Source organism: Maylandia zebra, linkage group LG17 (assembly GCF_041146795.1).
Source record: "Maylandia zebra isolate NMK-2024a linkage group LG17, Mzebra_GT3a, whole genome shotgun sequence".
Taxonomy (NCBI): Eukaryota; Metazoa; Chordata; class Actinopteri; order Cichliformes; family Cichlidae; genus Maylandia; species Maylandia zebra.
This window is the reverse complement of record NC_135183.1, coordinates 40,040,576-40,112,664: the sequence shown is the minus strand read 5'-3', so window position 1 is coordinate 40,112,664 and position 72,089 is coordinate 40,040,576. Positions and strand designations below refer to the sequence as shown.

Genomic DNA, 72,089 nt, shown 5'->3' with positions numbered 1-72,089 from the left:
CTATGTTCTATAATAGAATAGTATGCAGCTAAACAGTGTGAATCAGAGAGTTTTACTTTGGTCATATTTAGTAAAATGATGCAAAAAATCAGCAAAGATTTTTACTTTGTTGATGACTTTAAGTCATTGACTGTGTGTGTGTGTGCGCGCACACATACTTAATCCAAAAAAAGAAACTCACAATCGGAGTGAAAGTTCGACACCCTCCGTGTGAGTCGACCATCCTGGAGAGACACTTGGATGTTCTCAGCACAGCCACTCTGTGCCTGATGAGAGGACGCATGCCTGAGGGTCCGAGCTGCCACCTGAACCATCAGTAAAGTGAATAAAAGGTGACCCTCAACCAATCAGAAAACGTGACGTAGGCTGTTGATGATCAAAGTCCTAAAGAAAACCCAGAAAGCTGGCAGTCACCTCTGAAACATGGGGGCAGTTCAAAGCTCTTGATGGGCTGCAGCACAGTGAAACACTGAGATGTTGGAATGTTTACGGGAAGGCAGACAACAGAGACCTAATGTTTGATAATCCACATTCCCTGTTTGACTCTTCGTGGCTGGACTGAGCATTTGCTCGGTGGGCCGATGGGTCAGTTGAAGGGCTTCTGCCTGTCGGCCCTACAAGCACTGACCCACTCATTCGTTATCATTACCAACACTGTATTGCTCCGGAGCAGCGGGCCCTCCCCTACCTTGGCTGTGTGCTCGCACACTTTGGAGAACTCAGTTTGGTGTGGAAGAAGTGGAAAAAGGTGGAGCTGTAAAAAGACAGTAAAAACAGAAAGTGTCAGTTTGCCTGACATGTAACAAGCAGTACCAAGTCCTCGCAGTCACAGGAGGCTGCTGCTAGCATTAGCTGTGCAGAAATGCAGGGGGAGAAACTGCAGCACCAACACAGACAGAGGAAGCGGAAATTGGTCTGTTTTACACCATAAAGACTCGAGTGGATCAGAAAACGTACAGACGAGGCGGAGTTGGTAAGAAAACAAGTGTGAGTGTGTGCAGGGAGAGTGCTTTCCACTCCCGGATTAAGGAGGGAGTTACAGCAATGATGGTAAAGCAACATTAACTCATCATCACCAGCAATAACAATAATGAGAATAATAACACTATTATAAGAAGAATATAGACAATAACTCTGGAATGTATTTGTTGTGTTTAAAGCTCGTTGTTTTATGCTGCATAGTTGGTTTGTCTCATATTTGTGTTTCGTCCTTGTAGCACACAGACGTGCACTGTAGCGTCGTTTCAGATTCACACTCGGACACTAACATTAACAGAGAGAACATCGTCTCTCAGGAGCGACGATCTTCCTGGACCGCTGATGGTCCACGAGGTCCAAAGACGCTTTTCTTTGCGCTCCTGTTTAAATGCAGGCGTGATTATCTTATAAGATGATTTTGAAAATTGTTCAGCCAATGAGACGACCTCACTCGCCGCATCCTGCCAACCATGCTGCATGATCACATGAGTAAAAGGTGAATTATAAGTTTGCAGCTCTCATATTCACGTAAATATCAATCACACGTTTTTCTGTTGCTGTAAAAACACAAAAACAGAAGTTTAAACTTTTTATTCTACAATCTGTCACATTTTGCAGCATATTTCTATTCATAAAAAACCAAAGCTATATAAACAGTGGAGAGCAGGAGCGATACACCAATAATTAGTGTGGGATATTAACGTGACACCTAATTGTTCTGTAAATAGTTAAATAACACCAAAGCCTGAAGCATTGCTTGTAACGATTTCCACATAACGCTGCAAAATTTGTGCACGAGTTTTTGAAATTTACAATTTCTATTTGATTTTAATGGTAGAAAAGAATTTGCTAAAGTTTTTAATACTCAGATGTTTTTTTGTCTGTAATTTTTGGTTAATTGTGTGAATACAGTTTGTAAATGTGAGGTTGAAAAGAATGATACCAAAAAAGCAAGAAAAGCATTTTTAAAGGTGAAATAAAAGGATAAAATCAAACGTAGTTTCCAGCAGACTCCAGTGTGGTAAAGCCCTAAAGCACATCTAAGAATTAAAGCTGAATGTCTGGACTTTACTGTTGTTAACTGATGAACACAAAGAATAAATCCATGTGTAGTGAGATTCAGATTTAGGAGATTTTAAAGCATTCATTATAAAAACATAAAATCCCCTCATTGTACTGCAGCTTGCATTAAATTAATATGAGCTGCTGGAGACGCTGAAAGTAAAATGTAAAGAGCAGAACCTGCTGTGGTTCCACTAGAGGGAGGCATTTTAAAGTCAGCCGAGCTGCTCCGTGTTAGAAGTCACGTGGAGCAGATGTAGCTCATGAATGTGCTTCAGCTCAAGCAGGTTTCTTCATTAGATTTCCTGAACTGCTCCTGCGTGCTGCATTGTGTCCTTCACTGTAAGTAAAAACTCGTTTGTTCCTCCAGGGTCTGTCCCTTTCCTCAGACCAGAACAGGTACGTTTATAACCAACAGCCTCAGACACGCCCACTACGCCTTACTCACAACGAATGCAGCATAACTGGGACTGTGTCGACATCATCAGTTCAATTCCAGTTTTCTGTAGCGTCATCAGCAGAAATCCTAAAAGGTTGAAAACTTACAATAAAAAAAAGAAACAAGCCCCCAAAACATTAACACTGAAACAACCACAGCCATGAGCAGCACTTATAGGTAATTCCCAGTGTTCAGATAATATTTACCCATTTTACCCAGTGTGTGTGTGTGCGTGTGCGTGTGCGTGTGTGTGTGTGCGCGCGCGTGTGCGTGTGCGTGTGCGTGTGCGTGTGTGTGTGTGTGTGTGTGTGTGTGCGTGTGTGTGTGTGTGCGTGTGTGCGTGTGCGTGTGCGTGTGTGTGTGTGTGCGTGTGTGTGTGTGTGTGTGTGTGTGTGCGTGTGTGTGTGCGTGTGTGTGCGTGTGCGTGTGCGTATTGTATGTTTCTTTCTTTTTACTAACAAATGACTGATGAGTATTTTACTTAAAACAAGCACGCCTCAGCTGTCAGCCATTGTGTTCATTCTGTGTGGGAAACAGTTAAAGTAAAAATCTCTTGACTAAGTTAATATTTTTAATTGCTGCCATATTTTCAAACTATGTGAAGATCCCTGACAGAATCTGATGGATTATTAATTTAATATTTAAGACTAAAGTCAACAAGTAAATAAATAATAGATATTAATATTATAAAAATTGTACATATTTTTAAAAAAATAATTATTTATTGAATTCTGATTAAATAAACACTAATGTGGATGTTTCCCATCCATCTGTACGTCAGCACAATATGAGGGTAACATTTGTGAACACAGACATACATGATCCACTTCATATGTTTTAGTCGACGGTAGCACAGAGCCAGTAGCTTGTGCTGATCCCAGTTATGGGACTAAAGGTAATTACCATCGGTAATTTAAATATTATTGATTTGCCCTCTTGCATGATGGAATTGAACACTTCAGCCAAGCAACCAGTTTTAATCATCCATCTGTGAGTTAAATAGAGTGGCGGGTGGGAGATTGTGTGGGTGGCAGGCTGCAGACAAAACTGATCTTTTTCTTTTTTTAAGAGTAATTTTCTGATAAGTCCACTCTTCAAGAGGCCGTCATTACTAATCAATCAGTGTTAACATAAAAGCCCCTTTTTTAACTTAATTACAATTTTGGTGTTTTTAGATAACGAGGACTTTGCGCATTGTGTGTTTCTGTGCACAAAGTGGGATTGACAAAAAAAACGATACTGGCAATTCATTCATTAAAATATTTGCAAATCTCTTTCATATCTTCTTAATTATACTGAACCATAATGGAAGCCCAATTAATAAAAGCAGAAAACTCCACCTGGGAGACACACTTGTGCATTCTTCACTTTTCATTAGGTCATTTCTCACAAAGGATCGCTATTTCTAGTTTTAATATTTTAGTGTTCTAACTTAAGTTTTAGAATTCTCTGCAGGTAGCGCACTACATCATTTTGACAGTTCAAAGTACTGAAACCTTTGGAGTAAAGTGTTTTTTATTAAATTCTATTAACATAATTTATGCTTGTCAGACACCCAGCCTTAGCAGAAGCTGTGTTGGAGCTGTGGTGAAATTCCAGCTCAATATTTCATCCGCTGGTTCCCTCAAATGAAAGAATGGGCTGCTAAGATACATGTGACACAGCAGTGATGATTAGTGCCAGAGACAAACTGCCCAGCGCTCTGTGTCATCTTTCACTTATGGCACAAACCACAGAAAGTGTCTAAGATGAATATGTAACTCTTAATGTACCCATCACTTCAAAGAATTCATCAAATACATTGTGTTCTCCGCGTTTGTCTTTTGTAGCAATATGATCGATATTTCAAAATTAAGTCACCAAAATCCATCCATCCATCTGTCCATCCATCCATCCGTCCGTCCATCTGTCCATCTGTCCATCCGTCCGTCCCTCCATCTGTCCATCCGTCCGTCCGTCCGTCCGTCCATCCATCCGTCTGTCTGTCTGTCTGTCCGTCCGTCCGTCCATCCATCCATCCATCCAGCCATCCATCCATCCAGCCATCCGTCCGTCCCTCCATCTGTCCATCCGTCCGTCCCTCCATCTGTCCATCCGTCCGTCCGTCCGTCCGTCCATCCATCCGTCTGTCCATCCATCCGTCCGTCCGTCTGTCCATCTGTCCATCCGTCCATCCATCCGTCTGTCCTTCCGTCCATCCGTCCATCCATCCGTCTGTCCTTCCGTCCTTCCGTCCATCCATGTATAATACAATACAGATACATAAAAAACACTCCCAAAACAGAATAAATTATTACAAATAAAAATCTTTACTGCAGACACTAATTTTGTGTTGTAAGATTTGAGTTTCATGCTTTCATAGTGGTACTTGGGTACTTCTCAGGTGGTACACACAGTAAAAAGTTTGAGAAACACTGATAAGTGTCTGTGTGCTTTTGGAAAACATTTAAAGCTGCTGTACAGAATCTTTGAAACAAGCTTAAAACATTTTTAAAAACAGAGCTTCTACTTCTCTTTACAGCTCCTCACTCCACCAGGGCTGTTTGGCTCTTTCTGATAGTGTGCAAATGTGGCGCACATACTGCAGCAGTCATACAGACAACTGGACGGTCCAAACGTTGGCCTACCTATTACTGGCTGAGGTTTTAGTAGAGTTGTGGCTGAACCACATAAAAATATCTATACTTGTGTTGTTAAAATGTTATGTCTCAACCAACTACTGTATAATTGTTATATTTTTAGCAGTGTGTCATTAACAGCAAATATTGTCAAAAAAAGTAAGAAATCTTTGGGGGTGCTTTGATTCATTTTGGGGGTGCTGAAGCACAGAAAGGCCCTTTTCTGTCACCATGGGTACCTGCTCCTCCTCCATTGCCCCTGTTACCTCTGGTGTCCCCCTGGGGTCTGTGCTGGGTCCTTTGGTGTTCTCTTTATACTTGTTACCCTTGGGCCGAATCTTTGATAAATACAACTTTTCTTTCCACTTCTATGTGGATGACATTCAAATCTATTTTGAACTAGCTGAGGATGTCACGTCGTCGTTGCAACACTTCTCCGATTGTATGAATGAAGTTAAAATCTGGCTACTGAGCAATTCTCTCATTCTAAATGATAAGAAGACTGAAATTGTAGTCTTTGATACTCCCTCCTCTCGGGCTGAACTAACTGGTATTTTTGGGCCCTTTGCTGACTCCCTTTCTGACACTGTGAGGACCCTGGGTGTTGTCTTGGACAGTTCCTTCAAGTTGGACAAACGTGTCCTCTGTAGTTAAATCGAGTTTCAATCAACTACGTCTAATCTCTAAGGCCAAGCCCTACATACCATGTAAGGACCTGGAGAAACGTATCCATGCCTTTGTTACATCCAGATTAGATTACTGTAATTCCCTTTACACTGGTCTCCATTCTGCCCTCGTTCACAAACTGCAGCTCGTTCAAAATGCAGCTGCGCGTCTCTTAACTGGAACTGGCAGGTTTGAGTCTATTACTCCAGCTCTTTCTGACCTGCACTGGCTCCCTATTAAATTTCATATTGATTTTAAAATCTTATTGCTCACTTTTAAAATCATAAATAGCACTGCACCCAGCTATCTTAGGGATCTCCTTAGCTTTTATACCCCTGGGAGAGCGCTTAGATCAAATGCTCCTGGTGCGACCTAGATCTCGGCTCAAGACCAGAGGTGACCGCGCATTCGCCGCTGTCGCATCCTACCTCTGGAATAACCTCCCTCAAGCTATTCGGGCGTCTGATTCAATTCAATCTTTTAAATCTCAATTAAAAACGTATTTGTTTAGCCTTGCTTTCCCCGCCTCCTAAAGCCCACATTTGTAAGTGTACTGTAACTTATCTTTTTTGCTTTATTAATGTTTATAATGTTTTAACCTTCAGCCTTTCGGGTTGTGCCTACTATGCCTGGTGTATTATTGGTTAGTTTTGTCTCCACCTGTTGGTATATTTTATTTGTATTTATTTTATTTGTATTATTTTATTTATTTGTATTTATTATTGCTCTTATCTCGTTCTGTGAAGCACTTTGACATACCTGTGGTTTTTAAGTGTGCTATACAAATAAAATTGCACTTTAAACGTTTTTTCTTCCCACTGCCATCACGTGCTTGCACCACAGCATTTTCTCTCTGTTTAGTAGAATTTGAAGCAGCTGTTGTGACAGTTGACTCAGGAATTGACTCTTTTTCTGCAGTCAGATTTATTCAATGACTAACGACATTTTAATTGTGCAGTTTATATTAAAAATCAATCAGTGCAATTATTCCTGCCACATAATTGTTTGTACATGTTAGCTAGAATCATGAGTTTTTACTGATTTCTTTTTATTCTTTATGTAACATGCAGCTCAGGGGTGTCCAACTCCAGGCCTCGAGGGCCGGTGTCCTGCAGGTTTTAGATGTCCTTGATCCAGTACAGCTGATTTAAGCGACCTCCTCAGCATTTCTTGAAGTTCTCCAGAGGCCTGATAATGACCTAATCATTTCATTCAGGTGTGTTGCAGGACAGATCATAGCTATAACTTGTTCCCTGTATTGCAGTAACACTAAGTTCCCCTTGGATAAATGATAAATTATAGAAGACAGTTTGGCATCTTGTCCCTGTAGGCTGTCCCAGGTAAGTCCGGGGCCTCATTTGTGCTGTTTCAGGTTGGGAGAACCTTTAGCGGAGCCTCAGTTAATCTCTTTGGCCAAGCTGCTCAGAGAGAGTCTTGCTCAAGTGGTCTGCTTCATCTTAAGACAAACACTTCAGCCTCCACCAGCAGCTCCGCTTTTCTCTGCTTTCTCTCAGATTCAGTCTCTTTCCTGTGCTACCCACAGATTTTAAAACCTGCAAATACTGCATGAGGTGCACGTGAGGTTAAAGGCTCAGTGTTGGAGGTCACCAAAAGATGCTTTCAGGACTTTAACAGCATAATCTCATGTCACCAAATAAATGTTAGAGTGGAGGCACAGTCAGGTGCAACATGTTGCACATTTAACAGCAACACAGTGATCTTTCTTTATTACACTGCTTTGTATCCATATGGTTGATGACACACGTTCTCTCCAGCGTACACTTTTGCCTCGTTGTGACACGGACAGGAATCACAAAAACGACATTATGCAACATACATGTTGTGTATTGAATAGTCTACAATACACAACAAGAAACAAGATGGTTAAATAATTAAGTAAGGGCCATATACTATGATATACTGCAAGAATTTGTATATTTACAACAGTGACAAAAAGAAAGAAAAGTAAAAGTGAAGATAGCGTGGAGTGAAGCGTTTGCTCAGTGACTTCCTGTCCCCGACTCGGACGCCTCCAGATTCTGCAAAAGCAAAATAGCACTTTGTACCACAGGCTGAAAACGTGTTGGTGCACACATTAAAGGATCTGAGCTTCCTTAGAAAGCATCACAGTAGGGCTGGGTTTTTATAATCGATTTATCGATTAAAATCGATTCTGGCTTGGATAATGTAAAAGCGATTCATTAAAATCCTGAATCGATTTTTTAATATAAATTTATTTTGCCCGAAATGCCAGAATCTCAGGTGACATCTCACAAACTTTCAACAACCACCAAACAGCTAAGACAGTAAATGAGAGCAGGTACAGGGATTCTGCACAAAGACTTAAACACACAGCGCGGACCCGCGGATCAGAATCAGTGAGATGTCGCCTTTCTCACAGTCGGGGCTGAAAGCCGACAGCTCGCTGATTCTGATGTTTCGGTGGGTCCGAGCTTTGTGTTCACGCCCTTTATGCGCTGATTCTAAAGCTGTTAGTTTGATCTCTCTCCAAACAACATTGACCGAACCAGCAGCAAAAGAAGATCTGAACTACGCTTCACATAAACATCGTCATGAATTCACTCCGACTTTTCCTGTTTTGCTTCCACCGCGATGCACAGCTCTCTCTCTCTCCCTCTCTCTCTCTCTCTCTCTCTCCCCCCCCCCCTCTCTCTCTCTCTCCCCCCTCTCTCTCTCTCTCTCCCCCCCTCTCTCTCTCTCCCCCCCTCTCTCTCCCCCCCCCTCTCTCTCTCTCTCTCTCTCTCTCTCTCTCACAGTTTCCCGTCCAAAAATCTGTTTTCTTCATTATTCGCTTGCTTGTTACGCACAGGTCTACCGCTGTTTACAGGCTGTCGGACGACGTTTTTTTTCTTCGTTTTATATTCTTCCGAAAAGAAAACCTAATTTCTGCCGTTCAATACTGAACAAATTTAAAGTTTTTAAAATTATGCAAAATGCAAAACGCCGTGTCTCTAATAAAACCGCTGTAACTTCAAAGGTAACGTTCATGTGTTGATTTATGGTTTTCTTTCGTTTTTGATGTACTGCAGAATATTTTTATAAAATCCCAGAACAGGAAAACCTTCATGTTTTTCTGTGTTTTATCTTCAGCTACTTTGACACAAAGGCCTCGCTGTGACGCCTACACCTGTGATAAAGTCTTGCGTGTGTCAGCTTCCTTTTTATAGATACAAAAATATGTAAATGTGCTGATCTGAATTATAATATTTCTGACTGTCAAAATTTCCCAGATTAAAATCGAATTGAATTAAATCGAATCGTGGATCAAAGCGATTCGGGACGTGGTGAATCGGAATTGAATCGATTCTAGAAATCAGTGACGATACCCAGCCCTAATCACAGCATCACTCTTAGTCCTCCAGTTAAGTCTATTATTCAGGTGCATGCCCAAGTACCTGCAGCTGTCCACTCTTTCTTCACCATCTCCTTTTGTCTTGCTGACATTTAGACAGAGTCGATTTCTTCCTGACCACTCCACAGCCGAGAGTCAGGACGCTGCAACAGCATCACCCACCCTCACAAGAGGCTGATAAGCAAACTGAGTAAGAACCAGTCTCATCAGCACCTTCATGACATGTGACGTTAAGGCAACTGGTCTGAAATCATTAAGGTCAAAAGGGGTGGCTTTCTTTGGTACTGACACAAAATGTGATGTCTTCCGTAGCGTTGGTACCTTCTCCTGCAGCAGGCTACGCCCACACTAATGCGTTTTCGTTTGAAAACACTTCGTTTTCTCTCCGTTTTGGCTCCCGTCCACACTGAGACGACGTTTTCCCGCCGCTCTCAAAAACAAATACATTTGAAGACGGTGCGTTTGCGTCGCAGTGTGGACAGCGAAAACGGAGACTTTCGAAAACGATGACATATTTTAGTCATGTGATGCAGTCATGTGACCAATTAACCAAAGATAGCAGAGGGCATTATACAGCAGTTGTTTTGTTTGCTCTCAGTTTTGACAGCCCTGTTAAAGATTAATATCAGTCTGTACATGCTTCTCACTCGCTTTTGCAACTTTGTACTTTTGTGTTACTCGCAGCAACAACTCCGCCTCATTGTTAGTCCATTTAAAATACTCGGTGTTTTCCTCTGTGTTTTGCTGCGATGTTTCAACGAACCAGAAAGTAAATAAACGGCAGAAATGAGGCAGGCCAAATCTTCATGCGTTTCATGCAGGACTGGAACGTGAGTGTTTTTGGCTGTTTCAACGTGGACGCACAACTCTGTGAAAACGACTGAAAACGATAGTGTGGATGTAGCCTCAGATTGAAGAGTTACTGCAGGATGTGAGAAAGCCGGGCAGCACAGGACTTCAGGATGCTGGAAACGACATGATTAAGGCCTGCAGCTTTACCTTGGTGTAGTGGCCCCAGTTCTCTCCTCACGTCACAGTCATTTATAAAAGGGAAATTTGTGAGGAGGGTGTGGATGTATGGGGGAGGGAGCATGTAGTGGTGCATTGTTTGGTGGCCGAGGCGGTGTTAAGGTTGGCAATGTGTGAGGAGGGCAACAGGAGGTCCAGTAATGAACCTGCTGATAAACAGATTCAGCTCATTGGCTCTGTCCAGGCTACCCCCCGACTGCTGATCTCTTCAGTTCAGCTCAATTTCAATTCAATTTTATTTACACAGCACCAAACCACAACAACAGTCGCCTCAAGGCGCTTTGTATTGTACAGTAGATCACACATTAATACACACAGAGAAAAACCCAACAATCATATGACCCCCTGTGAGCAAGCACTAGGGCGACAGTGGGGAGGAAAAACTCCCTTTTAACAGGAAGAAACCTCCGGCAGAACCAGGCTCAGGGAGGGGCGGAGCCATCTGCTATGATTGGTTGGGGTGAGAGAAGGAAGACAGGATAAAGACATGCTGTGGAAGAGAGACAGAGATTAATAACAGGTATGATTCAGTGCAGAGAGGTCTGTTAACACACAAGAATGACAACCCACAGGTTTATTTCGGAGGCCTTGAAGGCCACGGCAGAGGCCGATGCTTCAGAGTATGAATGCGTATGAATGTATGTTAGTTAGAAAGCGCTGACAAAGCATAGACAACAGTGCTTGCATGAATGCGTGTTGTATAGAGCACTTTGAGCACTCCAGGAGAGTAGAAAAGCGCTATATAAGAATCAGTCCATTTACCATTTACCAAAATTTAAACTACAAAACTTACAGTGTTCACAGGTACTCAATGTTTGCCCCTCTGGACGCATAGCAAATGTCCTCATGACAGTTGTCCCATAGTTTTTCAAGCATGTCTGAAGTCACAGCAGCCACTGATGTTGTTATGCTGCCTACTGGCAACCGTGGGAAACTCATGGAAACTCGTAAATCTCCTGTTTAACGATTTAAAACACAGTCGGTGTTTTCAATGTCATTATCAGTGAACAACTATAGAATTCAAACGCTTTGAAATCAGATTATTCTTTTGATACACACTGAACTGTATATTCTGCTGCCAGGACCTCAAGAGCTTTAAAAGTAAGAAATAAAATCTTAAAATCAACTCTAAAGCAGATGGAAAACCACTGTAGAGTCATTAAACTGGTGTAATATATGGAGAAGTCCTGCTCCTGCATTTTGAACAGTGTGAAGTCTATTGATGGGTATTATTTGATATTGTGTTCAAATAATTAAAATCTTACTCTCAGCTGATTCGTCCATTCTAACCATCATCATCTGGCCACTTTGAAGAATAGTGTGTGTGTGTGTGTGTGTGTGTGTGTGTGTGTGTGTGTGTGTGTGTGTGTGTGTGTGTGTGTGTGTGTGTGTGTGTGTGTGGAAGGTGGCTTGCTGTAATCTTCCGTTCATGGTTGAATTGGTAGGCTGGGGCCTAAATGGACATCTGGTAGAAGTTACTGCTACATCAAAAGAAAGACCCTGAGACCCAAGAGGCTGAAAGTCTGCACAGTCCTGCTTTCACTGACTGTTAGTTTGTTTCTATGTGTCCTCATTGCATCGAAGCTACTGACAGTGATAACTTGTGTAATGCTTTCCCTGGACACACGCACGCATGCATGCACGCACGCACGCACGCACGCACACAATGGTAGTAAACAGTGCAAAAGTTTGCTTATACAGACATAATAAGCACAGATGTAATGTCTCCACAGATAGTTTGAGATTAGGATCTGAGATACTTCTTTAAAGCAGAGGAAATCAGATAGATACTACTTTGATACAAAGAATCAGTTTTATGTTTGTCTTTTTAAGAAGCAAACATTGCGTTGTGTTTTGTGACCTACTGATTCTGCATTTTGTTGTCCTTTGGTACCGACAGCAGAGCTACGCTTTCGCTAGAAAACTCAAATCCCACACAAACAAAAGTACATTATGCCTACAATAAAGCGCTAATGATCCAACAACTGGGATATACTTTCCAGGATGCCTATCACAATGTAGGGGCCAAAGGATAAGGAGCCATTAAAGCTGTGTTATCTGTTCCAGATAGCGTTGGTATGTCTGTAAAGATCATTATTTTTGCCCCTGCAGCCACTTGGCAAAGGGAGCAGGACTATCCACACACCCAGGATCAGCTGTAAACCATGGATGAAGATGCTAACAATATGCAGGCTTGGAGCGAATCCGTTTTTGAAGGTTCTTAATAGCTGTTAAAGCTCACGAGTGAAGGGTTCTGCATCGTAGTTTTTCTTTATGCTTTGTAAGGTCAGTGAAAATGTCAAGGACATGTTTCTACTGCTCTCAAGGTTACATGTGTTCAGGAGGAGGGAGGGCAGTGCAGATCCCACTGAGAGCGTCTTACACTGTGATTAGAAAAGACTCTGGAGTAAAACGAGGTGTTTAAACAGTCTCCAAAAAAGAATGGGTGCTACCTAAAATGTAAATAACAGAATGCAGACAATGGTACAGAAAACACATCAGTCAGAAATTTTACTTAAAAAAATGCTGCTTTTGAATTTGATAACAGCATCATGTACAGTCTTATGGCACAATAATCAAGTAATAACTATTACTTATTTCTTTATCTTCAAACACTAATGCATTTGTCTTTAAACTGCAACAGCTCAATTCCTCACTTAGCGACACTGTTGTCAAAACAACAGTTTTAATTGTGCTCTAATATGTATACGTCGTCTTTAGGTTTAAAGCAATTTGCAAATTTAAATTTATTTTATTTGGTTTAATCCAAACTTTTACTGAGAAAAGGGTTTTCAAAAATATGCAAAAGACACAAGTGACTTTATCAAGGTTAACCAAGGGGTTAGATCCACTCACAAAGAAAAAGCGTGTTACACTGTGTTAGTGGTTACACTTTCCTTAGAGGGGCTGAAGCTAAGGAGAGAGAGCAGGTCACCTACTGATCGGTGCTTCGATCCCTGGCTCCTCCAGTCTGCATGTCAAGTATCCTTGGGCAAGATACTAACCCCAAGTTGCTCTGCGATGCGTCCATTGGAGTGTGAATGTGTGTGAATGTAGTTAGAAAGCACTACGTATAGAGAAAGTACTTGTGAGACTGAGTGTGACTGAGTGAATGTGGCATGTTGTATAGAGCGCTTTGGCTACGTTCACACTGCAGGCGAAAGCGCATCAAATCCAACAAATGCGACCATCTATCCGATCATGCTATGACAGTGTGAACGGCACAAATCTGATATTTTCAAATCCGACCTGGGTCACTTTCATATGTGGTCCTGAATCTGCGTTTGCTGTCGCATTTTATTTGTCGTGTGAACGAGCACACACACACACACACACACACACACACACACACACAAAAATCGGATTTGAGCATTAAGACCCAGAGTGAACGTAGCCTTTGAGCACTCCTGGAGAGTAGAAAAGCGCTATATAAGAATCAGTCCATTTACCATTTAAGTTGTTGCTATTGGTAAGAGGTGATTGGTTGTTTAATTGTGATTTCAAATGTTTTTATTTATAATGATGATTATAGAACTCCACACCAAACCTTTCCCGAGTTAAGATATGACATCTTGGAAAATATACAAAATCACAAAACCAGCATTCATCAACATTTGAATGGTGCCGACCATCACTGAGTTCCTCTTCATCATCACCGACACAAACAACATAGACAGTCCAATAATAATCAGCATCGAGATTCAGGGCTGAACATCTGACTTCAGATAAGTTGATAAGAGCACTTAGCATCTGTGAGTAATTCTTATTGGTGCCACACTTAAAAATAAAAACACTATAACGTCTCCATGTAGAGCAGAGCAGCTTTAACATCATCAAAGATTTTCTCTCTTTGTCAGATTCAGTTAGCTTAACTGTAAAGTCATGGAAACATCTGTGAAGTCCAACTTCACATCAAATAATTTACCTTTCCAGATGATCCTAAACTGTCAGTGTTGTTGAGGGCTGCAAGAGTAACATGTAAAAGAAGCTTTGTTTTTTCTTTTGCTCCATGAAACATAATCAAAATAGAAAAATTTGACACAAAAAACAAAACAAAAACTCACCTAAGTGGAAAAATGTAACTGTCAACCAAAGCTCTCTGCTCTTAGGTTGTGTGACCCGAACATCAGAAGGAGCAAAGACAACAAACCGATAACTGCACTTCTGATGACTCGTATATCATAAGCTGTAACACGGCACAGAGAACAGCTTCATTCCTGAGGCTGCTTTACAACTAAAGCTGCATCTTTGGGTTTGATACTGAACCCTCACTGCTTCAGCAAACACTGTCAATCAACAGTCAAATCAATAGGAAACAGAAGAAAAACACCATAACCACTGGTTAGACAATAAAACTTTATTACATTTGTGTTTAAAATTATTACAATTATAGTATTTACAGGCATTGTCCTAAAAATAAGATTCTCATGCTGGATGACACAAAAAGAAATCATTGTACAAGCAAGCAGAAATGAATGTACATCCACAATTTACAGATTAGAGAAGCTTCTTCCTGTCGTCCTGCTAACGGTGCCATGAGCTCAGATGGGGTTCATACAGAAAGATGAGATGTTTTCCTCTCAGCTGACGAGGACAACGTCCCACTGTGGGAGGAAGGCGTTGTGGCCATGTGTGAGTGAAATGACTGAAACTATCCATGTTCAAAATTCTACAAACCACTTAAACATCCTCGGTGTCCATGAGTATTTCACTTTGACTGGAGGTTTTTAATAAAAGAAAAGCCGTCCCCACCTAAAACAACATAACCCATCACAGAATCATAGTGGCAGCGTCCCAGTCCAAAATACTGCATTTTAGGAACGGCGATAACTCTTGTCAAACCATGGAAATATCTCACACTTATAATCCTGTAACACTTAGTTTTTCTTATAGAGGTTTTTACACACTTGTGGGCTGCAGAAGGAGCTGACATGCTGTACTATTCCCCAATAAATCTTTTGACTGAGGTGTTAGCAAACAATTGCTTATTTACACATCCAGACATGAGGCAACTTCAGCAGCTGGATGTTTGTCCACCTTATTCAAAATGTCCAGTATCAAGTCCACAATTAACCTTCATTTTTACCCTGGTTAAGTCTGACATATCTCCCTTCCCTGTTTGCTCTGCTAATGCTGCATGGGCAGCATAAAGGTAAGTGTTTCTCACTTGACTGTTTGTCAGGTTTGGAGTTTCAGGTTTCTGAAAGGATCCATGCAAAGCCTTAAAGGACGTATGACAGAAGTCTGTAGCCTGAAAGGATGTCCATGGACCGACACACGCACTCCCAAAAGTATTATTTTGTCACACTTGAGACAAAATGGATGGATTTCATACTTTTATACTCAGTTCTTCAGCACACAGTTTTAGTGATTGACGATATCCGGGTCGAGTTCAGATTCAATCACAGACTGTTGAACTGTGCAGTGCAGTTGGGTGCGATGGTAGGTGGGACTAGTCTTTTTTAAAAGAGCAAACAATGCCAGCAGTTGGTTAAAAATTCCTTTTCAGGCCAGTATTTGTTGGTTGGTGGGAAAAGGCAGCATCCAAAAATGTTTTTCACACGATACATTTTGTTGTAGGCTTCCAGGGCTTTTCCCTGCCACGGCGTCTTTATGGCTATTCTGTACAACAGTGTGTTTGCCCTCTCAGGGAGTCTTTCTTACGTATGTACACGTGGGGAACATGGACAGGAAGGCATTAGCACTTTTTCTGGAGTTTCTCCCACTCTTCCTCTTCTTCCATGTTGGCCTGTGAAGGTCAGCGGACCTGGGGAGCATAGCCCTCCTTCATTAGCCCCTCTTCATAGTCTGTCTGGCACAGAATCATGTTGTTCTTCAGGAAGAACTTGTCTCCAACACAAAACCTGCACAAAGAGAAAAGAAGGAGAACGTTCACATCAGAGCATCAAAGTTTCATTAATGTGAGGCTTTAAACAGGCCAAGCTTCCTGACAACAAACGCTTCTCCCTAACTACTGTATCCCAACACTGTCCTTTCAACAGCAGTGTTGGGACTATGGTTGGAGATGATGCAGGGGCTGGTTTGAGTGTTTGTGTGTATGCATATGTTTATCTCCAAAGGTTGATTCTGTTCATCTGGACGCAGCGTTTTGTGGGAGAAACGTTTCGTCATCTCGACTCCTTCAGTCTCAGCTGACTGCAGGTTTCCCCAAATCTTATAAACAGCACATTTGCATAATGACTGAAACCAGCCCACTGAGGGAACAAATCTCATGACCATTGACCAACAACCATGAGTCCCATTCACAGAGAGTTGGGGAATGGCTCCAATCACAGCATTGTAAGATGATGACAGATGTACCCTTAGGCCCCTCCTCCATTCAGAGATGGTCTTTCCCTCCTTGACTCCGCCCTCAAACCAGCGTTCCTCCCTGTCCAGGATGTGCACGTCCTCATCATTGAACGAGTGTCCACTGGCCTGTAGGTGTGAATAGACTGCAGAGTCCTGGCCTGACGAGGTGGCTCTTCTGTGTTGTGCCGTCCGCTTCACCAGAGGTTGTTTTGGTCATGAGAATTGTTCCTTCAGTGGCTGGTTTCAGTCATTATGCAAATGTGCTGTTTGTAAGATTGGAAACCTGCAGTCAGCGGAGACTGAAGACGTCACCTGATGATGACGAAACGTTTCTAGGAGATTTTTAGGAGATTTACTTAATGACTGAGGATGCATCAAGATGCATATGTTTATATTTACTAATGGAGTGTTTAGTGTATCCTAACTAGATTATCTGTGTTTCTGGCCAGGGTTCCTTTACCCTTGCAGGAGAAACAAAACCCCACTGACCCAGGCAGCCCCACCTTCCTGTGCCTTGTTGTTATGGCGTTATTTTTGTGCCACTATTCTGAGCGCACGTAAAAACTATTTGCAGGTGCAAGTGTTGTATTTGGAGGAGAAATTTATTTTGAGTGAAGAAAAGCTGAATTTGAGTGAACAAAATTCATTGCTGCGTGCAAAAAATGTATTTCAGTGTTTGCTGTTATCCACACACACACACACACACACACACACACACACACACACACACACACACACACACACACACAACAGCAGCCCCTCTCGCTCAGTTTTTGCATTTGCGCTCGCTCGCAATGTGTCGCTCGTACTCTCAACATTTCTGCCCGTGCCTTCAACTCTTTCTCTACACCGTTATATTTGTGCCACAAAACCAGCCAATCACAGACTTGGATGCAAAAACATCTGATTGGCTGTTCTGGTCTCCAATCAGCTCGAAATGACGAAATGCAATATCCCAGAATCCATTTCGTCCAAAACTCAAACGAGGCAGTGGCGGAGGAACACAGAGGGGCGGAGTTTGAAATATTACTCTGTCTGGGTCACAAAATAAACTTTTAAGATATTTTCATGTGAGAATGTTGCTGTGTAAACAACACATGGCGAGCGAGTGCAAATGCAAAAACTGAGCGAGAGGGGCTGCTAGTGTGTGTGTATAACAGCAAACACTGAAATACATTTTCTGCACGCAGGAATGAATTTTGTTGACTCAAATTCAGCTTTTCTTCGCTCAAAATAAATTTCTCCTCAGAATGCAACACTTGCACCTGCAAATAGTTTTTACGTGCGCTCAGAATAGTGGCACAAAAATAACTCCATATGTTGTGAGAGGGCAATGAAGGTTATGATGAACATGTAAGAGCAGTACGTTTTGTTGTATTGTCCTGAGGGCTGCTTATCTCCCTCAGTGTGCAGGCTCACCAAAGTCAGCAAGCTGCAGTGCCGTCTTTACCAGGGGGGAGTGGAGCTGGGATGTGGGGAGTGGGGGGGGGCAGTGAGCCTCTGACTTCCTTTAGTGTTAAGACTGCTGAGTTCATTGCTGGGACCTCCACACAGTGAGTGGAGCTCGGGTACCTGACATGACCCACCTGTATGCAGGAGTTATTCAGGGCTACATTGCAGGTTCAGAGCATAATTTCTTACATCCACCTCAATGGTAACTTTAGTTACAGTGATTCAAACACACTGTACGAGCACAAACAACAACAACAACAACAACAACAACAACAACAACAACAACAACAACAACAACAACGACGACCCCCACTCCCCATCCAAAACTGCATTTTTAAATTCACCCTGATCACCCTTCAAGCCAAATGAACACACGATGGTAAAATGAATAATATTGATTTTGAGAACAAAATATTTTGGAATAATTCTGGAATTCAATTCAGTTTTATTCATACAGCACCAAATCACAACAACTGTAAGGTAGACCCTGCAATAATACATACAGAGAAACCCAACAGTCATATGACCCCCTATGAGCAGCACTTTGGCGACAGTGGGAAGGAAGAACTCCTCCTGAATGGTGCAGGGGGGCGGGGCCATCTGCTGCGGCCGTTTGGGGTGATTTCAGTTATAAATGGGAGGGCGGGTCTTCCAGGAAGCAGTCAAGTCACTAAGGCTGCAGCAGCTGGTGTGGATCAAAAGAAACAACTACAACTGGGCAACGACCAGTGAGGGGTAATAGCTACGATGCCAGATGTTGCTGTTGAGACCTCAGGGGCTTGAAGACAGAAGACTAAAGATGGAGAGATGGGCCTGATAGCCGCAGTGAAGTGGTTACCCACGTCTCGTTCAAGACACCAGGTAGGAGAGCAGTGCTGATTACTCAAGTGATTGTACCTTCAAATCCTACAAGCTCTAATTAAAAAACAAAATATTTTATGCCTGTCAAACTGTTACCTTTCGTTACCTGTTACACTTGCAACTATTTCATTTTTACGGTCGTTTCAGGCTTTTCCTCTTCTGCCAGCAACGACATATTAAACATTGAATTGTTTTACACACTGGCTGCACATGCCCAGTTACCAGCACAGGCACAAAGTGACAGAGACCTCTTATTGTCTGTTAGCCGGTGTCTCTGCTTAGCTATGCTGTCTGTTTTTTCCCTTCCACCACATCAGAGTGGAGCCTCCACCTTTATCAGCACTGGCCTTCTCCCAGACTGTCATCAGGCCTGCACTCCTTTGCGCCTTGCTAACTGTAACCTTCCCGAGCCTCTCTGAGCTGTGGCCTTGACTTATTGGAGAAACTGGGCCAGCACAGGAGAGATGATGAGACTTGACAACAGCCCCATTGATTAGCTGTCCCCCAGGGCTGATCTGTGGGTAACTGCTTGCTGGATGAAGCCTCATATCTCCTTCCCTATTCTTTACACCCAGTGTTGCCAACATCTTTTCTCTCCTCAGAACCAGCTACGTGTCTTGTTAGCTCTAGGACAGCACTATTGCTGAATGATCAGATCCACTGTGGGGATCCTTTGTTTTCACTGATAGACCTCGTACTGCATCTAGTCCCCTTTAGTCCCTCAGCTTGATGTCATTTTAAAGAAATTACTTTTCCTTGTGACAAACATGTTATGCCTGAAGTGGGTTCAGCTGCAGATCCTTTTTTCATGGAAAGTGCGGCTGTCAGTTTAACAATGGTGATGACTGTTACCACCCAGCAAGACCTCCTCCTGAAACTGCCCGTGTGGGTGTGGCCTGCTGGCTCTCCTGCCTTTTTGCACAGCTGACTCCCATCAGCAATTAGAAGTATTTAAGGCCAGAGAAAGGTGTGCTAAAGGGGCAGAGAGCCATATTGGTGGTTGCAGCTAGTGAGCTGTGCGTGTGGGTTTGGTGGGAATAAGGTTAATATTAAATAAGTTCTCTAATCCAGTCTCTACATCTTTGCTCTGCACTAACAGCCCCATCACATAAGCATGGCCCTTTAACAGTTAAACATGGCAGTGGCCATTAGAGTCCTGCAGTGAGATGTGTATGAAATCAGAGTAATGACTGACTTTGAGTTTTCTGTCTTTAATCTGTGGGATACAGTGGGCTGGGTGTACTCACAGACCTACTAATGGCATGAAGACATGCCTGAATGACTGTGCATGAGTAGCGGTACATCCAAACCCGGGTGTAGGAATTCAGCTTTAAAACTTCAGCATAGCCTCTAACTAACCAGTCTGCAGGACTGGGGAATAATTAGACTTCATAACCTCGAATGATCTCGGTGTCAGCTTGTTTATTTATCAGATTTCACATGTTCTGGTGCACCACTGAGACATTTCTGGGTCATTTATAAAATTGCTTTATTGAAGGGTCCATGGGTCAAGGGGACTTTCATGTTTGATGGAGGCGATAAAATTGATATAAGTGAACAGTGCATCAGATGAGCGTGCCAGACACAGAACAGTAACACATCTCCATGCTGACAATGCAAAGAAACTGTTCAGAGAAACTTCAGTAAGATGTCAGAACAGATCTCAAGCTGAAAAAACAAAAGGTCACCCAGTTAATCCAGGTTTATGCTTCAGAGACCAGCTAAGACCAGACTTTAAAACGTGTTACCAGTTAGTGCTGACCTCAGCATTGTTGACTTATAGACTTTTAGACGACAGAAATCACAACAACAGGCAGGCAGGAGCTTTATATGTAAGGTAGTCTCTACAGTAACACACTGTTGAAAATTGTTGATGCTAAAATAACAGCCTACCTGTAGACGGGTAGAATATTTTTTGCTTTGTCATTGTGGTTGGCACTGTCTTTTTCTTTGTTTTATTTTGGTAGTTTTTAGTTTTAATGACCTTTTTTCTCTTAATTATTTTAGCTGTGTTGCCCACCTGTTTCCTCTTCTCTTGATTAGCCTCGTTGTGTCTCGTTGTGTTTTCATGCATCAAACTGTTCCCCGTGTGTTTCTGTGCTTCTGTTACTTTTGTTATTTTTTCTGTTATGTTTCCATCAGCCAAATAAACGGGTCGACTCTTGTTTTATCAAGTCTGCCTCTGAAATTTGAATTTGGGTCCTTTATTCTACACACAACATGAGAAGAGGCATCTAAATGGTGCTTTCAGTCTACAACATACATGAGACACACTACTTTTATTTGACAGTTTATGAACTGCCCTAATATAAAGAGGAGATATGTACGCTGGCTTAAATGTATTTTAATGTGGGAGAGAAGGGCTGACCTGCCCGGGTCTGCTGATGTCTGAATGATGTCCAGAAAGTAAATGATCAGGAAACTTTCTGCAGAAAACCTGGTCTCAGATCAATCCCACTTTAGGTGGAGCAGCTCTCATTTCTAAAGCATGTTAAGTATCCAGAGTTGGGACCAGGATGCAGACATTTGGTCCTCCCTGCTGTCATCCCCCTCCCCACAGAGACCCCAGACCATTAAAAGACAAACCTAAAAATCAGTAAAATTTAAATAAGTGTAAAAACAAAAATAACACTCAACTGCATTAAAAATGAAATGTTGTGTGCCGGGGTAGTGTCCTGTATTTATGGGAAGGCGGTCGATTTTGCCACTTTAGAAACGTGCTAGAGAGCGTCCCCACCATGAATGGTCCCACTCATACCACAATGAGTTTATTCATCTCCACTGATGTTAAAGTTGCTGAGGTGCTTTTTCTGATTTGGAAATATTTTACAGCGTTTGCCTGGGAAAATATTGTCAGTGCATGTGCTGATGTAGCTATTAACCACCGTTTCATATTCCTGTAAATCAGAACTGCTCTTTTTTAAGGCAGCAATCTTAAACACACCCGAGTTTGTGGCATTGAAGCCGTCCTAAAGCACCAAATCAGTGTCTTCACTCCAAACTTTAATATTTTATTTACTGGAGGGGCTGTTAGAGGAACTGCCTGTATCAGAGGAACTATAGCTGGGTTTGGGGCACAGCCTTCTCATGTTGCTACAGAACGCTGACGGGACTTTGAAAGCACAGTCAAGAAGTTGTAGTTGTTAAAACAACAAACATGTGGGTGAGCAGTCTCATGTTTGGTGATAATGTCAGGCTACTGCAGGATGTAAACAGGAAGTACAGACACAGCACTGAAGTCCCTCAGTAAATAAAAAGGTCTGCACTTCACCATCAGCATTTTGATGTTTGCTCAACAATCTCCACCACCTGAATATCCACACACCATCTCTCCTTAACATAAACTGATACACCTTCACCTTTATTTGCGCTCAAGGCAAGTGTGTCGTCTCCACAGTGAGTGGAGTGGGTCTGTAGATAGATGGCTGAGTCTGGCACACTTGCAGCAGTCCAGGTTTTTGTAAAAATGACAGGACAACACTGGTTTCATGTTGGAATCTTTCCCTGGTTCTTCGCTCCATCTTGTTTTTGAGAGAGCGGACATTAGCTAACAAAAGGCTACAGGCAGCGGTGGTCATGTGGCTCTCGTGTTTGGTTCAGCCCACCTGTTTTGCCACACCTCTGTCTTGAGTGCTGTTATTGATGGCTGCTCTGTGTATTTGAGCTTGGAAGTGTTACGACCCGGAGACCACTCCCTGAAGAGTCACGTTGTGATCGATTGTACGAGCGGCTTGTACTTTTGCTTGAGGAAGATTAAGCTGTGTTCAGATTTCTCCAGTGTGGGGGGAGCAGGCCCACGAGATGTCTGGTCTGTGCTTTACGGGCTCCAGGCCCTTTGAGCCCCAAGACTGGGAGTCATCTGCACACTCCAGACTTACCCTTTGTTGTGGGGGAGGTTTTAGGCTGCATTGGGTAGGGCAATACACATGGCTTTGCTGGCTGTACTGCATGGTGACCTGCCTCTTCTTTTTAATTACACTGGTGGTTCTACGGCCATGGAGGATGGGGTTGGCCCTCCCCATCATTCCCTATTGGATGCTGCTGCCCTCCCTGGGATGTTTGTTGGTTCCAGGGCACGTGGCTGGATGTTCTGATGTGGCTGTTGACCTTGGGGGTGGTGGCTTGGGCCTCTTCTGTGTTGGGGAGGGTTCTTGGGCACCTGGAGTCCTGGGGCCCTGTTCTCAACTCACACCAGGGTGACTGGACTCACCCTGGGGAGGCCAGGGTTGGCTGGCGGTTGCCTCTGGCTCTAAGGGACTCTCAGCCAACTGGATGGACGTGCAGTTGTTGCCGAGATGTGTGGCTTCAGGTCTTCAGTACTCTTGGGGGCTGCGCATGGCCTGGATCTTTCTCTTTCTGCCTCTGGCTCCTGGGGGGCATTACTGCGGCTTCCCACGCTGGTTATAAATTACTTTTCATGACAAAGACACATACACACACCACAGGGAGACAGTTGATTTGTCTATCTGAACATTTTCATATTTTTGTCTTCCAGATGCTGTATGTTCATTGCCATACAGCCTCTGGTTGGAGTCTCAGTTGCCTCATGTCTGCCACTAGACTTGTAGTCAAGACCGCCTAAACCGAGACCAAGTCGAGACAAAAAAGTTTTTAAACTGCAGCCAGGTGCTGCTTCGTTTCTGTGTTTCAGGCATATTTATGTGTTCTTGCTCTCGCACAGCCCTCCTCACCGCTGTCTCACTCACTGAGAGGACAGACGCTCGCTCCACTTGACTGTAGCGTCCATCACCCACATGATGATATTATCCTATATCCTCGCATGTGATTGGCCACAATATGGAGGGATTGGAGCATAGCTGAGCCACTGTGTGAGAGCTGAGCAGCCAAAGGAAATTAAGTGAGGAGCAGCTCTCGTTCAGTGGGAGTCGACTCTTCTGATTCACTACAAAGCGCTCTGTAAGCACGTCTCCTACAACTGATGCTTTTGAAATGACACATCATCGAACGTTACGTCGTGTTCATGGACACTGTTGACTCCAGAGGCGGAGCCAGACATTTTATACACCCGGGGCGTAGTATGCATGGTGGGACTAAACCCCAATTCAACCAGACCAGACCCAGAACTGATCCAGAATTAAAACAGGACTACAACAGTTCAAAATCAGGACTGCTTATGACTTAACCGATACAGAACCAGAATCAAAACTCGATGATAGTAGCACTAAAAATCACCATAGACCTGCACTACACTTATTTTTTAATTCTACCAAAGTACACTATTTAGATTCAGAAAGGTTTATATAATTATTTAGCCTTGTTGTGCAAACAAGCCTGCATAACTTAATACAGCGGTTCCCAAACTTCTTTTGCTAGGCCCCCCTTTTGTTTAACAAGAAAAATGTTGTCAAGAATGTGGGATACTGTTTGTCCGTGATTTAAACAGCCCAGCGCTGCTCCCGATGAAGGGAAAAGCAATCCTGCAGGGAGACCTACCTCGGCACGTGCAGCTGAGGCCAAAGGGCAGATATGCTTCACCATATTTTCTAGTCTTTGGCTTAGAATGAAGTTGGTTTGGTCAGAGGGCCCGGTGGCGCCAGTGTCCGGCAGCCTTGCCTCTGTCAGTGCGCCCCAGGACGGCTGTGGCTACAATGTAGCTTCATCACCAGTGTGTGAATGTGTGTGCGAACTGGTCGCACTCTAGAGCCCTGAATAGGAGAGGCTGAAGACTGACGTGGCAGAACAATTACTCAGTGCAAACTGTGTATAACTAACTTCTTTTCCTTTAGGATGCTTAGTATGTCTGGTTTGTGTGTGCATGTGGCTACAACAAAGCTATTTGTGGAAAAGCAACAAGTGAATCATAAGGACCTTGGAAACAGATACGATACACTTCACATACTTATGGCAACATCCTGTTTTTGCCATTGCCTCCAGAAAGTGTCTTCAGAAACCCTCCACTGTTTCCATAATCGTAATGAAGTTCTGCGAAATGAAACCTCATGGGCTCCCCTGAACGTTCAATACTCATATGCATGTCTCATGAGTCTGTGTATGACTGTTCAACAAATTCCAAGGCTTTTTGGACCAACTGCATCACCACTCAGTCATCTTCTGATCTGAGTAGATAAAACTGTGAGCGTGTTTCCTGTGGCCTCTGCCATCCCACAAAAGAGAAAACGAGGCGAATTAGAAAATACTGAAAACTGTTCAGTTCTTGTTTTTTAAATGAGTTTAAAAAAACTATAGCAATTCAATTAAACCAATCTCTGCTAACTATGATGTGTTGCTATTGTTCCTTTTTGTGCATCTTGTACTGAACTGCAGTACATTGTAACAGTGTACAGTGCCTTGCTATCCTGACCAGCTATTTGTATGAGTACAGATATGAGAAAAGAGCAGAAGTTTGGTCCACTCACCTCTGATTGCAGAGCTGGCATGCGAAGCAGTCCAGGTGGTAGACATTTTCCTTGGCCCTCATAACCATCTCGAAGGCTGGGATTAGCTTGCTGCAGGCTGCACAATTCCCCGTTACACCAAACAACCTGAGGCACAAATGAACAGATGCAAACAAAAATATGTGTGTAAGTTATCAAATTAAGGAATCAGTGGAAAACTCCTTATATATCTAACTTAGCAATTGGCCTCAAAACTGTTTTCTAATTCGTGCCTGCTTTTATTTTTCATACTTTGTGCATTAATTCAAGGATAATTGTAGTGTGAGAGTGCTGTTGAGCCAAGCAAGTAGTAATGACTTTATGAACTTCTTCACAAATAAACTTTTAATCATTACAGAAAAAAATTAACCGTCTCACCGACACATTATTACTTTCAATAGCACTGACATTTATTTAGACTCTTTCTCAGATCGATCTTTCTGAGTTAACTTCAGTAATTATTTCCTCCAAACCATCAACGCGTCTTTTAGACCCCATTCCTACAAAACTGCCCAAAGAAGTCCTGCCATTAAATATGACAGTCTCTCTATTAATAGGCTACATATCAAATGCCTGGGAGCAATAATAAAACCTTTACTCAAAAAGCATCTCTAGACCCAGCAGTTTTAGCTAATTATAGGCCAATCTCCAACCTTCCTTTCATATCAAACATCCTTGAAAGAGTAGTTGTCAAACAGCTAACAGATCATCTGCAGAGGTTTATTTGAAGAGTTTCAGTCAGGTTTCAGAGCTCAGCACAGAAACAGCTTTAGTGAAGGTTACAAATGATCTTCTTATGGCCTCTGACAGTGGACTCATCTCTGTGCTTGTCCTGCTAGACCTCAGTGCAGTGTTCGATACTGTCGACCATAATATCCTATTAGAGCGATTAGAACATGCTGTAGGTATTACAGGTACTGCGCTGCAGTGGTTTGTATCATATCTATCTAATAGACTCCAGTTTGTATAAAAATATTCTGTCTCAGAGCGATGCTGAAAAACTAGTTCATGCATTTATTACTTCTAGGCTAAAGTGTTATACCGACTCGCTTTGCTGAATAGTGATATATCAGGATGTCCTAAAAACTCCTTGAAAGTCTTCTGTTGATCCAAAATGCTGCAGCTGAAATACTGACAGGGACTAGAAAGAGAGCATGTTTCTCACAAACGGGGTTCTGTTCATTGGCTCTATGATTGTAGGGTCTTAGTCTTACAGTATCAGCGTAACTAACAGCTACAGTGATCCGACCTGCATCAGTTTGGAGAGGCCTACAGCTCATCACCCTCTACAGAAGTCAGTACCCCCTGATGAGAATTTCAGACTGGCTGATGACCTCAACACCTTCTACTGCAAACTTGAAAGACAACCACTCATACCTCCCATCTACTCACCCTAACCCCACACCCACAGAAAAGACTAATTGGAGTCCTCCTTCCCCTGCCCCTCTGACCCGCTTCCTGTGAGGAAGATGTGTGTCTGCTCTTCCAGAGACAAAGACCCGAAAGCGTCCAGGACCGGTTACGCTAATGCCTGTGAGCCTGTGTCAACCAACCCCCCTCATCTTCAACCGGATCTTTAACAGATCTCTGGAGCTGTGGGAAGTTCCTTCCTGCTTCAAATGCTCCACCTTCACAGGATTACAGTACTACAGGCCTGTCACCCTAAAGTCTGTGGTCACAAAGTTCATTGGAAGAATGGAAATTACATCACAGAGCACCTGCTGGGCCCCCTGCAGTTTGCCTACTGGGCAAACAGGTTGGCCCAGTAGGATGCACTCAGTATGGGATTGCATTACATCCTGCATCACCTCAACCAGGATACTGTTTGTGAACTTCAGCTCAGCCTTCAACGAAGTAATCCCAGACATCTCCATATGAAGCTCACCCAGCTTACAGTGCCCGCCTCCACCTGTGACTGTATCACGAGCTTCCTGACGGACAGGCAGCAGCAGGTGAGGCTGAGGAGCGTTACATCGCACACCCCAGAGGTCTGCTCTCTCCCCACTGCTCTTCTCCCTCTACACTAACGATTGCACCTCAGGAGAGCCATCTGCGAAACTTCTGTTCGTAGACGACAACAACGCCATCGGTCTGATCCAGAGCGATGAGGAGTCCACGTACAGAAAAAGGAGCAGCTGACCTGCAGTCCAATCCTTCATTAGTGTGCACAAACGTGGCCAAATAAAGAGGATTCTGATATAGAGCGCCTTCAGGTGACTAATGTTGAAATGTGGTACGATACAAATACAATTTAAGTGACTGAATCGAGATGCTTGTGAAGTGTGTTTGGAGGACACATGCATCACCTTATGTTTGTGTTTTGTAAAGTGTTACAGTGGGAAACACAACTTCTTATACCACCACTAATAGTAGGTAGTATTCAGATTTTACTGTGACCCGAGGCAGCTCTACATGTGTTCAGTGCTGAACCATCTGGAGAACAGGAGGAGCTGCACGAGGACGCTCTTCGTGGACTGCAGCTCATCATTCAACTCCATGATCCTCAACATCCTGACCACAAAACTGGACCACCTTCAGATCCCCCAGCTGGCCTCAGTCAGGCTCCCCCCCCCCCGACGCAGGGCTGTGTCCTCATCCCCCCACTGTAGCCCCTGTTTACACATGACTGCACACCAATCCACTCAGCTAACGTCATCGTCAAGTAGGTTGCTGGAGCCATCGTGGTTGGGCTCATCTCTGACAGAGATGACACATCGTACAGGCAGCGGTAGAGAATTGACCCGCTGGTCCTCCGAAAATAACCTGATGTTGAACGTTCTTGAAACAAATGAACTCATCATGGACCTCCTCCGTGTCCTGACGAAGAATAACTAGAACAGGAGCTGCTGCTGGCCTCGTACCGCTCCTCGTGGAGAGCGTCCACTCTTACTGCTTGGGTGTTTGTTACGCAGGGACAACTGCTGAGAACAGGAAAGCTGTGCAGAAGGTAATTAACACCACCCAAAAAGTAATTGGCTGCCCTCTGCCAGTCCTGGAGGATATTGTAAGCCTCTTCTGCCTCAGGAAAACCAGCGGCATCACAGTTGACCCCTTGCATCGCACCCATCCCCTGTTTGACTCGCTGCCCTCCGAACGGCGCCTCAGGTGAATCGGCTCCACCTCCAGACTCACAGCTTCCTCCTCTGGGCCATTCGGATTAGTAACAAACATCCACCCATCTGAGCCACGGTCTGAGTAACCTCATCGCTCGGGCCGCTCACACACTCAGACCAAATCATCTGCACTACTTCCAAGATCTTTCCCACCTGCACTCCAACATGGGCCTTCCTGTTGTTTTGTTTATTTCTCCTGTTTGTTATTTATTCCTGCTGTCTTATTCTATTCGATTCAATGGCGACAAATCACAAACTTGTACATAAAATATTTGTATGTACAGTTCATGCTCAGATTTGTTCTTACACCCTGTTTATAAATGAGGCCTAATTATTTGTCTTCCCTTTATTTCCACATCGTTATACTTTTTAAAATGAGTTTTTAGTCGTCTCATAGATGTTAGAATATCTGTGAAGGTTCTCAGTCATCCAGCTCATTGTAGTCTAAGGAGCTTGGAAAGAAAAGCGTCTAGACTTCTTTAAGTTGCTTGAAGACGTTTCACCTCTGATCTGGATGAGATGACCATAGATGTTAAACCAGGTCTACAGGTGCAGCTGAAGCGGTCGGCTCGTTGGTGAACGTGTTCGGAAACAGTCAACTGAAATTTCTGCTTTGAGCTCAGGATTTACTTTCACCGTTGAACAAGTTTGACTCCATCTGTATCTCACGCATGTATTTTATTATTCTGGGAAATTCACTAAAGAGAATTATGGAGATGCAAATACTTCTGTTGCTTTTGGTGAACGAGAACGAGAGTGACAGGCGTCAGAGAGGATTTTTCCACTGAGACATACTTGGCCCAGTCACAAAAATACGCCACAGTGAAAAATAGCAGGGCCACAGCTTGTGCCATCGAAATAGATGGGACGTGGCCAGCTCTGTTGCCCAGGGAGGACCTTATTATTGTGTTCCCTGCTCCAGGGACATTAATGTGAGTATTCGTTACTACACAGTGACCAAGACCAGGCTAGCAAGAGCAAACACATATCTGATAACAAAATCATATTACAAAATGACCTATTAGGCAGAGTTCTGGAGGCACTTTTAGCCTCCATTGTTAAAATGATAAAACAGCATGCCACTCAGTCTGTAAGAGATCACCATCTGATGAATGAACTCGTGGGATATGCAGGGTTGTTTATTAACCTTCAGAAAGGATGTTTCCCAGAGGCAAAGAAGCAGATAGATTGTGCTCATATGAATATCTACAGAACTAAGGGCCGTTGTCAACATACCTTCAGACAGTGAAGCATCTCTCTTGTTACACAGCAATTGGGTGAAAAACAAATAGGACCTATTTGATGGATTAGTGTTGCCTTAATTAAAGGAATTTTGCCTTTCCATCGGAGAAATGAAAATTTGGTGGCATCTCTTCTGATTTGCAGAAAACTGGATTCTGTGGAAGCTTTTGCTGATTTGTCCACTTGCAGAGACACTGAGTGTTTGTGGACAGCAGCTTTATACAACAACTGTTTGAACCTTAAGTTACACTGTAGCTTCCTCACACTGTACACGGGCACATGTGAGGTCTTTGTCATTCAGCAGCTGATCAGTATTTGGATAATAAATGATTGCCCTTCAAAATAAATCATTCAGGACTCTGTTTGAATCTAAATGGTATTCAGTTTTGCCATTTTCTGGGTCTGTCCATGCTCTCTTCTCACCTCCTGAAAATGTATGGCAGCCTGTGCAGTGGAACAGAACCACCACCTGAGGACTTTGCTTTAGAAAACTTTAGCTGAAAGTCCTCAGGTGGTTTGATATGAGGGATGGTTAAATCGGTAAATAAGCCGACGACTTTCCTCTGAGATTGATTGAATTAAAATGAAACACGAGAGCACAAAACCTTGACATTAGTATCATTTTATCTCACGTAATGCAGAAGTGATTGCAAACTGTGCAAGATCGTATGCTAAAACAAAGCCTTTAAATTCCCTCGTGATGTTTGCACAAACATTAACTGACTGCTGCACATACACACCCAAATATGATTGGTTCTTGTCCAAGATGTGTGTTGTGAACAAAACTTTAACTATAATCACTCAAATTTCAATAAAAAAAAAGGATTCATATAAAAAGTTGCACTCTTTGGGAATCTCTCCATGTGTTTTACCTGGTAAACCGCATATTATAAACGATGAATTAACTATACACTATAAATTAGCTTTTCATTGACTTTTCAATCAGCCGAGTGCAACAACTCATTAAAGTTTGTAGACGGTGTTATCACAACAAATGAAAATAATTAAATGTAAATTTAATAAATTTAACATTATTTTTTTCTAAATGGGGAAAAAATCAAATTAATCAGTTTCGAGGAGACCCCCCCACCCCCCACCAAAAAAACAAAACAGTAATATTCAGCTATTAAACTAAAATATTTTTGTCTTATCAAAGATTTGTTAAAATCTTTAACGTTTGCTGCACTTTAATCGGCAGCTCAGTGTTTTATAAGCGTTGCCTCTAGCTAACAGAGTATTAGTCTGAAGGAAAATGGTTAATTTTGAAATGATGCATTAATTGATTTTCTACTCAAAAAAATTAATTTAAACTTAAATGTTTCAAAAATGATATGCAAACGTCATCGCCTACCTTTCTGTATGACTTCAACCATCTCCTTAAAAGACTAAACCTTCTACCAACCTATACTAATGGGAACATATTACCAGTTTGAACATTTCCTGGAGTCTCTTAAAAAGCCGAGTCTAAGCAGGGTTCAGTCTTTGTTGTACTGTTGGCTGCCAAAGGCTGTTCAAACAAGTAGTGCACAGTAGACCTCGGCTCACCCAGTGAGGAAGGAGGATGGATGAAGTTTACCTGCCATCAGTCTTTCACTGCTAGACCAGTTGTACAAGACCCCGGGCCTGATGGTACCAGACTGTCACTGGTAACAAATACAGCAGTAAAATAAGTACTGAGGTGCTATTCACATAAAATTCTCCTCACATGTCAATAACAACGAATACAAAGAACCCAAACCATTGATGTCCATAAATGATGTATAACAATGACGGGTAAAAGTGATTGAACACGTTTACTGGAATCTATTTAAGACTTCAGGCAGAAGCCGTGATGAGAGCTTCACGACGCCTCCTGTATGGTGAAACTGGTCGCACAGAGTGTTCGAGTGATTTTGGCCCATTCTTCCACACAAAGTCCCGAAGGTTCGATGACGTTTCAGCACCGGAGTCTTGCACGGTGAGGGTACATGCAGAACCTATTGTTTGTTTGAAACAACCATAGCTGCAGGTGCTCCTCGGCTCTTAGGCAACTCTTCTGACCATTTTTCTGACTCTGTCTGAAATCTTGTGCTCGCTGGAACGACAGTAGATTATTGTGCGACCAATGCCACAGTATATTTGGCAACCACAAGTTTGTGACAGTCTTACGAGAGCTCACCATGAGGTGTTTCTTGTGTGACACATTTTATAGGCCATCAGCTGATCTTAATTTGCACTAAGTGGCAGGACTGCTTTCTAATCACTGATACTGTCATGACTCTACATGCCTTTATGCATCTGCCTTTCTTCATGTGTTCAATACTTTTCCCTGTGTCATTATTACTTTTAACTTAATTATGGACATATATGGTTGGATTTCTTTGCATGTGTGGATCGGATGGGTTATTACTGACATCTGGTGAGAACTGAATAGAAAATTGGTGACGTGTTGCTTATTTTACACACAGATTTGTCATCTGCATCTTGTCCAGACTGTCGGTGGTACAGCGGTTGGACATGTCTAGAACAGTGTTGCTTGTGCTTTAAGAGAACACCAGGCATCACATATGCTTCATACCTGAGAATAATAATGTATCTTTAAAGAGGCCAAATGTTTCTTTTTCTTGATAAAACACTTTTTTGCTCATTTATTCAGCTTCCATGACTTCACCATACTGTCCCACACCACATAGCCCAAAACGGTCGAGTGACACAGCGGCTCTAGTGACGGCTTCTCTGTTGACCTGCAGGCACAGTTAAATAAATAAAGAGACATCAGTTGACCCGTCTATCATTCATTCGTCTGAGTTTTCCAGCACAGGAGAACAATTGGATTAATCCAGCTTGGACAGCAGCTGCTGATAGCAGCAGAGCTTCAAGCAGCCATCTGAAATCCTGATAGCAGTCTTGCTCTCCACTTCCTTCCCCAAACCCCAATCTCTTCTATCCCTCTTATCACATCAGTTGCTCCAGCCTCAGCAGGCATTCATCAGCTGCTGGATTAGAATTTGTTTCCTAACAAACCATTGATCATCAGCCTATTACTAGGCAAATGACAGTTAATTACCCACTACATTAACCACCGGGACCTGGGGACTGACTCCCTGTGCCATCAGTCAACATGATGAATGTGGCAAGTTCAGTAATGCACAACCATTCCCTCATCCGCCTGTCGTGCTGAGAACAACCCCTGGATCTCACTTCTAGGCACCCAGAAAGAAATCTATGGCAATCTGCATAATTACAGACCCCGGGTTAATAACAGCCAAAGGATTTCTAGCATCTCACCACAGGATTTTTAATGGGGTTGTTCTTTGTCCAGTTTTGTCTGATTTGGAATTTAGTCACAGCCAAAAAAAGCTTAAATGCTAAAATACAACAAAAACCAGCAAAACAAACGTTGAGAAAGGCACAAGACGGAGAAGGCAAACAGAAATATGGATCTGCTGCAGGTGCTGATGTTAATGTTAAGGTTGGAAGATCTAATCAGACTCACGCAGTTTACATACCCTGCATGTATGACTACTGATTGTTATTAACACATTTTTATTTCATTTACTGTGGGAATAATCTGAGACTCTCCTCCTGGAGTCCTGAGGAAGTCCTGAACCTGAAGCTCTATTAGTGCTTATCTGCAACTGGACGCTCCTAACGATGAGTTATTGCTTGCTTTCAGAGACTGGAGCCACATGGAGGAACATTGCCCTGACCTGTATGTCCAGAAGAGAAGCCACATTGTTACTTATTTACCGTCTACAGAATTTGCTTAAAGAACCAATGAACTACTGGTGGCGTCAAGCTAAGTTACAATGAAACCCTTAAAAAAAAACAACTTGTGTTTATTTCTTGTTTTCTAACCAGAGCTATCCCAGCAACACCAGTGAACTAGGTCCAGTCTCTGGTGCAATGTGTGCAATGTCGCACACACATAAAGATTAACAGCAAACACACAAGTATGAATCTAGGAAGCATGAATGATTGTTTTTTACAACTGGAATGCTCTAAAGTCTTGACTGGTACCAGGAGCAAACTTGAAGTGATCAATAAGTGTGTCCATTTGGCACTAGCTCACATGTGACTGCTATCGTCCAACCTTTCTATGAACAGCACATGTCAGAGCAGGACATTAAGGCACACTGTGAGTGAATGGACAGACACAGACAACTTTTCCAAGAGTTTCTGGGTCTCTGTTGAGGTTAACTTTCATAGTTCTTGATGTTTGGGCTGCCTCAGAGTGCCTCTTACTGATAGGTACAAACAGACTATGATATTTACCCTGAAACGCCAAAGCTAATTGCCCATACCAATCACTCCAGCATCAGTTACTATAGTACTGCGAAGCTGCAGGGCAGAACGTCTCATGTTATCCCAGCAGGCAGTGGTCTTCAGAATGATCAGTTGTTGTTGAGCAGTCCTCCTCTGCCTCGTTAACTGCTGGTTTATTATTGCACACTTGTCTGGTCGAGCTGTCACAACTTTAAAACCCTTAAGGACCCACAGTGACACTGGTGTCACTGCCCCTTTACACTTAGAGAAAAACTATTTATAATGGTTTTAACTTTGACTTTTAACTAATAAAGTCCCTAAGTGACGTCTACTGCACAAACTAGTTCAGTCATGTGACAAGTGAGGCACTCTGGGTGTTCAAGACACCATTTTCAAAGTCTTGGTCCACCTGGTTAGCTAATGAGACCACTATGCTAATTTTAAAATCTTTCTTTTCTTTTTGCAAAGGTAAGCTTTTACTCATTCAGCAATTCTAAACTTTAGATAAGATGTCATAGGTCATTTGTAACCTAGTTTGGTAATATTTCTGAAACAATTTGATCTAGAATCAGTTTGTTAAATATCGCTGTGACAAATATGTCACATCGGGCATTAAACTCCAAATTTTCTTTAAAAAAACTGATGTCACATATTTGTCACAAAAAGACAAAAACTGATCCTTTGCTTAGTCAGTTTAGCTCATTCAGTTATTTTAAGTAAACGTATTCTTTGTTGTTAATTCTCAGTCATATTTAACTAAATTCAAGCATAACTAATTTATTAAATTACCTAAATTTGTGATGGAACTTTACTTTAGCTTTGTCGAGGCGTTTTTCAGTTACCCCCCATTTTTTTTGTCATTTTCACTGTTTGGTAGAATGGATAAAAAGAAAAAATATAGTGTTCAAGATGCGCTAGAGTTTATCACTGCAGAGGAGAGTGAGTAGTGAGTGTGAAAGATTCTGGAGACCCTAATTACATCCCCTACAAAGACGTGGAGAGTGATGAATCAAGTGAATCCAGTGATTCAGACAGTTGTGATTCAAGTGATTTAGAGACAGAGCCACAGCCATTTGGACACTGGGCAGCCCAAAGCAGCTATCAAAGGACAAAAATTCTCCTGGAGAAAGAAAACGTTCGAAACCCCTGAGATCACATTCAAGGGACCCTGTGCCAAACCTCCAGATGAGATCCACACTCCACTGGAGAACTTCAAAAACTTCATCACAGATGATATGCTGCTGTTGTTAATGGAACAAACAAATTTATACAGTGTACAAAACTCCAACCATCTGAGAAATGTAAATACCGCTGTTAAAGAACTAGAAATACTCATTGGTCTCTGAGGATGGGTCTATGCCAAATGCCTGGAAATCGAGCATACTGGGAAAATGACACCAGGTGTCCTATGGTAGCAGATAACATGTCCCGCAACCGATTTCAAACCCTGTTGGGATCTCTACATTTCACTGACAATACAGATTTATTACACAGAGATGCAGAAGACAAGTGCTGGAAGATCCGTCCATGGTTTGAAATGTTTCGTCCCAGAGGAGTACAACTCTGTTGATGAGCAAATGGTACCCTTCAAGGGGACACACGGCCCAATCAGGCAGTATGTGAAGGGAAAGCCCCACCCCTGGGGATTGAAAACCTGGGCCCGGTGCTCATCCTGTGGTATGCTCCATGATTTTGTTTATCAAGGTGGTACTGGGAAGAAGACTTTAGTTGGGATTGGAGGAGATGTTGTGGTGAAGTTGTGTGAAACTCTGCCAGCTGAGCAAAACTACAAAGATTTGCTGATAACGTCTTCTCCTCAGCCTCACTTGTGCTCACACTTCTTCAGCGACAGATCTACCTTGTAGGAACACTTCGTGGAAATCGCTTAGCAGGTCGTCAGCTTGAAGATGAAAAAAGTCTTGCCCAGAGAGGCAGAGGATCTGTTGATGCCAGGGTGACTAAGGAGGAGAGCATGGTTATTGTGAAGTGGTATGACAACAAATCTGTTACCCTCATCTCATCCTATTGTGCAACTGAGCCTCAAGATACAGTCCGTCGCTGGAGCAAATCGGGCAAGGCATTTGTTGAGGTCAAAAGGCCACACATTGTGGAGTACAACACATTCATGGGGGGTATCGACCTGCTTGACGCCTGCATTGCAAGGTACAAGTACCACATGAAGTCACGGAGGTGGTATCTCTACCTGTTCTGGCAAACCACCATGCTCGGTGTTGTCAACGCATGGTTGATTTACCGCCGTGACTGCAAGCTATTTGGTGTCCAAAAGCCACTGAAAGAAAGAAGCTTCCAGGCAGAAGTTGCCACAAGCCTGATCCTTTGGAAATCACACAGGGGGGCCCATCACAGAACAGAATTCTGTTTTTAAAAGCAAGAAAGTGTTTACAGAATTACTTTCTAAATATGGAACAAATTGTATGCCCAATGTGACGCATATGTGACATTTCAGATCTGGGGCAGTGGGTGGAGCTATTACAAAAAAAACTTCAGAAATGTGTTATATATGATTCATTTGATATAACTTACAACCCCCGTAATTTTCATGAAAGTAGAAATAGGTCTGGGTTTTTAAGGGTTAAGCTCCCAGTTGTGATGATGATCTGAATCTGGTGTGGGTCCTCGTGTGTGAGCACACACCTGAAGACCCGGAAATTCAAGGAAACTGTTTTGTGAGCTTTTAGCTGAGATTCTGATGTTTCTACCAGACCTGGAGGCACAGCTCGTAAAACCAGATGTTCTCCTGCTGCCCCGGTACCGGGGGCGTTGGGGCTCAACAGGTTAACAACACCGTGCTTGTCCGATACAGCCTCAGGACATCGAAGCTCTCTGCAGGCACGTTCAAGAGTTTCTTGATATTCAAGTAATCAGAGAGTCAGTCTCCTTTCTCTTCACCTATTGTGGTAATCCGGTTGTGCATACGCTATAGGAAACTCAACTTTCAGACGATAAAGGATGCGTTCACACTTCCCAATCTGGAAGCCACTTTGGTTGGGTTTTTGGGCCAGCTTGGGGTTTTCTTGACCTAAAGTCTGTTTATTATCAGATTGAGGAAGCAGATAAACCCAAGGCTGCTTTCATCTGCCCCCTGGGCTTCTGTGAATTTAACTGCATGCCTCAAGGTCTGACAAATGCACAAAGCAAACTTCAAAGACTAACAGACCATGCATGGTGGATAGGCAGTTGAAAGAGGTACTAGTTTCCTCAATGACTTGTTGACTGTGTTCTCCAAAACCCTGAAAGAACATGAAGCAAGGTTGTTGGAGGTTGTACTGGTACTGGGCTGTGACATTTATGGTTTTCAGAGTTTTTATCGTTATTTTTTTTTAAAAATCGTTTTTATTGTTAACTCAGTTTTCCTGGGTCTTTTCCCAGGTGTTATGAATGAATCTTCTTTTTTTTTGGTACTGGTTTTATTTTGTTGTATTTATCCGCGACACCTTAAGGGCCGGTCCATGAAAAGACTGTCGGACATAAACCGGTTCATGGCGCAAAAAAGGCTGGGGACCGCTGGATTAAAACGATCACCTGTAAAATGTGTATTTTTCCAGATCTCAGTGTGGTACCTGGGGCATGTGGAGCCCCACAGTACAGTTGGGATGGTTTCAGAGAAGATCTCTGCCCCGTGCACCTGCCCAGGTCATCAGAAACTCAGAGAAACCCGTCCGACACAAGCCTGGATTGAAGGGTATCGATTCCACAGTTCCAGTTCACTGGATGCTGAGTCAACCCACAACTTTGATGTGACTGTCCACACATCTCTGAATCCAGGCCTATTCGGCCTATTATAAAATTGTTGGTGTCCCTGTGACAGATTTATTTGGGTTTCCTAAGGAGCCTACATTACATTTTACAGTGAAAAACTATAAATAAAAATTCACCACGTCATATACCATGTCTGCGTCAGGACGGACCCGGCCATAAAACTCTAAAATTTTAACCTCTAAAAATGGGGAACAGGGTATAAACTGGCTTCCAATCTTGGTAAAATGAATTAAAGCTTCAGTTTAGTCACATAATGACTGTTTGCACAGAGGAAAAACTACAAATAGTGTGTCTTTGTCCCAAACATCACTGACGACACTATACACAATGATCAAAACTCCAGTGGAAGGAAAAATGTGTCTCTCTTCCTAACTTTCACGTGGGTCTCTCATGAAGACTCTTTAAAATATGATTGGTTAATAGTTTGAATACAGGCTAAATAATAACTGTCGTTGAAGGCGTGCCATTTTCCCCATCAAATTATACAAAACAGAAAAGCGTCCCGCTCTCGACCTCTTCTTCAGTTAATGTGGCCCATCTCATCAGGATGTGAGACAGACATCCAGCACACGTGACCCTCCTTCAAAGTTATTCGCTTGTGATTAAGATCACCCAATTTGATCCTTTAGCATTTTAGCTTACATGTGAAAAGCCCAATTTAATTACAGGAACTCCAGAACACTCAGACTGAAGCATTATTGGGAAGGTAATCGCTAAATGTGTGAAGTGAATTGTGGTATTGGGAGGTTAATGGCAGCCAAGCTTCCCTTGACACAACAGAACAATTATAGGGTGTTTTGGGTGCTTTTAACATCTCTGTGCCACCTCACTGAGCTGCAAGGTGGAAATTGCACAGATAGACAAATTTGCTTGTGTTATGCTAAATGCCATGTGACCCTCTAGCATATGACATAACATGACATAGTCACACAGTATTTACAAACAAGTTATGAGACTACTTTTATGCTTAAAATATTAAATGTATATAATTTAACTTAAAAGCAAATTTGATGCAAAATGAAGCTGAAGCTTGTTGTGACCTGAAAAATGATAAATATGATTGATTGACACACCAATTGTTGCTCTCACTGTAACAAGCCATCAGAAACAATGTCTTTTTATATTTATTCCTAAGTACGAACAGCCTTTATATCAGAATCAGAATACTTTATGGAAGGAAATTATGTTTATCTATATATCACAGTGAGGCATTATGCACAGGAACACCTACATTTGCTGGAGTGTCTTGGCTCCTTATTGGTTGAAAATGCGGTGATGAAGCACAATGTGTGACAAAGAAAAGGCAGACAAATGAATTCTTGATAATGAATCTGAGCAAAGCCCGGGCCTGGTCAAACCCAACGATGACAATCCTCTAAGAAGCTTTCTGTAGCACAAATGTAGATCAAGTTTTTGTCACAAGATGAACAAAAAAGGCTGATACTAGCGTTAGCATTGCTTTACTCAGAACACTTTTCCCAGCTGAGTATGGTTCTGAACTTAACAGTGGCTCATGAATCGCTGCACAGAATATGCACATTTTTGGTAGGAATGTACATTATTGCATGATGTGAAAACATTGATTGTTGTAATATTTCATTATTGGCAGAGACCGTGTTAAGAGCCTAACCTGATACAAGCCAGGAGGACCCCAAGCTTTACTTCAGTTCTTGCTGACTGTTGTTTGACTGTTTTAACAGCCAAACAGATGTTTTTGCCACCATGAGGATTATTTGACGCACCGTTTGTAAAGTGAAACATGTTGAAGTTAACGGCAACATTTTTCCACATTTAGCTCAAAACCTTACAAAAACATGTCTTTTTTGAGTCATTTTTTTACAACATTTAGTAAAATAATTCTAAGTTTTTATATTTAAAAAACAGTTTTAATGTTAAATCTAAAATAATTAAAATAAATAAAAGCTTTATGAAAACCTCCGGTGCAAAAGTGTGCTGGTAGGGGTCAGATTTTGGTATTACCAGTATTTTGCTAAATGTTGTAAAGAATGACTTGAAAAAAACATTTTCTGTACGGTTTTGAGCTACATGTGAAAAAATGTTGCAGTTAATTTCAGCATGTTTCACTCTACAAACGGTGCCCATGAGGATTAACAATGAGGTCTGATATCAATGTTGTGTTTAGTGAACACTGAGAAATGCGCATAGAAAATAGTGAGAATAAGATAAGATAAGACTTTATTGATCCCACAACGGGGACATTTTTGCGTCACCTCAGCTCAGGTACAGATATATGAAGGAAATACAAAAATACAATTAAGTACAATCAATGAAAAAAAGTAAGATACACTATATACAATGGTAGCACACACAGTATGTGATTATGGATATAGTTGGAAATATGGAAGACATAAACTATATAGCTTGGAAGGTCATGGAGGGTCCATTATGCATGAAGTGGTGACCGTGGATGTTCACAGTGTCCAGTGACTCATGACATCGTGATTGAGGAGTTATAGAGCCTAACTGCTGTTGGGATGAATGATCTGTAAAAGCGCTCCTTCCTGCAGCTTCCTGTGTTTCAGTCTCTGACTAAAGGAGCTGCTCAGCCCACTCACAAACTCATGCAGTGGGTGATGTGGGTTGTTCATGATGGATGTCAGCTTTACTAACATCCTCCCCTCACCAACCACCTCCACAGACTCCAGGGGGCATCCCAGCACGGAGCCAGACCTCCGCACCAATTTGTCAATGCTGCTCCTGTCCCTGTCCGTGCATCCACTCCCCCAGCAGGCCACTGCATAGAAAAGGGCAGATGCTACCACAGTGTCATAGAAGGTCCTTAACAGAGTCCTGCAGACTCCGAAGGACCTCAGTCTCCTCAGCAGGTGGAGTCGACTCTGGCCCTTCTTATACAGGACGTCTGTATTTGTAGTCCAGTCCAGTTTATTGTTGAGGTGAACACCCAGGTACTTATAAGAGTCCACTATCTCAATGTCTTTCCCTTGGATGTTCACCGGTGTTGCAGGGGGTGACTTCCTCCTGAAGTCTATGATCATCTCCTTTGTCTTGCTGGTGTTGATTTGGAGTACGTTGGTCTCACACCAACCAACAAAGTCACTGATGACCCCCCTGTATTCCTGATCATTCCCGTCTGATACGCATCCAATGATGGCTGTATCATCTGAGAACTTCTGTAGATGGCAATCGTCCGAATTATAACAGAAGTCTGAACAGGAAAGGTGAGAGAACCGTGCCCTGTGGCGCCCCCGTGCTGCAGATTACCGCCTCGGACACACAGTCATGGAGCCTCACATACTGTGGTCTGTTGGTAAGGTAGTCGATGGTCCATGCAGTCAGCTGTTTGCCTACTCCGGCTCCCTCCAGCTTCCCTCTCAGTAGTGTGGGTTGGATGGTGTTGAACCAAGATGGCGCCGCGTATGGTCGCCCTGGTGCTTCAGTGCGTTACAGAACCTGAATGCTCGGAAAGCTCCCGGCCCAGACGGCGTGTCTCCTGCCACCCTCAGACACTGTGCAAACGAGCTGGCCCCAGTGTTTTCTGGCATTTTCAACTCATCACTGCAGGCATGTCATGTGCCTGCCTGCTTCCTCTACCATAATCCCTGTCCCCAAGAAACCTAGGATCACTGGACTAAATGACTACAGACCCGTGGCTCTGACATCTGTGGTCATGAAGTCTTTTGAGCGCCTAGTTCTCTCCCATCTCAGGACCCTCACGGCCCCCCTCCTGGACCCCCTGCAGTTTGCATATAGAGCCAACAGGTCTGTAGACGACGCCATCAACATGGCCCTACACTTCATCCTGCAGCATCTGGACTCCCCAGGAACCTACGCCAGGATCCTGTTTGTGGACTTCAGCTCTGCCTTCAACACCATCCTTCCAGACCATCTCCGAGACAAGCTTTCCCAGATGAATGTGCCTGATCCCATCTGCCGGTGGATCACTGACTTCCTGACGGACAGGAAGCAGCACGTGAGGCTGGGGAAGAATGTCTCGGACTCCCGGACCATCAGCACCGGCTCCCCTCAGGGCTGTGTTCTTTCTCCTCTGCTCTTCTCCCTGTACACCAACTGCTGCACCTCCACCCACCAGTCTGTCAAGCTAATCAAGTTTGCAGATGACACCACCGTTATTGGACTCATCTCTGACGGGGACGAGTCTGCCTACAGGAGGGAGGTTGAACGTCTGGTGTCCTGGTGCAGCCACAACAACCTGGTGCTGAATGCCCAGAAGACAGTGGAGATTATTGTGGACTTCAGGAAGCACACAGCCCCACTCCCCCCCATCATCCTGACTGACACCCCCATCACCTCTGTGGACTCATTCCGCTTCCTGGGTACCACCATCACCCAGGACCTGAAGTGGGAGCCCACCATCACCTCCGTCATTAAGAAAGCCCAGCAGAGGATGTACTTCCTGAGGCAGCTGAAGAAATTCAACCTGCCAACATGGACGATGACGCAATTCTACACTGCAATCATCGAGTCCATCCTCACCTCCTCCATCACCGTGTGGTACGCTGGAGCCACTATCAGGGACAAACAGAGACTGCAGCGTGTTGTGCGCTCTGCTGAGAAGGTGATTGGCTGCAGACTCCCATCTCTGCAGGACCTGTACACCTCCAGGACATTGCGGCGTGCAGCTCGGATCTCAGCTGACCCTTCTCACCCTGGACACAGTCTGTTTGACCTGCTCCCCTCAGGCAGGAGGCTCCGGTCCATTCGCACCAGAACCTCTCGCCATAAGAACAGTTTCTTCCCCTCTGCTGTTGGACACATGAACAATAACCGTATGACTGTTCCCACCACTAACACATGACCCTACGCTGTGTTCACTGCATCATTCCATGTTTGGCACTGATCACCACCTGCACTCATGTATATATCTTTCAACGTAGCACTCTTAATTCTTATTCTCATGTATATATCTCATGTATATCTCATGCACATATCTTTCTACGTAGCACTTTTAATTCTTATCCCTACTTTTATTTTTTCATGTCTATTTAAGTGCTATTTATGACACTATGTTTGCACTGAAGCACCGCAGCAATTTCCTAATGTTGTAAACCTGCTCAACATTTGGCAATAAACCCCTTTCTGATTCTGATTCTGATTCTGAAAGCACTGGAGAAGTCAAAAAACATGATCCTCACAGTGCTCCCCGCCTGCTCTAAGTGAGAGAGGGATCGGTGTACCAGGTAGATGACAGCGTCATCCACCCCAATTCCAGAACGGTAGGCGAACTGCAGGGGGTCCAACACTGAGCCCACCAGTGGCTGAAGGTGGTGCAGGATGAGCCTTTCCATGGTCTTCATCAGATGAGAAGTCAAGGCAACAGGCCTGAAGTGGTTGGGCTCCCTGGGGTGTGCGATTTGTGGCACCGGAACCACACAAGAAGTCTTCCACAGTTCAGGAACCCTCTCCAGGCTCAGGCTCAGGTTGAAGATGTACAGGGCCACCTGACAGAGCTGGTCTGCACAGTCCCTGAGCAGTCTGGAGCAGATTCCATCCGGACCTGCTGCCTTCCTTGCCTTCGTCCTCTTGAGCTGATTTCTCACCTGATCAGCTGTGAAGCAGATGTGAGGCTGGGCTGGAGTGGGGGGTGGGGCTCGCTTTGTTGTGGATAGATGTGTGGATAGGGGTGAAGCAGGGTTGTGTTGAGAGGAGAGCTCAGGTGACAATGGCATTGCACCCGGAGGGGGGCGGCAAATGGAGGGGGGGTTAATGGAACCTGGGGGGTGGGAGAGGTGATAAGTGGGCCATTGTCAAATCTGTTAAAAAACAGATTCAAGTCGTTAGCCCACCCCCGGCCAGCAGACTCTGTGGCTCCTCCATTGTCCTGGAAATGTCCAGAGATTTGTTTCATGTTCCTCACATTTACTGTCTTTGTCCTGTGAACTGACCTTAGTCAAATAAGCACTGTGATGATCACATAATCTACACAAAGAAAATGTATGTTATCATAAATAATCTTATTTTAGCGAACAGGAAATAGAGCTGTGTGTGTGTGTGTGATGTTTGCCAGCAGATCTGCCACCTTTGTCTGTGTGAAACAGAAAGCTCAGCTCTCATTGATCAAGCACTCTAAGTCATGGCAGCTGAGAAATCGTCAGACTGACAGCATGGCTGCAGATTGCTTTGACTGCCTCTTTAGCATTTCACAGATTTAAGTCCAATGGAAAACTGATACCTACTATCAGCAATCAATACAGCAGGACCCCCTCAGCACTACTGTGTCTCGCAGCTGCTCACCACTTTGGGTTTTGATGTCGATGCAGAAACACACTAATCATTTCATACCACCAAACCAATCACACACTGGATTTCCTCTCAGTGGTGAAACTTTGGCTTGACTTACATTTTCAGGCTCTTAGCTTGAACAACCATTCTCAGATCTTTCCTTAAAACCATTCAAGCTCCGCCTTTACAGGTTCTTTAAAGTCAGAAAACGCATCTTCGGTACCTTATGTAGCAACAGATAAGGCTTGCAGCAGCCAGCACACACAAAGGGATGCAGAACTGGATGTGCTGTCAGGTAACTTAATGAAGTTGTTAATTCTTTCACTGAGTCACTTGTTTGTCAATGTGCCCTGGCCAAGGGCAAAGCAGTTTTGCAGTATTAGCATTCATCTCTTTGGCCTTTTCATGAATAAATCAGGCTGTTAAAATTGCCACATTTACATCTCATTTTACAGGAGCACAGAAAGACGCTATAACTGCCGATAGCTAGCTTTGCAAGGCTCTTTTCTCTTTGGAGTATCTGTTATCACAGATCCAGGTGTCAGAGGTTTTAGATTTATTTCTTCGTTTATCATGATGCAGAGTACAACATCAAAAACACTGTAACACCTTACAACAGAACTTCAACGCACTGACAACAGGGTTTACAAAACGATTGTACCAGTGCATGTTCTTCCCAAGTCAGCACAGAATACATTTGAGCAGTGCTGATTATCTGAAACACCTCACTGGCATGTGCACTGGGAACAGCCTGGAGCTGGGGGAGGGTTACAGTGGTGTCTGACCAGCTAGTAACTGAGAACTCAGAGGTTCAGTACAGATCTCATAGCAATGCCTATGCTACCCACATACTGTCTGTAGGTGGGACTGCCACCAACCAAACCGACCTCCTCTAACACCTGTAGCCAGATCTGCTTCCACGTCTGTATCTTATGTTCATTTGTAACACATGCAGATTCTAGGTTTGATCAATTCTATTACCATGAGGTGATCGCTTTCATCAGACACAAACAGGCTATGGGATGCATCAGTAACACACAGCAGCAGTGCTCATCACACTGAACCGAACCAGCTCCAGCTAATCTCAAACCACAGCTCGACAACTACATCTGCACAGATCCTCACTGAGCTGTTAGTCAAAATACTCTTGATACAGAATGGCTAGCTAACAGGGGTCAATCTTTCTTTGTCCTGGAACTCTCTACATCCCCAATCTGTTCCATAGTTCTTCAATCCTCCTGTTGCTGGACATTCATGCAAGCCACATGAATCATGCAGATGCATTGATGTCACAATAACCTCCTGTCGCCTGCAGCTATTAAACACTAAAAGCTAAAGAGTGTGAGAAGTACAGGTCCACGTGGAAGTTTCTCTCTATGTGACGCTTCACTTTCCAGAAGTGAGGGAAAAACATTTGTGATGTGTGTGTGTAACGTGCATACAGGATGAAAACTGTGGATGATTCTCCACCACAGTACAAAAACCACCTGTGCCAGAACGTGAGGGGCTTGCAGTAGGGTCCATGCTGCATGTCATCATGTGTTAAACAGCAGTGTGTTATCGTACTCTCACATGCCTGTAGAGGAGAAATGGCAGCCAAATGTGCTGCAGCCAGCATTGACTGTAGCCAGGCAAGACATGGAGCCCAGGCTTACACAGTGTCCATACAGGGCACTTTATTCATACACAACATTAAACATGACAAAAAACCCAACAAACAAAACCAACTAACAAAAATTGCTCTAAGCTACAGCTACAAGGCCTCCTGCAACGTAAAGGCACACAGCCCTTTGTGTCGTTCTTCAATCAGTGTCAAACCAACGGGTGTTAAGACCAAGTGATCCTTGAATTTAATAAAAGATGTCAAGAAACAGTTTTGGAAAATGCGAGTCCATCACATCACAGGTTACCAAGTCTAATCCTGTAACCGCGAATTGGATGGATGATGACTTTTGAGTTTAGTTTTGGTTTCTTTACTTCTCTGCAGTGGACGGATGCATCAGTGAGGGTGATGAGCTAGAGTACCGGGCTGTGGTTGGCTGCTGTGTCATGTGGTACAAGCAGAATCATCTATAGTTCAACGTGACAAATACCAAAGATTTGATTGTGGACATTAGGAGGACGCCTGTTTCAGTCGAGGGGGGCGATGTGGAGGAGTATTAATACCTTAGAGTACACTTTGACAGTAAACTGGACTGACCACTGCCCTCTACAGGAAGGCCCAGACTCGTCTCTATTTTTGGAGGCGTCTGAGATCTTTGAACATCTGTCGGACGATGCTCAGGATTGTCTATAATTTATTTCAGTTTGTTACTGCTCTTATTGTCTTGGAGCGATTGTAACCACACATTTTCTTAGGGATTAATGAAATATTCTGATTCAACAAAGGAAAAAAATAATCACAAATTTGTACATCGTGCACAGATAAATGTGTGTCAGCATCCCTGGTGTCGGTTTACACAGTTACTCTCATACTAAACTGACCTGTATGTGTGTTTTTCTGTATTAATGCATAACATCAATTTTTCTTTTTGTTTCTATGAAAAGTTTTCCAGTGAATAACTGAACAAATCTTATTTTTGATTTTCTTATTTTGCTGTAATAACGTACCTTACAACATAAAGCGACTGTTGTTGTGATTTGCTTCTCTATAAATAAAGTTGCATTGAATTGAATTAGTAACTTTGACTTCGTTTTGCAAAGAAAAATTTTTTACTCAGCATTTTTTGGAAGCCAGTCAAGTCCTTCAGGGAATGCAGTGATTGACTTGATGTGGTGATTTGGATTGAGGCCTGCGCCACCAGAAAAAGGCAGAGATCTGAAATATTTAATAATAATTTAAAAACTCTTTAAAAAACTATTGGCTCTGGTGGCTGCTGATGTTGATATTTTTTAAGCACTGCATTTTTATGTTACTATCATGACATTAAAAAAAACCCAACTCTCCCTAATTGTCTTAACTAAAGCCTTAAATATTAGAGCTCTCCTGCCTTAAAATACTCCCCACATAGCAGATTAAAAATAGGCTATACTTAAGACCCAAACCTGTCCTTAATCTGTAAAGCCTCAAGGATCATCAAGAGGAAAAGGGAGGCAGGTAATCCAGTAATATATGCATAGAAATGACCTGTGGCATTCCCCATAAAGATAGGGCAGTAAAGGTCAAATAGCCTCCAAACTGCACTAGAGTTTAATTAAAAAGACAGAAGTGCATTTTGAATTAGAATTTTGTAGTGGACGGGCACATTCACTGTTCAGTGAAAAGGTGAGCTGAGCCTGTACCTGCCCATAAGCCATAGCACCATCTTTCTATTCCTTTAATGTCAATATAGACCATTTTATTAAGACCATAAAGGTCAGTCTGGAAGGACAGAGGATATCAAATAAATGGGATGAGAGTAAAAACCACATAAGCTACCACTGGCAACTTAGTTCAACTGAGCTTGAGTCGTGTCAGAAGGTAGAGCAGCTGACAGTCTGGTGTCGATGACAAGAGTGGAACCCAGTTTCAGACACATGAATGGCTTCCCGGTTCTCATCTACATATGTTCCCCCAGTTCTACAAGCTGTTCGTTCTCGTGCCCCACCCTCCCTGCCTGCCAGGCCCGGGAACCGCTGCCAGCCCCCTTCGATGCCTTCCCCAGACCGCAGCTCGGTTCATGTTGAAACCTTTCACCTTCATCTACTAAAACGCCTTCAAACCTAAAATGAGGACGTGGAAGCTTCTTCAGCTCTAAGAGCAACTGGTGGACAGTCCCAGATTTGAAGCCCTATGGGAGTGTCCCTAAGTGGGTCTTGGACCCCCTATTGACCCTCTACCTAATCACATGAGCCAAGGTGTGAAACTGGGTGTGGGTCACAATAAGCCAGGGTTTCAGGTGAGCTCATTGTGAAACCTGGCCCCACCCTATCATGTGATTTCCTGAGGTCAGATGGCCCAGGATGCGAGTGGGCGTTAAGGCGTCTGGGAAGACAGTTGGTGTTGTAAGCCCCGCCTCTGTTCAAAGATGGTCGCTCACAGTGGACATAGATGCTTCTTTCACTCCTCTCTCAAACCATCTGTCTTCTCTGTCCAACATGTGAACATTGGCATCCTCAAAGAGTGACCTTTGACCTTTAGATACAGATGGACTGCTGAGTCTTGTCCTGTGGAGGTGGCTCTTCTGTGTTGTGCGTTTGTGAAGTGGCCGTTTGGTCTCTCCGATGTAGAGGTCTGGGATACACCACATTGTTAAGTTTGTGTTTTGGAGTTTTGTCTTTGGGATGAACCAGTTTCTGAGCGTGTTGCTGGGTCTGAAGTAAACTGGGATGTCGTGCTTGGAGAAAACTCTCCTGAGTTTCTCTGGGGTAAGCCCAACTAGGATGACTGCATGTTTCAGAGGGAACCTGATTACTCCAAGTTTGTGTTCCAGAGGGTGGTGGGAGTGAAGGAGGAGGTACTGGTCCCTGTGTGTGTGGGCTTCAGGTAAACTTCAATGTTGAGGTTTGACATCCATGTTTGTGTCTGTAGATATAGAATATTTAGGACGTAGGACAAACCATACAATACTGTATAAGGCTCAGCCACCTATTTATTCCATACTTATTCTATACTTGGAAACAAGTGCAGCAATGTATTGAAACATACAGTGTACAAGAAAAACACAGTATTTCCAATTCACTGCCAGTTCCACCATTACCACTTTATTCTCCAATCCAGACTTGACCCTTTCTCAAGGTTTCTTGTAATTAATTAAGGTACTACTCAGGATTATTTCTCCAGGCTTCTTGAAGGACTTTCCAAAGCCTGGTCCAGGGCTTTCCATTAAACTGGTACTTGGTGCCACATGACCGCAGCAGTCATGTGTTGCACAGCTGTGCGCTACAAAGACTCAAAGTCCAAACATCTTTGCCTCCACTTCCTCTTTATTGTTCAGTGGACATGAATTGCAATTCCTCTCCCGGTTGAACATCACTTACACAACACTTCATTTTTTCACTAGTGGCATTCCTGCGACAGAGAATGTGGTCAAAGGCCATTCCCCTGTTTCCTCAGTGGGCACCTGAATATACTAACCTTTCCAATATAAACGCAGTAGTTCATAAATGGCTCTCATAAGTTGATCCTACACTGCTTCAGTAATGTGGGGTCTGGGCTCAGGGGTGCCCATGTCTAACCCATTTCCTGTTTTTCTACCCAGGTATGCTTTGACCTCACTGGCAGTTGTAACGCTGGACCCATTAAGCATAGACAGGACGCGGACGTGATGACAGCACTACTTTATTTTCGAATGTGATCACACTGTGGTTTTTGTTGTCACTGGGACACAGACACTCCTGTTCCGCTCTCACGTCTCTGCCCCTCTGACTGTCACTGTGAACATATTAAGAGACATAATCACACTCATGTCCCAGCACACCTGTTCACCCCGCCCCTGCGCCGCCCCGAGCTCACTGCGTCACCCCTCTGCAGCCGGCCAGAGACCACACCCACGCCACAGCAGTATGTTTGGGATCACTGTCATCCTGAAAAACGAAGCCGCTGTCAATCAATCCCCCACACTACTGTCTGCAGTGCCGAACCACGACGTGGCCTCCACCGTGTTTTACAGATGGCTTTGCACGGGTGGGGTGGCTGTAGCAGGTCATTTCCTCATTGGAAGGTTGGTAGTTCGATCCCTGGCTGCAGCCCAAATATCCTCGGGCAAGACACAAACTCAAAGCTGCACTCTGATACGTCCATCAGAGTGTGACTGTAGACAATAGAGCTTGTGTGAATGTGTGACTAAGGCAAGTTGTGCGCTTTGAATGCTCAGAGTAGCAAAGTGCTGTATAGGAACCAGTCGCATTCACACACTCACTGTCGCATCTCAATCCCGACCTCTTTTCATCTATTGAACCAGAAATGTAAAATCTGCATCTATCACTCCATAAGAACTGTCGCCACTGATTTCCAGTCCAGTTCTTGCACAGTTTGAAACACCTCAGCCTTTTCTTCTTGTTTCTGACAAACAGTAGAAGCGACGACTGCAGGGCGAGATACAGCTCTCAATTATTTGCTTGGTTTTTTCCCCCTTTTTCTTAACGACATGACGCTCAGATGCTGTTAATGTGCTATAAATGTCGAGCATAGTTAAGGAAACCAGTGCATATTTACTAGGGGTGCAACGATACTCGTATCGATATTGAACCGTTCGATACAGTGCTTTCGGTTCGGTACGCATATGTATCGAACAATACAACATTTGTAATTTATTTTATCAACTTTCCTTCTGACGATGCTGTCTGTGTTGAGCGCTCAGTGGATCTGCGTTCGACTACTCCGCCTAGGCTGCACTGTCCAGCGCAGATCCAGTGAGCGCAGGGCAAGCTAGCAAGACAGAAGCTAAGCCCGTTGCAACATGGCAAATTGAACCTCCCCCACCCTCATTCAGATCTGACCTTTGGAACTATTTTGGTCTTCATGTGACGTATGACCCTGAAGGTAAGCGCGTCATGGACTAAAGTAAAACAGTATGTTGGATGTGCCACGCAATGCTCAATTACATGGGTGGGAACTAGTGTGTTAGCGCAGTTAGCTCGTTAACGTGTTGACACCGTCCAGCCCCACGCACGGGGCGATCCGCGGTAGCTCGTTAACGGAGATTTGCCGTGTTGTGGCGTTAACGTCATTTCAGATTAACGCTGACAGCACTAGTGGGAACACAATGAATATGACTGCACATTTACTCCGACATCATCCTAGTGCAAAGACAAGTGGAAGCAGACAAAAACAACAAGCACGCATGCTACAAACTTTACCCGAGTCGTTTAGACAGCCGTTAGCACAGGATTCTCCTTATGGGGACCTGATATGTTTAATATGCTGCTGAGAATATAGCCCAGAAGAAGCGTATAGTAGAGCTTTTATTTTGGAAAGAGCCATTTCTCTGTAATAAACTCTCTTTTCCAAAGATGAGGGATTCCTCAATCAGTTAGATTTAGTTTTTTATCCCTTTGTTGTTTCAGCAACATTAAATATTAAAAACTGTACTTTTGAGTTAAAATATATATTTATAATTTGAATAAATGACAAATTAAAAAAGCATGAACATTTTTTTGTATCGAAAAAATATCGAACCGTGACACCAAAGTATCGAACCGAACCGTGAATTTTGCGTATCGTAGCACCCCTAATATTTACTACACATTTGTCATATTTGGTTCCTAATTACTTTTTTGCATTTGGGCCACTTAAGGCTTACATCCAGCTTGTCCAGGGCAGAAGGCCATCAGTGCCGACTCACTGCAACATGTGGCCTACATCCACATGCTCACATTAAGAAGGGAGACAGAATGGATGTTGATGGAGCCATGAATCAGTGGAGTTGGTCTAAAAAGACTGAATATTTCAGAATGTCGATTACGACCTTCAATTATTCACTTGAATATCCTGTTCTTTAAAAAACAAGTAATCACACACTAAACTGCTTGTTACATTATTATTATAAATGTAATGATGGAAACAATTTGATCCGAATGAGATTTAAAATACATGAATGTTAGAGGCGAGAGGCTTTTCTATTCGCCGTCTGCCCGCCCCTGCAGATAAAGCTTGACTTGATGTCACAGTCAGGCCTGACACTGATATGGAAACTGACAATGCGTCATGAGCCAGATAAAAGCATGATGCATTTTTCATTTGTATTTACACACAGGGTTACACAGTGACTGTGGAGTAGAAAGTTGATCTCAGTGAGGAGAAAACGTGAACGATTAAACTGACCCATCATGTACATGGAGGCTTATCCCTCACTGATAGCCAGCTTTTCCAAACATTAATAAATCCAGCAGTGTTGATGGTGCTGTGCATTTGCTGGCAGTTACAATCTTACTAAAACCACTGTAGAGGAAAATTGAAGTTGGATTAAAAAATGAATGAACAGATAGATAAATGAGTGTTTTCCTGGTGCTGCCTTTAAAACGGATGCCTACAATTTACAGTTTTCCATTAACAGATGCCCAATCGCCTTTCCACTCCTGCATCCAACCTTGGACTCCTCACATTAGCACCGACACGCACGCCACAGTCTTCCTTTTCTGCACATTTTTAAACTCACATGTGTCAGTCTGTCTGCTCTCCATCCTCCGAGCTTTCATCCCTCTGTACTGTGGAAATCAAATATCAGCATAAACAGTGTTGTCATGCTATTACCAGTATCACCAGTGTAAGCTCTGGTTTCACAGGGGTCATAAAATAATCTTGTTGTATTTTCCCACATTCAGAGAGAGAGTGAAGCACAAAGATCATAGCTTTGACTGTGTTTGCATTTGTGCTGATTCTTCAGGTTTCCCCTGGTGTGTTTATTATTGTTGTTTTTAGTTTTTATTGCAGGTGTTGTGCTGGAGGATTACTATTTCTCTGCTGGTGGGACTACATCGTTCTGGGTTCCAGACGCCTGAAGAATTCTATTAACCTTGATTATGTCAGGCCTAATAACGTGTCACCCTGCTAAATAGAGTGGGGTTCACGTGGAGAAGGATGTGGGTGCATCATGCACTCGACAAAGCCAGCGGATTATAGAAATCTTCTTGTGATGTTGCTAACCTGAGTGGACAGATTGAGATAAACTAAATAAGTAGAAATAAAATAGTTAAGGTTGGTGTGTGTGTGTGTGTGTGATAGTGCAGTCACTGATTGCCCTGGGTGTGGCGGGCCCTGGGTGTGGCGGGCCCTGGGTGTGGCGGGCCCTGGGTGTGGCGGGCCCTGGGTCTCTTTGTTGGATGGTGGATGCTGCAGTTTGCTATATTTGCCATTCATTAATCCAAAGGCAGGGACCTCACATGACACTAGACATCCAATCAATTCAGTCACCTTGAACTTTGAAGATGAAAGAGTAACTAATCTCATTCTTCGCCGTCATTCCTGCTCCAAAATACTCCCCCCGTGTTACAGTCTGGATTGCTGTTGATCACAAACCGTTCACATCAAGTCAGTCAAGGACTTTTGTTCTCTGACAGATGACAGAAGCCGGCACTTGTCGGCAGGACTGGTCCTCAGCTTGAACAGTATTGTGTTTGAGCATCTTTCAATGCCAGTCTTGATCCGCAGTGAGCTCTTGTGCTCCCAGTAATCCCCGTAACCTGTCTTTGCTTTTCTTAGAAAATATAAAGGAATCTTTAAGTAAACTAAGTAAGGAATTAAAAAAAATTCCCATGTTGTTGCAGTATATTAATGACTAACCTCGTAATGTGGATGGATTATCTCAGTTGTTCTCCTGACTGAAGTTTGGTCCGTTTACAGCATCCTGCCATCATTCTAACCCTCAAACAGAAGACTTGCATAACATACATGTCCTACCTGCCACGGAGAACTTGTAGTAATGAGAATCGATCTGATCTTCATGTTACTCAGGGCTACCCTCCCGACACTGTTCGTGACTTGGGTATTATTCCAGTCTTGATGTACTCGTTTATAAAAACTGTCTCTTGACATTCTTAACAAACTACTTCTGACCTTTTATATAAATGCAGAGACAGAACGAATAAACCTCACTCTGTACCACCTACAGCTCTGTAAGGACCATCGGAGGTAATGTCCATGAAAATGGGAATTTATTAAGGTTGCTCCAGTTATTAATTGGAGATCTGATACTAGAGGCAGAGCCTGCTTGGCTTGTGCTGCTAAACTCGCTGTTGCTCCTCGACTTGACCAACAATCTTCTTTGTTCCTCACTTTTTGTGCTTTGCTGGAATTCAGCTTGAAAGAGCAAAGTTTATATTTCAATGATATTATATATAATATTTAAATAAACAGGAGGTTTGTCCTGTTTGCTCATTGAACTCAGTTACTGCACTGTTCACATAGTCGCCCGCCCGAGTGTCGAGTTTAACCCTCAAAGGTTGATCGTCATCACAAGGCAGGCGGCGTTTTAAAAGTGATAACTCAGGAACGAGGCAGATGTTTGAAACTGATACCACAGCTGTATCTACTGAAACTCTGACAAGTTTCAATCTCAATGACCTCAAGGTCAGAGGTCAAGTTCACACTTTGTCATGTTATTATTCCAGAATGAATTAAATTGATCTTCAAACACAGTACAGTGGTGCTGTGATTAGCACTGTTGTCTCACAGGAGGTCACAGATCCACCAGGCCGGGGCTTCCTGTGTGGGTTCTCTCCGGGTGCTATGGCTTCCTCCCACAGCAGGGCTACGTTAGTGTAAGTGTCAATGTGAGTGTGAATGTCTGTGCTTGTTAGCCCTGTGACAGACTGGCGACCTGTCCATACCCTCTCCTCCTGTGACAGCTGGGCTTCCCTGTAACCTCAACCCTTCACACAAAAACTCATCATGACAAAGTTTAAAAAGAAAAAAGTTTGCTTGAAATTCTTGTGAATTCTGTTAAATTCAGAACGATGAGTCTGACGGAGCTGCAGCACGGCTCTGTGGACAGAGGAGAACCTTCTGGAAGGGCAAACAGCACAACACCAATCAGGCCTGTGTGGGGGAACCCACTCCTAAGTAAAAGCCACGTGACACCTGGAGTTTTCCAAAAGGCCCCCAAAGGACCAGAAACCAAATCAACTGATTCTGGAATAAGACCATAAACTGACAAGAATACCGTCCGGATGGAAATGACGCCTCTGCATGATCACAAGCATCAATAACTCCACACACTGGTACGAAGAATGTCCCGAACAGTAACAGCACAGTAACACTAACAATCAGTACACGAGTATTGTTACTAACATGATGGTTGATTCATTTGTGCTGGCTAAGGGTGAAACTCACCGAAAGGACACGAGAAAGATTTGAAAAAAACGTTAGTGTGTCCTCGTTTTTATGATCGACGGTTGAATGCATTTAAGTAACGTACATGTTTTGTACTTGAGTATATCTCACTACTTCATACACCACTCCACTGCATGTCACATGGAAATGTACTTTAGTCTACTGCAGCTTTTAGCTTAAGCTTTAATGTTTTTAAAAGATGAAACCAGTGGCTCCACCTAACCTGAAGCTGTGGTTTGGGTAATATTTCACTTATCAAAGTGGACACGAAACACTCCACATATTCAGGGTCATTCACATCACGGAGCCCTGCTCTAAAAACTGTCATAGATTTAACTCCATCCATCTGCTTCTGCTTCTCCTTTTCAGGGTCGCGAGGGCGCTGGAGCCTATCCCAGCTGTCGCAGGGCGAGAGGCGGGGTCCACCCTGGACAGGTCGCCAGTCTGTCGCAGGACCAACACACAGAGACAGACAACCATTCACACCTATGGGCAATTTAGTATCTGCATGCGCTTATATAAATGTAACTTAAAGTTATTTAAAGTAATCAAAAAACAACATTTACATTGTACTGTGTTAACAAGTGTTTTAGGCATAAATACTCTGAGTACAGTCGAGGCAGCTCCTGTGTTTTTTCCTTCATCACATTCTGAGTTACTTTTAATAAGTAAGAAATGTATTACACACACTTTTCATGTGGTTGTTTTTCTGTGAGCTGCATTGTTTACACTGAACAGCTGATGGCACTGAATATACCTCTGTGACTGGACTGAACCAAACCTGCTGTCCTGAATGATCTACAGAGGAAACAGCTGAGAGCTGGAACTAAAGAGCAAAAGGGAGGAAATATGAACAGTCTCATCCTGGGCAATCAGACGTCTTTCAGCAATAAGGTGGGAATGCTACTCAAGACCACGAGGGAATTCCAGGAGTGCAGTCTGTCAGTTGTCCCAGTAGAAACCACAGAGCACTGAACCTGCTGTAGAGTCATTGTGTATCACAGCAGGCTGAGCAAAGGCTGTAACTAAGGAGTTTTCAGGGTCATGTGATCCACAAGTTTTAAGTGTAATGTTAAAAGTAGAAACTCTAGAAGCACGGGACTCGATGTGGACACAAAGGTAGAGTGGGAAAAATAATACAGTGAGTTCAAACTAGTTTGACGGTGAGAACGCTGTCGAGAACATGTTTCCTGTTGGAGCTGCTGGTCGAATCTGAAGAGGGGGACGAGTCCAACGTTTTGGAGCCCAAACAGAAACAAAGGATCCTACAGGAGGAAGAAAAGTCGAGCTGAACAGCAGGTTTATTAGAAATGATCGATGGAAGATGGAAGACAACTACAATGTCTGTGTCTATCGTGGGACAGGATGTTGCCCACTGCTATCAGGGAAGACGATTTGAATTTAAAGAAACTAAAATACTTTTTAAACTTTTGTTTCAATTACGAATAATAATTGAGTCCGATTTGACTAATCAATAGTGCTTTTCATAACACACTGTATAGCACACACACATGTGCATCTGCATATATCTGTGTGTGTCTATACACGCACCAGGCACTTATTATTATTATTATTAGTAGTAGTAGTAGTAGTACTGGTCGTATTAACTGCAATAACAAAATAATTCCCAATTCGGGTTTAATAAAGTACATCTCATCTTACTCTCTCCTCTGGTCTGTTACTTTGCAACATCTAGCAGGGCAACACAGCAGACACACACACACTCGTTACTGTGTGCTGAATGCAACAAACATGACGCAGTGCAAAAATGCGTGTTGTATGTAATCGAAGGGAATCGTTGGGTTAATCGAAGTTGTTGCAAGATGGCGCCGGTGTGCATGGCTGGCCGTCTTCGACTCCGTCTGCGCCTCGGCGTTGTACTCCTTGTGTCTTTATCTTTGGCACTTTGTTCTCTAGGTGATTGTACGCTAATAACCTATGATAGAAACACGCTCCTGAATCTTCGTTTCTCCTGTTTTCAACGACCGAACTGTCTTGGGACCGCGGGTGATGCCATTCCCCTGATGCCCGTCTCTCCCACTCATCTGACCGATTTACCTCTTCCCATGCCCCGCAGGATACGTCCCAGGAGACGGGGTAGAAGGAGTGGTGTCCGTGTCCGCTTCAAGGCTTATATCAGAGCCATGGCTACGGATTACCCCCCTACTAGCTGTGAATTTTCTCGTTTCATCCACCATCTTGGTAGCCGCTTTGCGGCTAAACTGCTCAACCACCGTTGGATATGTCCCGTTGGCCCTCAGTCCTATCCTGCCTGCCCAGTGGCCCTCCACTCTGCTCGTTCTTGGATATCACTGCCTGGCCGTGGTGTTCAACAAAACAACCTCAGTACCCTCAAACGAGCTACTACTAAGGACAGGACTCCTCGGACTCGGATGGCCTTATTTAATGTTAGGTCTCTTTCTAATAAGGCCTTCCTCTTAAATGATTTTTTTCTCTCCTCGGGTCTGGATGTTTTATTTTTGACTGAGACATGGACCTCTCCGGGTGAGTTCATCCCCTTCTCTGAACTTCTCCCTTCTGACTGTGCCTTTTTTAGCTCACCGAGGCTTACTGGTAGAGGTGGTGGCTTAGCCTCGGTTTTTAGAAATAAACTTGAGGCACGGCTGCTACCCTCCCCAACCTATTCTAGCTTTGAAGCTCAGCTATTGGAATTGACTGGCCCTCGAACTACTCTGTGTGTCGTGGCTTATCGTCCGCCTAAATATCATAAGATGTTCATTTCTGAATTTGCTGATTTTTTGGGTTCTATTCTTTTTAAATATGATTCTGTAGTTATTTCTGGTGACTTCAATATTCATGTTTGTTGTATGGATGACCACCTGTCTAAAGATTTTTCTGCACTGACTGACTCTTTTAATCTTACCCAGTGGGTAAATGAACCTACTCATGTTAAGGATCACACCCTTGATCTGGTTTTTTCATTTAACGTGGATATATGCATTAAGGAAATTAGAAATACTGGACTTTCTGATCATTCCCCGGTCATCTTTGACGTTGACCTGGGTATCACTGACCCTTACTTGGAGGTTCCTCTCCATCCTACTCGGACTATTAACGCCGATACTGTGGTCAACTTCTCTACATCTTTTGTTAATTCTTCATTTAATATGTCGGACTGTTTTATCCCACACACACTTGAGAATTTTACCAATACTTTTTTAACTACATGTTCCTCGATTCTTAACACTGTTGCACCTATCAAACACAAACGCCCCAGAACCTACTCGCAATGCTGGTTAAACGACTCTGTCCGTGTTCTACGGCGTTTGTGCAGGCGCGATGAGAGGAGGTGGAGGAATGATAGACTCCAGTCATCATATGACATTTTACGTATTAGCCGCTCGAAATTCCAATCTGCTGCCAGAATGGCTAAAGCAGCCTTCTTCGCTAAGATTATTACTTCTAATGGTGACAATCCTCGCATTCTATTTAAAATTTTTAACTCAGTGGTGAATCCTCGTCCCTCTATGCCACTCTCGTGCTCCCCAGGTCTCTGTGAAAAATTTTCAAACTACTTTCTAGATAAAGTTTTATCTCTTAGATCTACGCTTCCTTTGGTGGCTGACAGTATGTCTAATCCTGACTGTTCTGCTGCCTTACATCAATTTGAATTAATTTCACTTCCCACTCTGAAGCGTATAACTGAGAAACTAAACAATACTAATTGTGTACATGATGTTCTTCCATCTCGTATAGTCAAGGATTGTTTTAATGTAATTGGACCCTGTCTATTGTCTATATTGAACCTCTCCTTGCTTTCTGGTTATGTACCTTCAGTTCTTAAACATGCTTTTATTCAACCCGTTTTAAAGAAAAATAACCTGGATCATAGTGATTTTGCCAACTATAGACCGATTTCCAAGCTTCCTTTCTTGGCTAAAATCCTTGAGAAGGTGGTTCTACTTCAACTGCAGACCTACCTGGACGAGAATAATATAAATGATAAATTCCAATCAGCCTTTAAACAACATCATAGCACTGAATCAGCGCTGCTTCGTGTTTTTAATGATCTTTTACTTATGGCTGATAATGGTCGTCCTTCTGTTTTAGTTCTATTGGATCTTTCATCTGCATTTGATATGGTTGACCATAACATCCTAGTCGCAAGATTAGAGCACTCTGTTGGCATAAAGGGCACTGCCTTGGACTGGTTCAAATCTTACCTCTCCAATCGGCTTTCTTCGGTACATCTGGCCTCATCTTCCTCTTCCCCTGTACCTGTTTGCTGTGGTGTCCCCCAGGGTTCTGTGTTAGGCCCGACCCTCTTCTCACTGTATATGCTTCCTTTAAGCGCTATCTTTGAGAAATACCACATTGCTTTTCACTATTATGCGGATGACATCCAGATTTATTTTGAGTTACATGACGATCTCGCTTTATCTTTAAATAACTTTCGTGAGTGCATGAGTGAGGTCAAGAAATGGCTGTTGGCAAATACTCTTATTCTCAATGAAAAAAAGACTGAAATCATGATTTTTGGCAGTAATGCCCTTCGCGCCAAACTTCAAGATGCCTTTGGCTTTCTTACTAGTTCTTTCTCTGATACTGTCAGGAATCTGGGTGTCTTGTTTGACAGCTCCTTTAAACTTGATAAACAGGTGTCTGCTGTTGTCAGATCTAGTTTTTATCAGCTTCGTCTCATCTCCAGGGCCAGACACTATATCCCGTATAATGACTTAGAAAAGCTCATTCATGCTTTTGTAACGTCAAGACTAGATTACTGTAACTCACTCTATTCTGGTCTCCATGTTACCCTTCTACATAGATTACAGACAGTTCAGAATGCTGCGGCACGTATTCTAACTAAAACCAAGAAGTTTGACCATATTACTCCGGTTCTTGCTGAGCTGCATTGGCTGCCTATCAAATACCGTATTCAATTTAAAATTTTGCTGCTTACTTTTAAAATTATCAATAATACTGCACCAACCTATCTTAAGGAACTTTTAAACCCTTATGTCCCTGCCAGGGCTTTAAGGTCATCCTCGCAGTTATTGTTAGTTCAGCCCAGATCTCGGTTGAAATCTAGAGGCGATCGATCGTTTGCCTTTGCTGCACCTGAGTTATGGAACAGCCTCCCGATTGGCATTCGGGAGTCTGATTCTATTTTTTCTTTTAAAGCACGCCTTAAAACTTATCTTTTTGAACTTGCCTTTTCTACCCGTTAAATGCTGACTGTTAACTGCGACCTATTGCATTAACTTTTTACTATTCCTTCATTCCTGGTGTTCTCTATCATGCGGCACTGGGTCTGCTATAATCTATGTGCTGCAGTCCATTTTATTAGTGCCTTTCTACTGTGAACATTGCCTGCTGTTCTTATTATATTTGATATTAATGCTCTTAACTGTATTATTTTATTGTTTTTTTTGTAAAGCACTTTGGTATGCCTAAGGCTTTTAATGTGCTCTATAAATAAAGGTTGTTGTTGTTGTTGTTGTTGTTGTTGTATCACTTTTCAGAGTTTGATTTTGTAAAATTGTAGCAGAGCAGGAAAAGCAGAGTTTTACAGAACATTGGCCAACGACAGCATCCAAACATGAACTCTTACAGCAGGCATAGATCTTACAGTCCCATCCAGCTGTCACCCACTCTCACTGCAAAGATGAAAACAATCTCTCCATTCATAATTCATCTGACCAAACAGGTTTTATCAGTGGTCGACACTCAGCCAATAATACACACAGACTAATTAATGTAACAGATTACTGCTTCATCAGCAAATTAGGAGCCATGGCTGTGTCTTTAGATGCAGAGAAAGCTTTTGAACAGGTAAACTGGGAGTTTTCATTAGAATCTGCACAAATTTGGATGGTTCAGTCTTCATACATTGAATCTAAATGCAGTGTTAGGATAAATGATCTTACTTCCCAAACCTTCAATGTCAGGAGGGCCACCAGACGGGGCTGCACACTTCCCTCCTCACTTTTGGGTGTTTGTATGGAAAAACGTAGATGTTAAAGAAATTCAAAATGAAACTACAGACCATAAGATAAGCCTGCATGCTGACAATGTGCTGCTTTTCCTTTGGAACAAATAAACTTGTCTTCTTAAAACGATCACACTGATAAGTTCTCATCAGTATCAGAATACTCTGTTAGCTGGAGTAAATCAACCGGTGTGATCACCTCCACCACCCCACTGCAGCTGGGTAACATTACAAATTTATGTATACATTTTTCCACCAGCTATTGTTATGATCCAATGTTGTCAGTGTTTGTTTATGTGACTCCTCCCACCAGAGGATGGCTGTGGGTTTTTCCCCTTCTTCTCTTAGGAGGTGGACACCTGGGCGGAGTCTCTTCCTGTCCTGGGATTGGATAATTGGTTGATCACCTCCAGTATTTAACTACCGGATGACAGCCACCTGGCCCCCCCTCTCTACTAGCCTCCACATCCAACAAAGAGCCTGTGTTTTGAGTCATTGTGTCTTTGCCCATTGATGTGCAAGTATAACTGTGTGTGTGTGTGTGTGTGTGTGTGTGTGTGTGTGTGTGTGTGTGTGTGTGTGTTGTTAGTATCTTAATTTTGTAAATAGCTGTAATAGATTTGTAAAGCAGCAATTGTGTATTTTGTTCCCCTTGTATATATCCTTCACTGCAGCAGCCTGGTAGGCGTGAGGAGCCATTTTTGTTGATTGAGTTTTCTCCTGTTTGTCATTTAGAAACTTTGGTAAATGAATTGTCTTGTTTTTCATTTGTGTAGGAAAGCATAGGGACCATCAGGGAGTTCTGTTTGTTATTTTTAACACTGCTCACTGCTGAAGCAAATAAATGGCTGCTTAGCACTTTAAAAGATACTGTTTGTTTTCTTGCTTTGGTGGAGTGGGAGTGGGCCAATTTCTTGTTGCGTTCAATACACGCCCAGACAAAGAACGTAACACTATTGAACTATATTCCTCTACTAAATATGGCAGAAGATGATATCACAGGTTAAATCAACTAAATGTTCTGTCATGGCATGAGAAGTGAATACAACATTTTCAAAATCTGGAATGAACAACAGCAGGTTTGTTGAATAGCAGCTGTCCACACGTGTATCCCAGCCTCAGCCAAACTGTGCATCGTAGCCAAAGCTAACATGGAAACAAATACATCACACATACAGTCCTCACTGCCCTATGCCCAGTTTGTATATTACTCAGTGGTTGGACGAGTGTATTTCTCTCTGGTCCGCACTGATCACTTCCATCACGTGGCTGGTGGTGCTCAGCTGCAGCCCCAGCTCCCCGTGTCTCTTGCTGGGGGTCTGCGTAAGTCTAGCAGCCTCCTGGGGGCCTGGGATCTGTTCTGGGGGATTCTCCTTTTTCTATTTCTTTGCTTATTGTTCAGTCTGGTGTTCGCCCCCCGACTGATGCAGCATAACATCCACAAGACAATATGAATAATAAAGTAAATAAATAAAACAAAAACGTTAACAAGAGGAGCCTACAGCGAGGCTACGGTGCTCCTCCCGGGAGAGCAAATATGTTTGACACAACAAAGGATTCAGACCATAATTCTGCTTGGACAGGACAAAAACCCCAAACCAAAACGCTGCATAAGGAACAATCCGTTTACTATTATTAATAAATTTGTCCATAGCTGTCAAACTGGCCGAGGATGTGAGAACATGATCACAGTGCAGCATACTGCAGCCACTTCTCTGCAAACAAAACCCGCTAACATCAGGTTTTGTGGGACGTGATGCTGATTCGGTCCGGGCATGCTCTCTCAGGTGTTAAACTCTAACACTACTGAGGACAACACCCACAACATGCTCATTTTACCCCTGTGATGCTATGACAGCATGAACTCTGCTACAGCTTCCATGAACGGTTTATTGTCAGTCCCAAAAGTTGAATCTGTTCATCTGAAACCAGCACCGCTGATTAACAATGACCATTGATCAGTGTGGCTGTTGATCAATGGTCATGATAATTTCCGTATTAATGACCATGAAACTGACGTTGCGGCTCACCGTTAGTCAGAGGTGCTGCTTTCAGTCATTATGCAAATGTGCCGTTTATAAACCTGCATCAGCTGAGACTGAAGTCTCATTCAGTCGACTTTGATGGAAGAGCTGCAAAGAAGAAACGTAACGCTGTCAGAAACCTTCATGTCTTCATATCCTACTCGAACTCCATTAAAACATTTAGCTAAAACAGAAGAGTGACCTCATCACAGCGCTAAGCATCGATGTGAAATGACAAAACTTTCATTCTCACAAATCCAAAAATTAAACAATTTCACAAACCGCATGCAGATTAAACTTCAAGGTTGTAATGGCGGCTCGCCATAAACTACAAGCTGATTTAACATGAACGTAACTTCAAAAACAACAGCAGCTGTTTCCTGACATCAGCCCACAGGAGGCCACGACAACACAGAAAGGATCGAACTTAAAGTGTTTCAGTATCTTCAGAATCGTCTTTGTGATGACGTAAAGTCAGAAATGGATATATTTGAAATTTTAATAATAATAATAGTTACATTCTTTAAAAAGATTTTAATTGGAAATAATTCATTTTTATTGGCTCCAGCCACCCACGACCCTGATGGATAATTAATGTTTGATTTATTCAAAAGCTTCTAACAAAGATGATTGTTAGAAGGGAAACACTTACTGTTGCTAATGTTTACTGCATTACAGTGGATGAAAAAACAATTCATTGCAGTGTTAAAATAAATAAATAATTAAAACCTTGTCTGTAAAATTAAAAAATGATTAGTTCCAGATTTTATTCCCATTTAAAGAAGTTAAATGATCCAGTGTTTTATTATCAGTTATACTTACAAATATACCAACGATTGTGTTTCTATACAGGAGCACAGAAACACTCGATTTCTGCCAAATAAAATCTTCTATTTCTATTTGTACGTATCGAAACTACAGTCTGTTCCAGTGAATATGCAGACCACGTGAACACACTTGGTTACACAGTACTACTGAAACGCACACACTGATAAATAGATAAAATATTACACAAAAAGAGAGCATGAATCGTTTGGTCATAATGAAATGTTGCTGTGCACCAATTAGGTTCGAGAGATAATGAATTACTGTGACGAGGTTTATTGTTTCCGGTGCTTTGACTCTTTGTGACTGTTGTTACAGAATCACTAACTTATTTATTTTCTGCTGTTTTTGTACTTATCACACACGTGCCCACAGAGACAGAGTCTGAAAATGAAAATAAAATATTCACATTTTTAGATACAAACGAATAAGTTTCCTTTTTAAAATTTAGTAACAACAGTTCTTATGTTGCAGTTGCCGTCACAGTAGTAAAATACTCCACCATGTCCCAGTTTGTAGGCGAGAGAAGCTATAAAGGACGTGTCACTGCTAATGTGAAATAACGTTTCTATTTATGGGTCGGACTGCGCGGAAAATCAAGTAAAAGTTCTTCAGGCACTTTATTACCTTTTAACTTTATTAATCATGATAATGTTTCAATATCAGAGTTGCTGCCATTTCCAATAAAATCATCACATTTCAGCGAGTAGATACATTAATATTGTAACATCATGCTGTCAGTCTTTTTTTAAAGAATTATGTACATAACTGACCCTTGTTATTCCGATACACCGATGCAGTTACTACCTGGAACCAATTTAGGAAGATTGGCTCACACTCCTGTGATGGTTACTAGTGCCTGTTTAAAAAGATTATATATGAAACAAAATACTAAGAAGATAAAAATAAAATACACATTGAAAATACAATCGAACATTTAACACTTGGTGTGCTGCGTTCGCTTACTGCCAAAACGTCAGCGGTCTCTCTTACCGTAGGTAGTCTCTTCGACACAGGATGAGATTGGCTTTGGTGTACAGAGTGGATCCCACCTCGCCCAGTCTGCAATCACAGCAGGCACACTTGAGGCAGTCCTCGTGCCAGTACTTATCGAGAGCCTTCAGCAGGTAGCGGTCCTTGATCTTCCGGTTACAGCCGGCACAGCCTTTAGGCTTGGTGTCCGGCTGGACGGAAAGCATTTGTATACCTGGGAGAAGCACAAACAAAGCTTTAAAATCATCGAGCAGGTAAACACATGAAGGATCACAGAACGATTAAATGAAAAAAAATCAAAACCTGGATAAACAGAGAACTAGACCTCAAGTTACATACATGTAATGCACTGTTTAAAATCATGGCAATTAAGAACATTGACAAGAAAAGTGAAATAAGACATAAAATCAGGGATAATGTGCTTTGATTTTAATGCAGCCCTCAGTCTTACACTGTCGTGTTTGTACAGTCAGTGTTATCACAAAATGCTCAGAGTTACAGATTTGTTTTTTAATTGGGAACTGTGATGACATTTACTACATGTATGTATGTTGTAGGTATGTGTGTGTGGTGTTTTCCTTTATTTGGGAATATTTACAATAAGAGCTCCGTAGTGTAGTGGTTTACAGATCGGCCCCGTCCAGAGAAGACATAAATACCTTTGGGCTTTTGCACCTGTTGTAAGAAAAATCTGGTAAATCAAACATGCAAAGCTGCTGTGAATCAGGGAGCAGTTCAAAGTAGATCCAGAATGAGGTTTAGTGCAAAGACTGCAGCAGCTTCCATAAAGGTGTTACAGTAAAGACGAGCTGTGCAACATTTATAATTCAGACTGAAACAACAGTTTCCCTGATTAGCACATCAGTCAGAGCAGGATGTGGTGCATTGTTTGATTAAAGAAACACTTCTTACAGGAACCCGACACTTTTCTGACCTTAGCACACATGTTTGCCTTACATTTGATTATGTCCAGGCAGAGCAGCTTTTACACAACCATGAATGAAAACACTGAGTTTCAGTGCATGCCCACACAGACCCCACGCCACAGTTTCCCAGCTCTTTTGCACCTTAGTCTTTGGGGGTGTGGTTAGAGCCGAGGAGGTTTGCAGTGGCCTGTATTGTTTGGCCTGAGCTAACTATGGGAAGCCTTTGTTGGGCCGTTGAGGCGGTGAGAAGGTGGGGGTCACTGAGTTTTTGCATGAGGCTGGAATTAGTATTCTCCTGCCATTCTCCGAGGAGTGGCACGGTCCCACTCCCCTTTGTCCCCCACCCCCGCCCACACACACAGACCACAGTGTTTAAGCTGCATGTTTAGCTCGGGTCATCTTTAAATATTAAAACCTGTCAGAGTTTGAGGGCTGCACCGTGTCGCTGTAGTCGTTTGTCCTTTGAGGTTACAAACATAGTTTTATTATGTTAGTTGGCTTAGTTGTAAGTGCAGACTGATCAGTATTTATTACCAGATAACTTGAACCTGCTGTTCACTGGAATAAACACAGCGTCCTCTATCGTGTTTAAATGTCACATGAAAACTGCGTTGAATGTGTTCAGCAGCAGGAAACGATGCAGTTTGAATGACATGTGTTTACAAACTATTAATAATCTGTAAAAACAGATGTGCGTCCTTTTAATCTCCCACAAATTCTGTAAAAAGTTAGTTTTTCTCGCCGCGGTGCGGGAGGCGGCTCAGCTCGTTTGTGTTGTGTTGGGGCTGCCGATTTGTTAATTGGCTGGATTTAGAGAACGGAGCGCATGGCTGCTCCCCCGCGCCCGCTCAGCGGCACTGATCCGTCCGGCCTCGTTAACACTACAAAGTCCCCGCGACTCATTACCAAACCAAAAGAAGCAAGAGTTTCCACAGCCCTTTTACTGTGCCATAAACTCGGCAGAGAGGAGGGGAAGCACGGCAGGAATGTGGCCGCTTCGCTTTTTCGATTGCCGGGGAAGTGCTGAACAAAAGCTCCCAAAGAAAGCTCGGAGTACTAATCATATCTGTTCACTTGCTGCTGGCTCGTAGCCTCCCTTTCCCCCGTTCATTGTGGGCTTCTAAGCTGCTGCTGCTGCGCGTCCGCAGCATCATCGTGTGAATCCCGAACGAATGGAGGACGGCGAACAGAGACAACAACGGTGTTCCAGTGCGAGCTGATGCTCGCGTTTTCACCCCGAGTTTAATCACTGTTGTCGTGGGAGCGCATTATCGTTAGAGGCCAATGACGGATTTCACAGACTCGCATTTCCACGCACCTCGCACAAACACATGGAACAGCACCGTGTGGACCTGTCTGCCGTTTAATTACCGACAAACGCACACCGCTCTCACGCATTCGTGAGGTGCTCTCGATAAAATGAGGCAAGTTAGATAATGGATCGTTTCTAGCAAAAGCAGGTCAGATGTGAACGCGTCGCCTTCGACGCAGAGATGCTGTAACTTGTCGTCGCAGAACACTCCAAACACACAGAAAACGTTCCGTTCATACAAGCCGAAGCCAAAGAAAGCGTCTTACCGAAACTTTTCTCCCTTTTCTGCATTTGTTGAGCCGCTGGAGCAGCCGAAGCACCACCATGCAACCCGGAACCGCCTGGACCGGAGATCAGCTGTCTGCAGGCAGACTGAGATCAGGCTTTGTTAGAGAGGGAACAATCCAGCACGGCGGCCAAAGTGGAATGAAGAGAAGGAGAAACGCCGGCTAATAAAACGCAGGCGGATGCGTTTGCTCCCGTCGGGCGTCGCACAGTGTGTGAGAGCACGTTTATCGGTGCGCAGAGAGAGGCAGGCAGCGAATGACAGAACGACAAAGAGATGCTTCCCCTCCACGACACTGGCAACCTCATCACAGCGGCTCCTGCTGCATGCTGCTTGGCTCATCAGCAGGCAGAGCAGAGGTTACGCACAGCGGCTCCCTCACCGAGCAGTAAGCGCGCTCTTCCCAAACTCTTACACGTATGAAGCCTTGTTTTCGACGCTATTTCTGCCACCTTTGTTTTCAGTGAGGCTCATTCTTCTGATCACTCACCTCTCTCAGCAAGTTTCAACCGAAGCCTAAACTAAAGCAGCGAATTGAAGCAGCTACAGATTGCCAGAGTTGGAGCAACTGGCAGCGCAGGTCGCCACATTGACCTGGAGCTTGGAAACAAAGACTTCCAGGAGCGACTGCTTGGTGTGTCAGCAGCTAGCTACAGGTGGAAGCTGCAGGGAGCTCGGGTCTGTCAGAGACTGAAGTTTCTCTTAGTATTCTCCCACCTCCAGTCTTCTCAGCAGTGACACGATATGATCAGTTATTAGCAGCTGTTTTTAAAGGATGCCTCCCGTACACGCCCACTTTCTTTGATTTTGGAGGGTCTACATTATAGATACAGAAGCAAATGCAATAGTCCACGTGTAGGTAGAGCAGTTTACTCCTAACACTGACACTAATATTGAGATGAGCAGCTCTCAGAGAGTCACAGAGGTAACTCCTTGCATTGTTTATTTCAGCCTACAGTACATCTGCACAGGGTTCTAATTATTAACATTTAAAAAGATCAGTCCGAGTTTAAGCCCCCAAAAGAGAAAGAAAGCACTGTCTACTGCTTGCACTTTTGTTTGGTAAAAGACTAGTGTGAGAAAATGCAAACATCACAGTGCATATAATGGCTCTGTGATTACACCAGCCTGTGGCAAAGGGAGGTCTCCAGCTGGGTTAACATCAACAACTCTGATTATCATCTCGCCATAGTTGCTTTTAATCATTCTTGTATTAAAGGACAAATGCATTCGCCAGGTTTCCGTGTCAAGTCGTGCATCAATTAGCGACCTAGTTTAGATGAGACGAGGCAGCGAGGAGGCCCGAGTGTCACGGTATGGTTACCCCATACCTTCCTCCCCACCGCACCACTGCTCCCTATCACACACACAGATGTGTCATATAAATATGATGATAGACAAATGAAAGTGTGGAAGGCACTGAAGGAGGAGACACAAGTCAATAGTTGGCATGCAACTCCAGCCAAAAATGCAGCAATAATGAGTTGGGTCATAAAATGCTCTCCGCGCCATTATGAGTGATGAGATGCATTAAAGCTGACAGGGTATTACCTGCCAGTAATTAGGTTTTGTCATGGATTGAATTATTTCAAGGAGGCCTATCTCGGTAATCATGCAATCTGCTGCAGTGTGTGTGAGGCTTCCACCCCTCTCCTGGTGCCCTTCCACCCTCCTTTCACTTGCTGTGTTCAGCCAATTATTCATTCTCCGTATGAATATAAGATGAAGACAGAAAGCAGGAGTGTATGTGGAGAGCGGGGGGAGCGGTGAGCATCGCGCGGCTAGCCGGGTCTTGTCATGCACCATACAGTACTCTGCCAAACGCAAAACCGGAGAAAGGGGACTTCTGCTACACACTATGACCCCAACCATCAGCCTGTAATGAAGACACAAACGAACGTGCACCAACACCAGACACGCTCTGAACAGCCTTGCATACATGACATTTCAGCAGGAAGCAAATCTGCTACATTTCCATCCGATCTCTTCCCTGGGAGCTCAACCAGCTCTTTACACGCAGCCCTCGCTGGGGCTAAGCTTTGAACCAAGAGAAGCAGAGCACTGATAACACATACCTTGAAGGAGCTACAGCCAGGGATGCCCAAAACAAATACTGCCGTGGTTTCGTCTTCTGTGTTCTCTTGACTTTGAATGAAAATCTCCAGAAGGTAACTTTGTGAGAGCTCGGCCAGCTCCCGCTTTTCTAAAGAAAACTTTGCCGCCAAAGTTTTATGGTTTGATAACTGTTAATAGCTGAGCTTTGACCCTAAACTCTGCTCCCCTCGCTGCTCTGTGGCTCCTGCAGCTCTGTCACAGAGCATCCCTTTCCCCCTTCTCCTTCCCTGCTTGTATCTCTGTGTGTCTCTCTGTTTCTCTGACAGGGAAAAGCAGCGCACAGTCGAGCCTCCTCTCCTATTTAAGCCCCTCCACCAGGTCCCCAGTCAGCAGCACACTCCAGCTCATCCAAGAAGCTGACAAGCACCGTTAGGGAAGGCAGCGCATGTTGCTCTAATGGACCTCATTAAGCTCTACTTACAGATGTTCTCTTAACATAATTGATCTGCAGCGAGTTGAGAGGACGGCAACCTATTCCCCAGCCCCCAATTATGGCCCGGTAATTAGATCCCCAACCTCCAGTTCTCCACATTCACCCTTCTAACATTCCGAAATATCAAAGTATCTCTTTCTCTCAAAGCGACCACCCCTCCCTACACCACCTCACCTCCGTGTCTCCTCCCTCCTCCCCACAAGACACTATTGACAGTCAGATCTGCTAACCTTTGTAGTGTAGCCAGATTAGCAGTGAACTCACTGCTATTGACAGCGCTCACTCAGTTTTCTATTCCTCCTTTCTCTCTCCTTGCCTTTTCATCCCCGTTGGGAGACAGAGAGAAAGTGAGTGGCACAGATGGAGGAAAGGGAGAGCGAGCGAGGGGGGAAACTGAGTCGGCATACGCCATAAAACATCCTAATGGTAATATTTGTCTTCATCTTTTACCTCAAATAATTCCTCTGATGCCAACTTGGAATAGAAAAGGTGTTGGGTGGAGATGCCAGGAGCTACAGAGTCGTGATAATGTAGCTTAATAGTGCCAGTCAGTGTCACTCCTGTAGCCCCAATGTTGAAACAGAAAGCGGTCGAGTAGAATGTCCTACTTTTGCATCACGTAAAAAACAGTTTATGATGAAAAGTAATAAAATATTGTTCCCAGATCTTTAAGTTTTCACAAATGTAACAAAATAGTTTTTCAGGATGTCAGGAAACGGGACACATACTCATTTTACATCGAGTCCACTTTGGTCCTAACTGATCAAACTCAATCCCTGATCTCAACGTAAGCTAAAGAAGTGCAGTTTCAAACACATGCATTCATTTTTCTACATGATAAATGTGTCTAAGTAAAAACTTTGATGTTTATTGTTTTATATATATTCAAAAAAATTTGATGAAATTTAAAAACTAACATTTCTATTTCCAGCCACCAGGCTGAAGAAAGAGTCCCACTGGGCTTGGTTAGCCTGTGGGACTCCGGAGGCAGCTGACAGGTATCGACAGGCCAAGCAGAACGCGACGCGGGCGGTGGCGGAAGCAAAAATTCGGGTGTGGGAGGAGTTTGGAGAGGCCATGGAAAAAGACTTTCGGACTGCCTCGAAGAGATTCTGGCAAACCGACAGGCGTCTCAGGAGGGGAAAGCGGTGCTCTACCTGCACTGTGTGTAGTGCTGGCGGAGCGCTGCTGACGTCGACTGAGAAAATCGTCAGGCGGTGGAAGGAATACTTCGAGGACCTCCTTAATCCCACTGACACGTCTTCTTCATCTGGGGAGGAGGGGAGAGACCCGCCAATCTCTGGGGGCGAGGTCACTGAGGCAGTTAAACAACTCCCTGGTGGCAGAGTCCCTGGGGTCGACGAGGTCCGCCCCGAGTTCCTGAAGGCTCTGGACGTTGTAGGGCTGTCCTGGTTGACACGCCTCTGTAACGTTCAGAATCAGAATACTTTATTGATCCCTGGGGGAAATTATTTTTTGTTACAGTGCTCCATTTTAAACCAACATTAAGACAAGACAGACAATACGCTAACTAAGAATAGTACAATATATACATATATATACATACATAAGTCACTCATTAATAAAAAGCTGGAAAAGAAACATGTGTAGTTGTAGCAGCAAACAGTGTGTTAAGTGGATGCGTTGTACAGGGAGATGGCCACAGGCAGGAATGATTTCCTGTGTCGTTCAGTGGTGCTTTTCGGTAATCTCAGTCTCTCACTGAACGAGCTCCTGTGACTGACCAGCATGTCATGGAGTGGGTGGGAGGTGTTATCCAACATTGTCTTTATCTTGGACAGCACCCCTGGACTGGCAGACCGGGGTGGTGGTCCCCATCTTTAAGAAGGGGACCGGAGGGTGTGTTCCAACTACAGGGGGATCACACTATGGCAGGGTGCTGGAGAGGAGAGTCCGCCCGTTAGTCGAACCTCAGATACTGGCTCTGTCAGGGCTGCCCTTTGTCACCGATTCTGTTCATATTTGTTTGGACAGGATTTCTAGGCGTAGCCAAGTGGCGGAAGGCTTCCACTTGGGTGGTCTCAGGATCTCATCTCTGCTTTTTGCAGATGATGTGGTCCTGTTGGCTTCATCAGGTGATGGCCTCCAGCTCGCACTGGAACGGTTCGCAGCCGAGTGTGAAGTGGTGGGAATGACAATCAGCACCTCCAAATCTGAGGCCACGGTCCTCAGCTGGAAAAGGGTGGAGTGCCCACTCCGGGTCAGGGACGAGAGCCTGCCCCAAGTGGAGGAGTTTAAGTATCTTGGAGTGATGGGAGAAGAGAGCCGGAGATTGACAGACGGATTGGTGCAGCGGCTGCATTGATGCGGACGCTGCACCGGTCTGTTGTGGTGAAGAGAGAGCTGAACGTAAAAGCGAAGCTCTCAATTTACTGGTCGATGGTGGTTCGGGCATCTGACAAGGATGCCCCTTGGACACCTCCTGGATGAGGTGTTCCGGTCATGTCCCACCAGGAGGAGGCCCCGGGGCAGACCCAGGACACGCTGGAGAGATTATATCTCTCGGCTGGCCTGGGAACGCCTTGGTATTCCCCCGGATAAGCTGGAGGAGGTGGCTGGGGAGAGGGAGGTCTGGGCCTCTTTGCTTAGGCTGCTGCCCCCGCGACCCGGCCCCGGATAAAACTGAAGAAAATGGATGGATGGACATTTCTATAGTAGACAGTGAAA

At 43.5% G+C, this 72,089-nt stretch overlaps 1 protein-coding gene across 3 annotated transcripts; it reads right to left on the bottom strand.

Moving 5' to 3' along the window:
* Positions 1 to 14,512: 14,512 nt before the first annotated feature.
* On the bottom strand, positions 14,513 to 69,248 carry lmo3 (LIM domain only 3). Of its 3 annotated transcripts, none has more exons than XM_004573076.2 (4): positions 68,929 to 69,248; positions 64,330 to 64,543; positions 25,168 to 25,293; positions 14,513 to 16,029 (listed from the first exon to the last, which is right to left on the bottom strand). In XM_004573076.2, exons 2-4 carry the CDS (start codon positions 64,533 to 64,535, stop codon positions 15,924 to 15,926), a joined length of 438 nt encoding a protein of 145 aa, XP_004573133.1. In that variant the 5' UTR covers positions 64,536 to 64,543; positions 68,929 to 69,248; the 3' UTR covers positions 14,513 to 15,923. The 3 variants fall into 3 exon arrangements, with proteins under 3 accessions (XP_004573133.1, XP_076731924.1, XP_004573132.1); XM_076875809.1 differs by lacking the exon at positions 68,929 to 69,248 and adding an exon at positions 67,344 to 67,577; XM_004573075.2 differs by lacking the exon at positions 68,929 to 69,248 and adding an exon at positions 66,834 to 67,297.
* Between the last annotated feature and the right edge of the window lie 2,841 nt (positions 69,249 to 72,089).

Bases quoted from the DNA above. Each gene is read 5' to 3' on its own strand.
- lmo3 (XM_004573075.2), bottom strand. From the start codon at position 66,858: ATGCAGAAAAGGGAGAAAAGTTTCG. The intron at 64,544-66,833 runs GTAAGACGCTTT...TGCTTCTCCCAG, and splicing joins GAAAAGGGAGAAAAGTTTCG to GTATACAAATGCTTTCCGTC. The intron at 16,030-25,167 runs GTGAGTGGACCA...CTCTTTGTGCAG, and splicing joins TGCCAGCTCTGCAATCAGAG to GTTTTGTGTTGGAGACAAGT.